Genomic DNA, 70063 nt, shown 5'->3' with positions numbered 1-70063 from the left:
ATTGTTACCAGTTTTACTTAAGGTAGCTACAAGGTTTGGATCATATTTGTTTAAATGGAGTATTTTTCTACCTTCATCTGAAGTCTTGCATCAATAAAATCTATTATGAAGTTGTTTTTCTTTCTCTGTGGTTAGAAACACTGTGGACAGGTGGGTCTTGTTTGCTTTGGCCAGCATCAAGGTGTAAGGAAGATATATTGATGTATGAAGGGCATGCTTTTCCAGCTCAGAGAGGGATGGGTCTCATTAAGATACCATCTGTAGTAGCTTTTGGGGTGGGATCATTGACATGAATTACTTATAAATTAATTTGACTTTTCTATTCGGTACATCTGTCCCAGAGTCAGTAAATACTGCTGCTGTTAGAGATAAATTTGTCTGTTGTGTTGCCCATTTGTTGCATTGGGCATTCATCACCTCTCTGCTTCTCTGTTCTGAATGTTTCTGTAATTTGCATCATTTGAAATTTCCTTTTATTACAAAACCTCACATTTCATTTACTGAACTTTGTCTAGTCACTTGTGACCACAAATCACTGAGGTGAAGATCTGGTTGGTTTTTGCAACCCCTTCAGGGAATCCTCTCTCAAAAGCAGAGTTCATGGTTCTTGTGTATTGAAATGATGGAGCTATTCTGAGGATGCTGCAACAGTCCATGCAACTTCATCCTCTCCTTGTCCAAATTCTTGCTTTGCCATCAGAAATGGGAAAGGGCTTAATAAACTCCTCAGCAGTTCATTGTATGACACCCTTGGAAACCTCTCAGGGAGAGGAAAGTTGTGCAGCGCATCTCAAAAACTGCAGGTCAGCCGTTCTTCAAATTTGCTTTTAGTGTAATTTTCAAGGAATCCTGGACTTCTGCACTGCTAATGGATGAGATATGAGAGTCCTTTCCTGATATCCTGTATTTAACTAGCAATAGTAATTGTATCCTACCTGTGTCCAGCTCTGACAACCCAAGACAGTCAGCTCTGCATGTACCTGGGAAGTACCCAGAACTTCAGAAATGCCAGCAAGCAATACATGGAAGATTTTTGTGTTCACTTGTGAGGTACTGAACAAGGAACCAGCAAGCACAACTTAGAATCCCTGTCTGTTTTGAGTAACTGCTCTCAAGTGGTACATTTATCCCATTGAGTGCAAGTTCAACTGTTTTATTTTCAGGATGAAAACACTCCCAGAAAGAGCCCCTAAAGTTGCATGCTGAGAAGCTGCAGCACAGGGCAAAACAGAAATCATGTGATTTCAACAACTTCTGGATAACATACATAGGTACGCGTGGGGTGGGAAGTCACAAAGTGTTTCTTACATGCCACATTTAGCACAGCTCAGTGCTAACCTTGGTGCAGGCTGTAAGAATGGCAGTAGATGCAAAATGCTATGGGATAAGTGTGGAAGTAGGGACCACTCCAAGGCATATTTGATGCAAACAAAGCTCATTTGCTCCATAACATGATAGACAAAAATGAGGCCCAGAGCTGCCAGGTCTGATATATCATTGCTAGAAATCCAAAATAAGGCCCATTTCTCATGCTATAGGGTGAAATGTGTTTCAGGTGCTAAAAGATTGCTTATTTCATATATCTTAACAGTTTTGAAGAAATTATCCATGTACCCAGGAGAAGGTGTTGGAATACTGTGTTGTATATAGTAAGTTGGATGTGAAGTGCCTGGGACCTAACACCCATCTGCCATGTAAAAAGAGGTGCAAGATCAGAGGGACTGCAGAACTGGATGTGCTTTATGACCTCAGCCAGGCGTGTAACCTACACCTGGGTAGGTTACACCTGGAGCACCATTTTCTCTCTCTAAGATTGCACCTAAGATAATTTCAAATCTGTTTTTCTCTTTATTTATAGTACCTTGGTCAGAATGGGGCCAAGGATCATTGAGTGTTAAGTAGGCCCTGTTGACTGGGCTGTAAGGCTGAAAAATACAGAAACTTAATGATTATACAGTCTGAAAAACAGGAAGGGGCAAAAGGGACAGAAAGGCTTTCTTGGAGAGAATTTATTCTCAATAAAATGACAAACCACATTTCATAAATTTTGGTGTCAGTCTTCTTTCTGCTGTAATCCTATCAATCTATAGGAAATCTTGGAGAAAACAAAATTTCTGATTAAAAGGTTCATGCAGACAGATCATGCATACTAAAAATAATTGCACTGGCACAAGCACTGTTAAAAAGTCATGCACAGCAGGGTGAACACATCACTTTCTCACAAATAAGCCCAACTGCCACAGGTGCTGAGCAGAAGTGCAATATTGCAGAATAGGAATCATACAAGCTAACTGCTATGGCTCAGGAGGAAATTCCCCTACTGTCTCTGGTGAGTGTGTAACTCCTAAGGAGATACTTTACAGAGAAATTCGCAGGGGATGTGGGTGGTCCTTCTCATAAAGCCTTCCAAAAAGTGTCGCTGTTATGAGTGGTTTCAAAGTGCCATTCTTGCTTTTCAAACGCCCGTCACGTAGCACCTGGTGGAAAAGAGAAAGAATGGCACTAATAGTCAACTATCAGAGTAGCAATACTGCATAGTACAGAAAGAATAGACCTTAGATGCTGAATACTTTGATGCAACACTTTTAAAAACAATCATGATAGTGAAAGAAAACAGAATTCTCTCTGGGTCTGCCACAGCCTCCCCATTATAGCCTTCCCACATTTCCTTGGACCCAGAAGTCATTAAACCTTCCTCTGTCTTTGGAAAAAAGATAATTTTCTCTACCTTATAAGAAGGTGAGAGTGAGAATAACTAATTTGATAGGTTCTCTTTAGTTACTCATACAAGGCAACAAAGGTTATATGCAGATCTAGGACATACTTGAAACATTTTTTGATTTGTTGACCCCAAAACAATTTTCAGATGGAAATAGAGAATTTCAGGGTACTGGCCATATGTAGCTTTTCTTAGTTCCTTTTTATCAATTTGAAATCACTGTTCACCAACTGTGAACATCTGTAAAAACATTTTTTGCCCCTGCAACAAAAGGTAAGCATGTATTTGGTAAGAAAATACAACCTATTGTTTTAAAATTAGACCACAATCATATTTTTAGCATACCAATAAATTCTTTGATGGGCTTATTTTTAGAAGTCTCATTCAAAAACAAGTATGAAGGATGAACAAGGCTTTTCAATTTCCTACTTTGTAAAAAAAAAATCACCCTTGTTTCCCCTAAAATTTTTCAGGTCTTTCTCACTGTCGTCATTGTCTCTTGTAAGCTGTTAAATACTTCTTCCAATCAATTAGGATTTCATGTAGCCTATTGCATAAAACTAATATAAAGCTTATAAATGAAAACATCTTTTGGCAAAAATAAAATATGAACCGCCAAATAAAAAGAAATAAAACCCACAAACCTCTCAAAAATCACTTTTAACATTCTTAACTGCATAGAATCTCTGCTCTTACACATAATACTTCTAAGTAGTTTTTCTTGTTTGGGCAATTTCTCAGAGTATTTTATTTTATTTTCTCCTAAAATGCCCATCATGAGAAACCTGTAGAAAATAGCTCATTGAAAGTCGTGGTTTCTTCATTTACTATCTGAAGTGGGAATGCAGATTTGCTAAAGAAAGCACTGAAGAGCTCCAGGACTGGTATGTTCTCATCAGTAAGGATTGATTCAATCCACCTGTTTAAATCTGTCCCCTTGGGTTCCAGTCTGCAGAACCAAAGAAAGTTGTTCTGGGATGGGACTTTGCTGCCAGATCAGTTTTCAGCACCACAGCATGAGAAACCTTGCAAGAAACAGCTCCAGGGTGTCCCATTACCTCAAACTCCCCAGGGGCCAGCTGCACCCCGCTGTACAACACTTCTGGGAAGACATAGCTGGTGCCAAACGTGCCACTGAGGGAGAACATCTCAAACTTGGTCTGAGCCGTCTCCACGGGTTGCCCACACGTGCTCAGGTTTGTGCTGGGGCACTTGAGCAGGCTGCAGATCTGTGGGGAGGAGGAGACAGAAAGGCAAAACACCACTAAGCTTTCAGCAAGCACAAAATGGATTTGATAGCAAGAAAAGTAGCAGGATGAAGTAATGGACAAATGTTTTTAGGTGGTTGGCATGTGGCCACACTCACCTCTAAACATGCAATTACCTGCCAATGGTATTTTATGAGAGAACCGTGAAGCCCATCAAATGCACCCAGGACATAAACTTCATCTTTCCTCTTGTCTGACATCTGGTAGACCAGATGACAGCAAAGGTCTCCTTGGCAAACAGTGTAATTTCCATCCTTGTGCCTGAGTTCTCTGAAAGTGAATATATCCTTTCGGACAGGTCCCGAGAAAGTGTCATTTTCACCAGGAAATTTCTTGATGCTCGTGGCATACAAACTCCAGTTGATGGCAGGAGGGTAGGTGGGGGAAAGACGGGGGTGTGCGCTCAACTCTGCTAGCAGAAGATGTCCCTCCTCAGTGGCACTGTCGTAGTGGTAGGCGGCAGGTCCTTCTGGCGTGAACAGCCCACTGCCTGCCAAGGACATCACCAGCCCTCCGTTAGCCAGCACCACACAGCACAGCTTGGCAGGGGCACCAGTCACCTCCCACACCACACTGGCATTGTTTTCCAGTGATACTATTTTCATTCAATACGTTACTGAGAGTTTTGGAATCATTTTAAAGCACAGAACAGCTGAAATAACCATCCTAATGTTAAAACTTAGGTTCATTTAAAAATAAATCATAGCTCTCAGAGTGGCATATTTGACAAAGGGGGCAATCATGGGGGTAGTTGTGTTTCACTGAAGGACACACAGGGCTGTGGCCTAAACTCAGCTCAGTCCATTTAGGGCAGGCAAAAATGTTCCTTTGTAGTTTTCACTTTGCTTCAGGGGAGAGTAACAGATGCAGCTATGCCCTTTTCTCAGTTAAGAGAATAAAAAATAGGCAGTAAATATATATTAAGAGCAAAACATAATATCTCTAAGTCTTCAGCAACCACAAGAAAAAAGAGAATGTTTTATTCAGTATACAAGTGGAATTCTCCTTTTGGTTTTACACTATTAGGGTCTGAGTAAAACATTTTTTTCTCCATTTAGCTGTTGATCGAATTATAAACAGCAAATGCTGCCTCTAGATGAGAGACTAAAAATTTAAGTGAAACTTTGTGCTATTTTTGAAATAAAATTTCACTTTTAAGTTATCAAAAGTTAATGTCACAGGCTTTCTATTTTTACCTTTTTCAGAACATTCAACATTTTCTTACCTGAAGTTGTTTGTTGCATTCAGTGCCAAATCGCAAAGATCTTGAGTTCAATTAAAACACTGTTTTTCAGAGACTTCACTATGTCTTAAAACATTTCTGCCTGCTTCTGAATCTAGGAACAATTTCCCTGTTCCTGAATGCAACTCACCTGTCATTGCCATGCTGGTGTTGTGAGTATTTGCTGAAAGTAAATTAACACGCATGCCCATAGCCCAAGCAGAGTGAAACTCAATTGCAGTCAGAAAGGGCAGGACATTCATCCAAGCTGTTGGGAAGAGCACGGTGTCCACCTGCATCTTGCTCACCAGGACCATGGCAGGCTCATAGAAAAGGATGTCAAAGCAAGTGAAAATGCCAAACTTTCCAAAAGGAGTCTCAAAGGTGACAGCTTCTGGCTCTTTTGGATAATTAAACTGAGTTTCACCTCTAAACAGATTGTACTGCAGGTGAAGAAAATGGCATATTAGAAACTGAAAATAAGGCAAGATTATGAACAGCTTTTGCATCTGAGACAGGCTTTAATGCAGAACTGGGAGTTGAGGTAGCTGAGCTGGCTAGCACAGCTGGTTTGTATCCATCCAGCTGACCATCCCCCTCAAAAATGGAGTGGCTGTGCCCCATGTACCTCCTGAAAGCAATGCCCATTCAATATTAGCTGCTAAACTCCAAGACCAAGGGCCAAGATGTCCCCTCCAAAAGCACTGACTAGGTTGGGTATGAATGTACCAAGGAAAAGCTTATGTTCACTGAGTATGGAAAATTCTGTCAATGCTTCTTTACCATTTACTGTCATAAACGTAGCCCCCAAGTGTTTGGCAGCTGGCATGAACTCTGCAGCTGTAGTGCTCCTGGGAATAATTTGCCTGACTGGTCAAGCAATTGCTTGGTTTTCCTTCTGGCCATAAGATCATCAAATCATCCTGGATTGACTGTCACTTTATAATAACATAAAATTCTTGCATAAACAATCTGAAATTGGTGCCAGAGAGCTGAAAAATCCATTGATAATAAATTAGAGTTTGATGCTGAAGCATTTCCTTACCTTATGGTACCGAGCCACCAGTTTCCCCTGTGCATCAAACACGACATCCGTATTGTACTGGTAGCGACCATCCCTGGGGCAGTTGGGATCGCTGGAGTCACACGGCTTCTTGTCCCCAATATTTGCAACTACATAGATGGAGTTATTTCTGGCCATGCAGCTGAGTCGTTCCTGCACTGGTGCTGGACCAAATCTATTGCATTTTAGGGAAGGAGAAAAACAAAATTAACAAAACCTGTGCTGTCAGTGGTGTCCATTTCCAGAGTACTTGACATCTCCAACCCTGCAGCCATGGCACAGTAGGCAGATACACAGAGTTGCTGCAGTGCTTCCTCAGATTGCTTCTTGCACCTTGTGGTATGGCCTCTGCAGGGACATGCCTGCCAGTTCCCTTCAGCACCTGGAACATCCTCTGCAGTAAAGAGGTAATCCTCAGGCTGGGAAAGGGCAGAAGAGCAATCTCTGGGCAGAGGAAGACACTAGCTTGGTGTCACGCAAGCAAATATTTCAGCATCAGGCATACTGGCACCTGAGGACTGCAGCTCTGGGCCCTTAGCACACTAATTAGGGTTGAGCTGTGGGATAATGCAGATGATATGGTTAAGGCAACTCAGCAATTAATTTCCTCCCATAGACAGGAGCACACAGACCTGTAACCATGGCATGAAGAGCAGTGGGTTATTAGTTTTGAGATATGACAGGGTCCATGTGCCAGAAACTGGCAGCACCTCTGAAGCATCCATAGCAGGCCATAAAGAGAGCAGCCATTCATTCCCCTTTGTAATGTGGCAATGCCTACAGCTGTGCAAGGTGTGCATGGTCCAAAAAGGAGGACCTCCATGCAAGATACACACACAGCACCAGGAATAAGGCACGCCAGACACTGACGGCAAGGGTTATATTCCCAAAAGCCGCTAGTGAAACCCCTGATTTGGAACAGTGAGGAGGCACTGGGATCACCTCTGCTAAACCTGTGTGGTGCACCAGAATAAAGACCTGCTTAGACACACTGCCACCCCCCACTCCACCTTCAATGAAAGACTGTATACTTTAGCTACTTTACATCTCAGCAAAAAGTTGCACGTCCTGTGCAACTGTGACTCTTCTTCTTGGAAGCATTGAGTTATTATATCCTCACAGATACAATAACCTGCTCCTCATCAAGCAGGTGCAGAAAGCCATGGTGAAAAGGGCAGACCACAGCTGTAATTCCATAGCTGAACATGTATTGCAAGCTGTATGAGTCTAAAGTCCAGTGCTCAGCTATAGCTTAGTTTGTCACTGCTGGAATACGCTGCTTGAATGACAGATCATGTTCTACAGCACAGAGACTCTAGCAATTCAGACTTTATCTTACCTTAATTGCGGAAAACCAAGATTAAAAGTTCCTGGGTTTTTATAATTTAGAAGTTTGGACTTCATTTACTGACTTCATCACCTCTTCCTCAGAGACTACTTCATGTCCACAAAAATGGTTTGTGCGCTTTTGTTGCAACAAGTCATTTGCAACAGACAAACAAACCAAAAAATCAAAGAAATACTACTGTTAATAATTTAGAGTCAGTTCTATTCAAAATCGTGTGGAAAAAATTGAAAACAGAATGAGAAGCAGGATATTCTGGCATCAAAAAAAGACATTTGCTTAACTTTTAGTAATCCAAATTCTGTATGTTGTTTGAATTTCACCTTAAAGTGTGTAATTTAAAAAAAATCATAATGTTTCCCTCATCAGTTCGTCATGGACATGCTATATATTTAAACATTTAACTACCTTCATACTCAATTTTAATTGAAACTTATATCAGAGTTGTTAGCAGTTCTTAGTAATTTAACGTGAGCTGCTCAAGGCTCCATGAGATAACAGGTTGAAATCACCTAAAGCACTGCAGAAGGAATCACCTTGAGGGGTCAGTGCAGGGAATCCAATTCACCACCGGATCAGGGATATCCTCCAGGTAGGGGTAGATGGATTCTCTTGTGAATCGCCAGCCATAGATGCCGTCTTCAGGAGTCACAATGATGTGGGCACCCTGTCACAACAAGCTCCATTTAAAGGTCACCCATCAACAGACAACCAGGAGAGTCAGCAGGAGCAGAAAACACTGATGGACAACCTTCATGGTAGCTGCCCTCGTACCTGCTGGGCGGCTTCCTTGATGGCCCCTTCCAAGACATCCATGTTTTTGTTCATCAGGGCCAAAGCATCGCTGGGAGAAACGGGCTCCTCGGTGGGATGTGGCAGGATGACGGCGTGCTCGTAGACGGCTGCCACGAAGGTGTCGGAAGCAAGGGCCTGAAGGGCTGCGAGTTCAAACACCACAGCGAGCAGGATAGCCTGGGAAGAGAGCATGGCTGCAGCCTCCCAGCTCCTAGAGCGCTCTGAACAAACAGTGCAAAAGGAAAATGCAGAGAAAAGAGAAGGGGGACAAAGTTTACTTTGAAAGAGGGAGGAATGAACTGCAGGTCTGTTAAAGCATTACCTTGGAACCAAGTGTGAGATATAAGAAAGTATTGCAGTACACAGTAAGGATGTCACAACTGAACAAACCAAAATGCTGAGCAATGCCAAGCCTATTGGGGCTAGTAAAAAAAAAATCAATAAAAACATATCTAGAAAGAACAGTCCAATTCTTGTTGTTATACTCTTCCCTATCACTGATTACAGCAAGATTTTTATCTGTGTAGGCTCAGCTGATACCCAGGTGGATATCGCCACCCGTGGAGCTAGACTTCTGTGAATTTTGAGTGGCAAAACTCAGGGTAATAAAATCTTCCTTATTCTAGTATCTTTCTATTCCTCAGTTCCTGTGCTATGTGTCAGTAGGTGCAGCTTGCATCTGAGTTTCTCTAGACCAAAGAATTTGCATTACTGTCTCACTGTACTTAGATGCCATGTACCCAACACGCCAGCAACGGAACTGTCCCTTCAATTCACCCCAGTGTCTCTCCCAGTCACTTCTGTTTAGCTGAGCATCGCTTTCCAACAGTCTTCCACCAGAAAATATGAATCTGGATAGAATTTTTCCTCAGAATTAAAGCATGTAAGTAGCTCATTGCCTGTCGCTCACTAGCCTGAAGCAAAAGAGCAGGCTAGTTCACAGGTGTAGTAGCATGCCTGCTCCTCTGCACACCTTTCTGTCCAAAGGAAGCTGCACTATATTGAGAAGCCTTCATTTTAATCTTCAACTCATTTCAAATCCATTTGTTCCAATTACATTTTCCATTTTTTGACTTTCTAGTATTTGCAGTATTCTCATTTGAAAAAGGCTATGTGAGCAGTGGAAACAGGCTATCTGCTTTCAGCTACAGCAGACTGTCACTGTAGAGCTGGTTCAGAAAATACAGACCAGCAGATGACTGCAGATACCGCAGAGTTCTCTCACAGAGTAGTGCTGACTGAGGGTGTCAATCATTAGGAACTTTGATTTTTATCCAGTGATGTTCATCCCTAAGTACTTTACTACACACATTACTACATCCAGCATGCTCATTCAGTAGACTTAAATACAAGCCTTTTGAAGGCTGCAGTAGAGATCTCGGTGATACTTGAACTAATGTAGCTTTGAAGCCTTCCTCCCTCTCTGCCTCACTTTTTTACCAAATGAAATATAGGTTGAGTCACATTAAGCACAGTCAGACATCATTGTGAAAGAGGAAGCAGCAAATGCTCCTTTGTTTAGCAATAGTGAGGACATCAGCCAGAAAGGAGACTGCCCTGCCAGGGCTGAGCAGAAATATTTACAAGTGCAGTGCTAGGGGAATGCCCCGCAGAATTCAAGTCCCACGGCCGGGACAAGGTGCAGTGGAGTTCTCCCTGTTTGCCTCTGTACCAGCAGGCACCGCTCCCTATTTCCTGCGGAGCTGGGGGCTCCCCCAATAGCAAGGAACTGACACCAGGTAAACAAATAAATCCACCGAATAAACTGAAGAAAACTGCAGTGATCTGGGCTCTCCGTGGCTGTGGACAACGTAAGGGGAAACTTATCTAGAGGTCCGCCTACTTTCCACACTTCTCTCCTCCCAATCCACTCTTCCCACCCCGATACTGCATCCGCCCCCATCGCTGCTACCGCCGGATGGTGGGGGCTACCTGAAGCTTTACTTCAGTGAGAAGCAGGATGCAATTCGGTGCTAATTTTTCCTAAATCAGCTTAGCTGTAGAGGGAGTCTTTCCTCAGCCCGTGCTCCGGCTTCTTTTCTTGTGCTTAGCGAGAGGAGAGCTAACAGAGGAAGACTACTGCGCATTCCAAGGGTTAACCTTGCCTGGAGAAGGCTGTGTGAAAGGTCCCTCCGACAGCCACGCAATCACTGCCGAGCACTGAGTACATGTGAGCAGGAGGCAGGAAGTCAGAAGGCGCTCACTTCTGGCAACAGCACGTAGTTATGTTACTTGTGCCGTAACAGGACAGCTTTTACTCGGGCGTAGGTAGAAATTTAAAGATACGGTGCTTTTCCTCTCCGAACAGTGGAATGTTCCCCATTACTTCTACTATAGGATTTGTAGAGGGCTCCAGTTTGATACTTTCACGGACTACAGTCTTATTTTTAAGACATTTCCTTGTCAGAAACACCAATGTGTTTTGCCTCCTGCGAGTCTGTATTTTTTTAATGTTGTTGGTCAGATTAAGCGTAAACAATGTTTGTGCTTCAAAGCAAACCTTCAGAACAAACAACAGAATTAGACACACATCGAACTCTTAGCTGGGAAACACAAAGTAATCCAGTCCACTTGCCTAAGAAGTGCTGTCTGCAGGGCCCACATCCTCACACGTGCCAGCGTGCCCCACCTGCTCCAGCTGTTCACTCCCCTTTCCCAACACCTGCTGGCACAGTCCCGGCTCTCCCTTGCCCTGCTAGCAGCAACCATTCCATGGAAACACAGACATGCTCCTGAGAAATTGCTTGTACTGAGCATTTGTGACACAGAGTTATCAACAATTCTGTGCTAGGGAGCTTTTCCTCATCCTAAAAATGTGGCCAGAAAGATTAAAGTAGATCCTCTCTCATGAAGTACAGAGCTTGGTATGATAACACATTGTGTGCTGAGCTGAATAATTGGTTTTTGAAGGAACATATTTTCAAGACTTGTTTTTCTTTTCAAAGGAAATTTGAATTTTCCAAGGTTCTGGTAATCTCTTGTTTACAAAAGCACCTGTTCAGAAATGGGGTGGGAACAGTGTTGTGAAAATGGCTGCTAATAAACCAACAAACATTTCAAATAATTAAAAACTGTTTTTTTATTGGGCCACACCCTACTGAATCCTACACCTCTAAAGTCAGAGGAAGTTATTTTCTATTGTTCCCAGTGTTAAGGCCAAGCCTATGCCAACCAAAGCTATCATAAAAAAAACACATACACAACGGTCCAGCGGCATATTGTTTTTTTGCTGCAAAATCAAGTCAATAAATCAAAATACAGTAACTATGCCGTTAGGAATGGCAACTTGAAAAATAGAATGCCATTTTAATTATGAAGATTAGTATTAATTAGCATTATTTGTGATTAATTAGTGTTACATAAACGAGCAGATGAAAGCTTGAAGGATCTACATTGAAATCATGCTGAAGCTTGATCTGTGCGTGGTGGGTCCTTTTCATACCACCTCCCATAGAGTGTTACCGTCAAAACTGGCTTTGATGTAGTATTCCGATTTATCAGACGTCCATCAGCTAGCACCTGGTTATGAAAAAGTAAAATAAGCAGGAGCAGCATCAAAGCAGTACTATTGTATGGCAAACTCAAAATCATATATTCAGTAATGTTGATCTAATTGAGAGAGCTCCAATCTCAATTGGAGCTAGCAGGAAGTCTGAGAAAAACTACATTTCTGTCTTGAGGGAGATCTTGTTCTAGAGGATTTGGGGGGAAAGGGCAGAAGAGAATTGGCAAGGTGGACTTACTGTATGAATACAACCATGAAAATCAGGCAGAAATAAAGCTACCTTGAACTTAAGGCAGAGGAGAGAGGACTCTGGTAACAACTAAGTTGCTTTTGCCTTTTGACCACTGATGTCTGACAAATCACAAGGGTATCCCATTACCTCAAACTCCCTAGGGGCCAGCTGCACCCCGCTGTACAACACTTCTGGGAAGACATAGCTGGTGCCAAATGTGCCGCTGAGGGAGAACATCTCAAACTTGGTCTGAGCCATCTCCGTGGGTTGCCCACATGTGCTCAGGTTTGTGCTGGGGCACTTGAGCAGGCTGCAGATCTGTGGGGAGGAGGAGACAATGTATTTAGCAAGACATTAACACTGGTAGGGAAGCCTTGTGTCATCAAAGCTAATGTGTGTCAGAGCAGGTGATAGTCACAGGATATTTTTCATAATACTTGGGCGACTCATTTTCAGTTGTAGCTTATTTTTTGTCCCTTGATCTGATTGGGTGTATTCCAGACCTGCATTCTTATAATTTTATAAATAAATTGTGTTTTATATAAGTGCAGCCAAAGCACTTTATTTCATCTCTGAAGCCTGATCTTGTCCCTTCCACTAATTCTTTCAATTGCCTGTTGTCTTTTTTGAAGGTTTCTTTCCTACATGTCTTAGAAGATGTGTTTGTGAATAGAAATTTTAGGCAAATGAAAAAAAGTCTTCCACATAAGTACATTGTACAAGTGCACATCCAGGTCCTCTTACTGCTAATTGTATATGTTGCTAACGGTACTTCATTAGATGGCCTGGTAGTCCATGGGAAATCTGAATTTGCTGTTCCCTGTCCAAATCCTAGTTAATATAGGCCAAGGAGATGATGTCAGCATATTTTGTTACAGTTTTGTGTTAGTAGTTGCAGCACATAGAGTAAAGTATGTGCTGCAATGTTGTTTCCCTTTTGTCATGAGAGTTAATTATCCATCTGATAAATGTTTATGGTCTTCATAAGGAAATATGAAATAGGGCTAGCCCTCCTCTCATTCAGCAGTGATTTGAAGCATGTTGTCTGGTTTTGCTGATAGGTGATGGAGTTTTTCTACACGTCTGGCATTGGGGGATAGAAGCATGTTTGCAAAAAACAAAAGTATTATTCATCAGCAAATATGGTTTTGTGTTGAAATGTAAATAAGTAGAAAAATAAGGAATATGTTCTGAGAAAATGAAAAAATATTGAGGGGAGAAAGGAAGAGTAGAAATTCCTGTATTCTCTAGAACTTTCAATACTGGCAGAGACTATGTGGCAACTTCCACAACCACTGAAATCAAGTTTACAGCCAAGCTCACCAAGAACTGAATTTATTCAAGCTATCTTCCTAGTGTTAGATAAGCTGTTTGCTGGATAACACCAGCCCTCATATCCCGAGGTCTGTACCAGCTGGTACAAAATGGTGATGCTGACAGACAGAAATAACTAAAAAAAAGTATAATCTGCTGGCACAATAACTTAATTATGAAGGCAAAGGATGTTTTCAAATATGGCTTTAAGAAAATTCAACCAGTATGTAGCTCACTGTCTTTCCAAATATTTGATTAAAAGAGAGGAAGAGAGGATATTTCCACTATAAGTCATAAGCCATTTACGTAAGCTTCATTGCTATGATTTGGATAATGACAAAAAAAATTAACATCTCTGTGACCCTAAGTTAACAGAGCATCTCATAAAGATAGCTATGATCAACTGATTTTTAACAGCAACTCTTTGATGAAAATACACTAAGACCACATCTGGAGTACTGTGCCCAGGCTTCTGAGCACAAGTAAGAAAAGGAACTACTGGAGAGTGTCCAGCTGAGGCCACAAAGATGATGAAGAGTCTGGAGCATCTCTCTTATGAGGAGAGACTGCGGGAGCTGGGCCTGTTGAGTCTAGAGATGACTGAGAGGGGTCTCATCAATACATACAAATATCTCAAAGGTGTGTGCCAAGAAGATGGTGCCAGGCTCTTTTCAGTGGTGCCCAGCGACAGGATGAGGACTGATGGCCATAAAAACACAAGAAGTTTCACCTCAACATGAGGAAGACCTTTTTTACATTTAGGGTGGCAGAGCATCAGAACAGGCTGCCCAGGGAGGTCTTGGATTCTCCCTCTCTGGAGACACTCAAAAGCCACCCAGATGTGTTTCTGTGTAATCTGCTCTAGGTGACCTTGCCTTGGCAGGGGGATTGGACTATGTGATCTTCAGATGTCCCTTTCAATCCTAACTATTCTGTGATTCTGTGATACAGAGGAGATTCAGAACACTTAACTGCAGATATTCACAGAAGAGAACCTAAATTTAGCCAATATTGCACACCCCTAAAAATAGTGAGTACACTCTGGGCATTTAAAAGAGGTTTAGAGACCTCTCTACTGCATTTGTTTGATTTGAAGGCAAACAGGCCTGGAAGTTTTAGCAACTTCTTTCTATTACTAACAAAAGGTGCACTAGGACTCCGGCATAGAAGAGAGACATTGTCTTCTCTTTTTCTACCACAGAGCTGAAGGTTTGTCCCTGTAAATAAGCTTCCTAAAGTAAGTAGCCCCCTCCAAAGAATTACCTGCAGATAGTACTGTCCTTCAATAACATGAAGGCCATCAAAAGCACCCAGGACATAAACTTCATCATCTCTTTTCTCTGCCATCTTATAGCTCAAGTGACAGCAGAGGTTTTTTTGGCAGACAGTGAGATTCCCCCCAGGCTTAGTGAGCTCTGTGAAAGTAAAGAGGTCTTCAAAGATGATTCCTGTGAATTCATGGTCATTCTGTGAGAATCTTTCAACACTCAAAGCATACGAATTCCAGCTGACAGCAGGCGGGGAGGCAGGAGAAAGACGAGGGTGTGCATCTAGTTCAGCAATGAGGAGATGACCATCTTCAGTTTTCATGTTGTAGGAGTATGTTCTGGCTCCAGCTGGTGCATAAATGCCACTCCCTGTGGAGAGCACAATAGTCAGTCCAAGAAGAATTTAAAAAATCCTGTTATCCTTCTAATTGTCTCTACTGATAGCTTATCCACTATTCTACACAGATTACCAGTATTTTAGTCTCATCAAAGGTGACCATTAGCAACTCAGTACACAGAGCTCATGCTTTGGCAAAGAATAGCATTTATTCCCTTAAATAAGGTCTGCTCAGTGTAGCCAGAGGCAGAGGATGTTTGGTTTTTTATGTTATGTTATGATTATATTTATGGCCTCCTCAGTTCTCTTTTTTCCTGTATGCAATAGAGCTGATAATTCCTTTTTTCTTGGCTGATTGATGCAAAAGGGCCAGCTACTGATTGAGACAATCCAAAACACGACACAGGCAAGTATCACAGGCCTGTCCATGAACAGAAGGAGATAGCAATTGTCCAGCCCCCTTTACACTGGCTGAGAATGGGTGAGTCACATCTGACCAGCACCAAGCAACAGAGGGAAATCAAAGGTCTGTCATACCCATCCCTGCAGAAGCCTGTCAGGCATTTCAAATGAAAAGTCTCAAAGCAATACTGTGGTTGCACAGCTCAGTGAAGATACCGGTGTAATTGAAATATACTATTTCATAAGCTGAGCTCTAAAAAAATCAATGCTACATTCTAAAATGAATATGTGGACTTCTTAGCAGTGTTACTACCACAGGCCTGAACATGTGTTTTTAACGGTTTTCTGTAACAGTGTTAAATACAGCTATAAATATCTAATTTGGCAGAAGAAATGGAGCCACATATATGGTTTATGAGTATATTTACAGTCTGGCATTCAATCATAGACTTAGAAGTGCAAAGGGAAAGAGCCTTAGAAACCACAAAAATTTCTGTTCAGCTATAAGGGCAGTGACCTACTACTTATTTAGAGCCATTAAAAGAAAAGATAATCCTAAGAAGCTAGGGGAAATAAAACACTACAAGTTTTGTTGCGTCTTTATGAAACCAATAGTAACAGGATCCATCAGCATTGAAATTTGGTGACTAGACTCTTCACCTTCCAGAAAAATACATTATATTCCTCTGCAAAATCACTTTGTAGAACAGGGAATAAGAGATTTGTGGTTATAAAGATTCTTGCACAGAGTGAAAATTAACTTACCTGTCATTTCCATGCTAGTGTTGTGAGTATTGGCAGCTAAGACATTGACACGCATGCCCATAGCCCAAGCAGAGTGAAACTCAATTGCAGTCAGAAAGGGCAGGACATTCATCCAAGCTGTTGGGAAGATCACGGTGTCCACCTGCATCTTGCTCACCAGGACCACGGCAGGCTCATAGAAAAGGATGTCAAAGCAAGTGAAAATGCCAAACTTTCCAAAAGGAGTCTCAAAGGTGACAGCTTCTGGCTCTTTTGGATAATTAAACTGATTTTCTCCTAGAAAGAGATTATACTGTAGGGGAAGGAAAATAGAGAAACCTGTTAGAGGCACTTACTAATCATGTGTCTTGGAGTCATTCCCTAAAACTGTTCAGAATGACTAAAGAAAAATTTTGACCGTGTTGGAAGCCCTCACATGTAGGACATCTGGCTAACATTGTATTTTCATCGTACCCAAAATATGGAACACATATTACATATTGCCCTGGCATCTAGCTAGGAAAGCAGCCAGCTGCCTTCAGGTCTGTTGGTGTCATCTTCATAAGAATAATCTCTCCACTCCCCCCACCTAGTTTATATTTCTGGTGACCCAAATGCAACCAGAAGAGAAATAGTAATGTAACAGAAGTGTGGGGGATCTGGTGCCAAGAGACAAAATCGGTGACTTTGGTGTGGAGGTGCCCAGAATCACTGAAAGTACAGAGCACCAGCAGGAAGCACAGGACAGTATTTTGGGATACTGCAGACTAGAAAACTAAGGTTGTGCTGATGGGGGAAAGGCAGATTATCTCAGCCAGCAGAAAAACTAAGGTTGTGCTGATGGGGGAAAGGCAGATTATCTCAGCCAGCAGAAAAACTGAAGTTTGTGACGTTCTCAGCTTTCCAACATTTTCCTTCTTTCTTCACATACATATTTATTAAGAGTCCTTTATAAATGTCCAGATGGTCTGAAAGTAAATATGGACACCACACCAAAAAAGAAGTTCACGTTTACTTAACTTGTAATTCAGCACATGGGCCATAGCAGGCTGGGGGACAGATTTGTATTATCAGTGTTTCACTCACCCAGTTTGCTCACAAATAGATACCTTGGCATTGCCTTTAAACAACCAGATGAAATACCAGGCCCAAAGTGCATTAAATGAACTGACTTTACTCTATCCACATTGGCATGATATCTGGTTCATAAACAGCTTTGATGGAACTTGCAGGCAGGCACATAATACTGAAAGAGGAACTTACATTTGGTGCAAATGTTTCAATATCCTTATGTGCTTTTATACCCATCTTAGGTTCATCATTTTGTCCAAATAATTCCCATTGTGCAAAAACTGTGCCAAACCAGCATCAGAAAAAAAGGCCCTGCTTCTCTGAAATCAGAGTGCTCATCTACCATGAAACAGATGAGAACACTGAAATCCAGGAACATGAAGTGGTAGTCTGGTGAAAAGCTGGCACTGAAAATTGAAGCTGCTCAAGCAGCAGAATTTGCAGTAGTAGTGAGCTAATGAACTGAGGAAGTCAACCAAAACCATATGCCACTAAATTGCACCAGAACAATCATTTTTCATTCCAGTCTGTTTTGAGAAACATGACAGCAAATGCAAATTTGGCATTGATGCTTCATAGCAAGAGAGATATTCTTTTAAATTATAAAGAAAAACAAAACTCTGACAGTGGACAATGACTGGCATCTAATTCTCTTCCCAAACTGAGACATTTTGGAAGTAGTGGAAAATTAATTTCTGTCTCCCCAAGCCCAATTTACCTTATGGTACCGAGCCACCAGTTTCCCCTGTGCATCAAACACGACATCCGTATTGTACTGGTAGCGACCGTCCCTGGGGCAGTTGGGATCGCTGGAGTCACACGGCTTCTTGTCCCCAATATTTGCAACTACATAGATGGAGTTATTTCTGGCCATGCAGCTGAGTCGTTCCTGCACTGGTGCTGGACCAAATCTATTGCATTTTAGGGAAGGAGAAAAACAAAATTAACAAAACCTGTGCTGTCAGTGGTGTCCATTTCCAGAGTACTTGACATCTCCAACCCTGCAGCCATGGCACAGTAGGCAGATACACAGAGTTGCTGCAGTGCTTCCTCAGATTGCTTCTTGCACCTTGTGGTATGGCCTCTGCAGGGACATGCCTGCCAGTTCCCTTCAGCACCTGGAACATCCTCTGCAGTAAAGAGGTAATCCTCAGGCTGGGAAAGGGCAGAAGAGCAATCTCTGGGCAGAGGAAGACACTAGCTTGGTGTCACACAAGCAAATATTTCAGCATCAGGCATACTGGCACCTGAGGACTGCAGCTCTGGGCCCTTAGCACACTAATTAGGGTTGAGCTGTGGGATAATGCAGATGATATGGTTAAGGCAACTCAGCAATTCATTTCCTCCCACAGACAGGAGCACACAGACCTGTAACCATGAAGAGCAGTGGGTTATTAATTTTGAGATATGACAGGGTCCATGTGCCAGAAACTGGCAGCACCTCTGAAGCATCCATAGCAGGCCATAAAGAGAGCAGCCATTCATTCCCCTTTGTAATGTGGCAATGCCTACAGCTGTGCAAGGTGTGCATGGTCCAAAAAGGAGGACCTCCATGCAAGATACACACACAGCACCAGGAATAAGGCACGCCAGACACTGACGGCAAGGGTTATATTCCCAAAAGCCGCTAGTGAAACCCCTGATTTGGAACAGTGAGGAGGCACTGGGATCACCTCTGCTAAACCTGTGTGGTGCACCAGAATAAAGACCTGCTTAGACACACTGCCACCCCCCACTCCACCTTCAATGAAAGACTGTATACTTTAGCTACTTTACATCTCAGCAAAAAGTTGCACGTCCTGTGCAACTGTGACTCTTCTTCTTGGAAGCATTGAGTTATTATATCCTCACAGATACAATAACCTGCTCCTCATCAAGCAGGTGCAGAAAGCCATGGTGAAAAGGGCAGACCACAGCTGTAATTCCATAGCTGAACACGTATTGCAAGCTGTATGAGTCTAAAGTCCAGTGCTCAGCTATAGCTTAGTTTGTCACTGCTGGAATACGCTGCTTGAATGACAGATCATGTTCTACAGCACAGAGACTCTAGCAATTCAGACTTTATCTTACCTTAATTGTGGAAAACCAAGATTAAAAGTTCCTGGGTTTTTATAATTTAGAAGTTTGGACTTCATTTACTGACTTCATCACCTCTTCCTCAGAGACTACTTCATGTCCACAAAAATGGTTTGTGCGCTTTTGTTGCAACAAGTCATTTGCAACAGACAAACAAACCAAAAAATCAAAGAAATACTACTGTTAATAATTTAGAGTCAGTTCTATTCAAAATCGTGTGGAAAAAATTGAAAACAGAATGAGAAGCAGGATATTCTGGCATCAAAAAAAGACATTTGCTTAACTTTTAGTAACCCAAATTCTGTATGTTGTTTGAATTTCACCTTAAAGTGTGTAATTAAAAAAAAATCATAATGTTTCCCTCATCAGTTCGTCATGGACATGCTATATATTTAAACATTTAACTACCTTCATACTCAATTTTAATTGAAACTTATATCAGAGTTGTTAGCAGTTCTTAGTAATTTAACGTGAGCTGCTCAAGGCTCCATGAGATAACAGGTTGAAATCACCTAAAGCACTGCAGAAGGAATCACCTTGAGGGGTCAGTGCAGGGAATCCAATTCACCACCGGATCAGGGATATCCTCCAGGTAGGGGTAGATGGATTCTCTTGTGAATCGCCAGCCATAGATGCCGTCTTCAGGAGTCACAATGATGTGGGCACCCTGTCACAACAAGCTCCATTTAAAGGTCACCCATCAACAGACAACCAGGAGAGTCAGCAGGAGCAGAAAACACTGATGGACAACCTTCATGGTAGCTGCCCTCGTACCTGCTGGGCGGCTTCCTTGATGGCCCCTTCCAAGACATCCATGTTTTTGTTCATCAGGGCCAAAGCATCGCTGGGAGAAACGGGCTCCTCGGTGGGATGTGGCAGGATGACGGCGTGCTCGTAGACGGCTGCCACGAAGGTGTCGGAAGCAAGGGCCTGAAGGGCTGCGAGTTCAAACACCACAGCAAGCAGGATAGCCTGGGAAGAGAGCATGGCTGCAGCCTCCCAGCTCCTAGAGCGCTCTGAACAAACAGTGCAAAAGGAAAATGCAGAGAAAAGAGAAGGGGGACAAAGTTTACTTTGAAAGAGGGAGGAATGAACTGCAGGTCTGTTAAAGCATTACCTTGGAACCAAGTGTGAGATATAAGAAAGTACACAGTACTTGCAGTACACAGTAAGGATGTCACAACTGAACAAACCAAAATGCTGAGCAATGCCAAGCCTAATGGGGCTAGTAAAGAAATAAATCAATAAAAATCAATCAAATAAATCAATAAAAGACATATCTAGAAAGACATTAAAGAAATAAATCAATAAAAACATATCTAGAAAGAACAGTCCAATTCTTGTTGTTATACTCTTCCCTATCACTGATTACAGCAAGATTTTTATCTGGGTAGGCTCAGCTGATACCCAGGTGGATATCGCCACCCGTGGAGCTAGACTTCTGTGAATTTTGAGTGGCAAAACTCAGGGTAATAAAATCTTCCTTATTCTAGTATCTTTCTATTCCTCAGTTCCTGTGCTATGTGTCAGTAGGTGCAGCTTGCATCTGAGTTTCTCTAGACCAAAGAATTTACATTACCGTCTCACTGTACTTAGATGCCATGTACCCAACACGCCAGCAACGGAACTGTCCCTTCAATTCACCCCAGTGTCTCTCCCAGTCACTTCTGTTTAGCTGAGCATCGCTTTCCAACAGTCTTCCACCAGAAAATATGAATCTGGATAGAATTTTTCCTCAGAGATCTCGGTGATACTTGAACTAATGTAGCTTTGAAGCCTTCCTCCCTCTCTGCCTCACTTTTTTACCAAAAGAAATATAGGTTGAGTCACATTAAGCACAGTCAGACATCATTGTGAAAGAGGAAGCAGCAAATGCTCCTTTGTTTAGCAATAGTGAGGACATCAGCCAGAAAGGAGACTGCCCTGCCAGGGCTGAGCAGAAATATTTACAAGTGCAGTGCTAGGGGAATGCCCCGCAGAATTCAAGTCCCACGGCCGGGACAAGGTGCAGTGGAGTTCTTCTCCCTGTTTGCCTCTGTACCAGCAGGCACCGCTCCCTATTTCCTGCGGAGCTGGGGGCTCCCCCAATAGCAAGGAACTGACACCAGGTAAACAAATAAATCCACCGAATAAACTGAAGAAAACTGCAGTGATCTGGGCTCTCCGTGGCTGTGGACAACGTAAGGGGAAACTTATCTAGAGGTCCGCCTACTTTCCACACTTCTCTCCTCCCAATCCACTCTTCCCACCCCGGTACTGCATCCGCCCCCATCGCTGCTACCGCCTGATGGTGGGGGCTACCTGAAGCTTTACTTCAGTGGGAAGCAGGATGCAATTCGGTGCTAATTTTTCTTAAATCAGCTTAGCTGTAGAGGGAGTCTTTCCTCAGCCCGTGCTCCGGCTTCTTTTCTTGTGCTTAGCGAGAGGAGAGCTAACAGAGGAAGACTACTGCGCATTCCAAGGGTTAACCTTGCCTGGAGAAGGCTGTGTGAAAGGTCCCTCCGACAGCCACGCAATCACTGCCGAGCACTGAGTACATGTGAGCAGGAGGCAGGAAGTCAGAAGGCGCTCACTTCTGGCAACAGCACGTAGTTATGTTACTTGTGCCGTAACAGGACAGCTTTTACTCGGGCGTAGGTAGAAATTTAAAGATACGGTGCTTTTCCTCTCCGAACAGTGGAATGTTCCCCATTACTTCTACTATAGGATTTGTAGAGGGCTCCAGTTTGATACTTTCACGGACTACAGTCTTATTTTTAAGACATTTCCTTGTCAGAAACACCAATGTGTTTTGCCTCCTGCGAGTCTGTATTTTTTTAATGTTGTTGGTCAGATTAAGCGTAAACAATGTTTGTGCTTCAAAGCAAACCTTCAGAACAAACAACAGAATTAGACACACATCGAACTCTTAGCTGGGAAACACAAAGTAATCCAGTCCACTTGCCTAAGAAGTGCTGTCTGCAGGGCCCACGTCCTCACACGTGCCAGCGTGCCCCACCTGCTCCAGCTGTTCACTCCCCTTTCCCAACACCTGCTGGCACAGTCCCGGCTCTCCCTTGCCCTGCTAGCAGCAACCATTCCATGGAAACACAGACATGCTCCTGAGAAATTGCTTGTACTGAGCATTTGTGACACAGAGTTATCAACAATTCTGTGCTAGGGAGCTTTTCCTCATCCTAAAAATGTGGCCAGAAAGATTAAAGTAGATCCTCTCTCATGAAGTACAGAGCTTGGTATGATAACACATAGTGCGCTGAGCTGAATAATTGGTTTTTGAAGGAACATGTTTTCAAGACTTGTTTTTCTTTTCAAAGGAAATTTGAATTTTCCAAGGTTCTGGTAATCTCTTGTTTACAAAAGCACCTGTTCAGAAATGGGGTGGGAACAGTGTTGTGAAAATGGCTGCTAATAAACCAACAAACATTTCAAATAATTAAAAACTGTTTTTTATTGGGCCACACCCTACTGAATCCTACACCACTAAAGTCAGAGGAAGTTATTTTCTATTGTTCCCAGTGTTAAGGCCAAGCCTATGCCAACCAAAGCTATCATAAAAAAACACATACACAACGGTCCAGCGGCATATTGTTTTTTTGCTGCAAAATCAAGTCAATAAATCAAAGTGCAATTACTATGGTGTTAGATAAAGGAAATTGAGGAATAGAATGCTGTTATAATTAGAAATATGAGTATTAATTACCATTATTAGTATTAATTAGCATTATTTGTGATTAATTGCCATTACAGAAACGAGCAGATCGAAGCTTGAAGGATCTACATTGAAATCATGCTAAAGCTTGATCTCACCCTCTAGTGTGGAGAGTCCTTTTCATACCACCTCCCATAGAGTGTTACTGTCAAAACTGGCTTTGATGTAGTATTCCGATTTATCAGACGTCCATCAGCTAGCACCTGGTTATGAAAAAGTAACATAAGCAGGAGCAGCATCAAAGCAGTACTTTTGTATGGCAAACTCAAAATCATATTCAAATTCAGTAATGTTGATCTAATTGAGAGAGCTCCAATCTCAATTGGAGCTAGCAGGAAGTCTGAGAAAAACTACATTTCTGTCTTGAGGGAGATCTTGTTCTAGAGGATTTGGGGGAAAGGGCAGAAGAGAATTGGCATGGTGGACTTACTGTATGAATACAACCAGGAAAATCAGGCAGAAATAAAGCTACCTTGAACTTAAGGCAGAGGAGAGAGGACTCTGATAACCACTAAGTTGCTCTTGCCTTTTGACCACTGATGTCTGACAAATCACAAATCACCATTACCTCAAACCCCCCACCAGGGGCCCGCTCCACCCTGCTGTACATCATTTCTGGGAAGTTGTAGCTGGTGTCAAACATGCCGCTAAGGGTAAAGGTCTCAAACTTGTTCTGAGCTGTCTCCATGGGCTGCCCACATGTGCGACAAGGAAAGAGTGCAGATCTGTGGGGAGGAGGAGACAGAAAGGCAAAACATTGCTAAGCTTTCAGTAACTATGAGCTGGATTTGATAGCAAGAAAAGCTGTCATGATGAAAAAGCTATCTAATACACCTATGCATTTATTAATTATATACTCTGCATAGTTCTCTATATATTTCTATGTATAAAGAAATTATTTGCAGCACACTAAAAAAAAATGTGGCAGCAAAATTTTGAAGAATCAATATACTGACAAGCCAAGTGAATACAAATGGTATATCCACATTTAGTTTCCTTATTTTGTTAGATAACCAGATGGTAGATAATCACATCAGCACAATGGTACAAACCACTGAGCAGAAAACAGCTCTCTTGTGACAAGAGCATCCCTATGAAGACAGGGAGACACAAACATTCTTCTGTCCTTTTCATATATATATAAAGAAACCTGCTTAGAATCATAAAATCATTTAGGTTAGAAAAGACCTTCAAGACCATCAAGTCCAAGCATGACCCAGCACTGCTAAACCAACCACTAAACCATGTCCCTAAGCATCACATCTACACATTCTTTAAATACCTTCAAGGATGGCAACTGAACCACTTCCCTGGGCAACCTGTTCCAATGCTTGACAATCTTTTCAGTGAAGATATTTTTCCTAGTAACCAATTTAAACCTCCCCTGGCACAACCTGAAGCCACTTCCTCATGTCCTGTCACTTGGGAGAAGTGATCAACCTGACCTCCACCTCACCACAACCTCCTTTCAGGTAGTTGCAGGGAGCAATAAGGTCTCCCCTCAGCAATAAGTCCTGGCAAACCTATAACCTGCAAAACCTTAAGAGCAACTTCTGCAGATGTGTTGCAGATGTACAACTGGCACAGAGAAGCATACATAGTTATCTTCTTGTGTCCTAGCCAAAACTGGTGGGTGACCTCACCTTCAAGGGTGTTACAGCATAGGGTCAACACAAGGTCTACACTTACATAATTTATAACACTGAAAAGCAGATTAAAACCCCTAATGAAGTCAAAATATATAATGAAGAAAATAAATGTTGGGGGGGAGACTAAAAAATTCCTTGTCTTAAAAAAAAAAAAAAAAAAAAAAAAAACAAACAGCCTGCAAAAGAGAGTATTGCAACCTTCCCACTGTTCAAATAAGAGCAGAAAACTAGAAAACTCTTACCTGCAAATAATACTGTCTTTCAACAACATGTAGCCCATCAAAAGCACCTAGGACATAAATTTCATCTTGGTGCTTCTCTACCATCTTGGAAGAGATGGCAACAGAGGTCCTGCTGGCAAATGGCTCGATTTCCCGCAGATTCAGTGAGTTCCATGGATGAGAAGAGATCGTGGTAAATGACCCCACTGAATGAGTGTTTGTTTGATGGAAGCTGTTTGATCTGGCTGGCATACAATGTCCAGTTAACAACAGCAGGATAGTCAGGAGAGAGATGTGGGTGTGAACTCAGTTCTGTCAGCAAAAGGTGACCATTATCCATTTCAGTATTGTAGTAATATGCTCTTGGACCATCTGGGGCATAAATACCACTCCCTGCAAACACATAACATCAGAAATTTTCTAATCTGAAAGTAAATATATGGGACAGGTAAGCAGTAGTCACTAATTATATATGTGCAGAATTTAATTATAATGTTTACCAGACTGTTTTGAAACTAAATTGAGCCTTCACAGACTACAATCTTAACCTAATGTTTTTTTTTGCCATCAATGGAAAGTAGATCAAACTCTGGTGTTTCATGTATTGTAAGTGACAATATTAGTGTCCTGACTGTATGTGATTTAAATGGCTGAATTTTTGCATTCTTCTCTAACTGCATTAGAAATCAGTAATTCTGATTAAAATGGGTGGTAACACTGTCCAATCAAAAAGTTCTGTGAGGAAAAGATATTACCAAAATTCACAAATTTATGCAAGTGCTTTATATAAATAGAGACGTCTTTAAAGCCCAGAGTAAAACCTATCCATAAAGAATGAGTTGTATGACATAGGGTCATCAACTGAGAACTAAAGGAATGGCTCATATCTCCTTTGGATGTCAAAGTTTAGAGATACATTTTAGCAGTATGCTCCTCTCAATTCTGCGAACACATGCACACAAAATTTGTGCTTGGCTTTTGCTCAGGAAAAATATACCGTGAAAACAAAGCCTACAAAGAAAATGTGACACACAAGGTCTCCAGCCTAGTACTATTTGTAGAACTCACAAGAACATTTCTAAGAGTTAGGGTTCCATCTAGTGGAGAAAATGAAGTTTGGGTCTTTACCTGGCCAAAATACCAATAAAACACCAGGGTCAGAAGATGAAGAATAACACTCATAAACTTCCAGGACTGATAATTTAACAAAGACTAGAGGTGTTGTAGTCAACTTAAGAATTTCCAAGTTCTTACATGGCACATTTTTATTTCCTTTGTATCAAGAACTTTACAAGTTCTCATGTCCTATTCCTATTGACATGAGTATGCATGCTTAATGAGAACGAGGGTCAATTAGAGCACTGTCACGTTACCTGTCATATCTAAAGTGGAGTTGTGTATATTTGCTGAAAGGAAGTTGACCCCATTCCCAAGGCCCATGCTGAGTAGAACTGGACAGCTGACAACAGTGGAAGGGTGTTCACCCAAGCAGTTGGGAACAGAATGGTGTTAATCTGAAATCTGCTAGCCATGACCGCAGCTGGGTTATGGTAGAGTATGTCTGCGTAAGGGACAATGCCAAAGTAGCCAAAGTATTGAAAGTCACTAATCCTGGATCCTGAGTTAATTAAACTGTTTCTCTGTCACAAAAAGGTTGTACTGCTGCTCACAGAAAAGAAAAAAGAATGGAGAAAATAAAATATTAGAAAATAAATCAAACCATTCGAGTTAAATGAACATTGAATCAGTCACATAAATACAAGCAATGGAGAATATGTTTTGTGAATGTACTACATGTTAATTTCAAATAGGAGAACTCATACCACTGCAAGAGAAGTCAAACACGAATATCTGTTACTTCTGATTTATATCAGTAAAAGGGATTTGTGTTTAGTTAGGAAAAATTTATTTAGTATGTTAATGTTTAAATATCTTATGTGTCACTTCCTATTGAGATGCAGTAAAAATAGAGGGTTTATTGAGTTTTACTTATCATTTAGTTACTTGCTTTTAAATTCAGAATAGTGGCAGTGGTTTCCATCTGCCCTCTGACAATTGGTCTATTGGTCTGACTCTATGCAGAAATACATTTAAGCCCAGGAAGCAGCTTCTGTTTCACATCTTTAATCTCCTGAGAATCATGCACTTCCTGAACATTGTAAAATTCTCTCACCTTGTGATTACGAGCCACTAGTTTCCTTTCTCAGTGAAAGACTACGTTGTTATTGTACTGATAGTGGCCATCACTCGGACACCTCGGGTCACTGGAATTGCAGTTTCCTGTCTCCCATATTTGCAACCACATAGATGGAGTTATTCCTTGCCAGACAGCTCAGTCTTTCAAGCACGGATGAGGGAGCAAACCTAATCAGAAAGGAAAAAATAAAAAAAAAATCAAAACCATTTAATAAAAGAAATTTCCAATGTTAAGACTACAGATCATCAGACTGATAGATCTAAGTTAGTCATATCTACAAGGAGATTGCTGTTTTCTGTAACTTGACAGAAGACAGCATATTTGTGCTTCAGAGCTTAGCAGCTGAAATGCTACAATCACCTCACATTAACTGAAGAATGCAGGGGCTCCCTTGCAGTGGAAGCAAATCACACCTTCAAGTCTCTATTCTGCTCCTGGGGTGTTGCACAGTGCTGAAGCTACACCCACATGTGGGCTAATCTTAGCCATTCTGCTCCATTCTCTGTGTGGCTGGTGTGCTGAGGTAGCTTAGGATTAGTTTCTTCTATGGTGTGTTTTGTTACCTGTCTGCTTACTGCAGCTTCAAAAAATGGTGCAATATATTAAGGAAAATGACTGAATAAAAGGCTACCATATCATAATTCAAAAATCTAAATTTGTTATTGTGCAGTATATTCTTTCAGTAGTAGCTGTTATTTTATTCACAAATATTCCTAATAATTCTGTATCTTAAACATTTTCTACAACATACATAGAATTCCTTACTGAAAAATAATTTCTATGTATTTGTTTTTTCTATTAAATAAATCTCAACATTCCTGGTATACTAACTAAAATAGAAAAAATTACACTGAGAAAAAATGGCAGAGAAAAATTATGATGAAATTTGTCTGAAGCTATTTATGGCAACTACATGATGTCTTAACTTGGCTTCATTTCATAGAACTTGTTTCAAGACATTTAAAACTATCAACAACCACCCCTAGCTGTCTTTCACTTCAGACTGCTCCCCCATGCAGAACAGGGATGATACCTTCCAGGATGAGCATACGGAATCCAGTCCACCTGTGGGTCTGGGATATCCTCAAGATAAGGCTATATTGTTTCCCTTGTGAAGACGCATCTGTAAATGCCATCTTCAGGAGTCACAACAATATGGTACCAACATACAAACACCATTAAGACAATAAAAAATGGTCAGTGTTTACTCAAACAAATGTCTCTAATGAGTCCGTAATACCTGTCTGGCTGCTTCCTTGATGGCTGCTTCCAATATTGCAATATTTTTTTCCATCAGCATCAAGGCCTCCTCAGGAGAAACTGCCATTTCAGTGTCCTCTGACAAGACCATGTTGTGCTCATAGACAGCTGCAACATCTGTGTCCATGGCACAGGCCCCCAGAGCAGACAGCACCAAAAGCACAGCAGAGGCACAAATTTTAGGAAGCCCCATGTCTGGAGCCTGGAAGTCACCCAAGAGGAGGCTGCAGACAGGCAAAGGCAGTGGGCTTTAAAAAGAGAAAGTCTTGCACAGAGCCTGGGAATTCACTAGGGTGGGTGAAAGCTGACACCCTGAGATGCAATCACCCTGCCTGGAAAGTCTCACAATATCAAAGGCAATAGAGCTGCCAGCATTGAGCAATTCTGCCTTACACCGTGGCAGGGAAGTCGGCACTGTGCTCCAGCAACAAAGAAATGCACACTTGCCAGACCTGTGAGTCAGCCAGGCAATAGTGACAGAGCTTAAGGCAAGCCTGGCTCCCAGCAGGAAAACAACTTTGGGAAATCTCAGCAGAGACCAGCACTGCCCAAACCTAAGGGCCCAGGCGTGGCTGTGGAAGGCAGGCAGGCAGATGACCCCAAGCTCAGTGCTGCCACACGGGCTCCTGCTCAGGGCTGCCCTGGTCCCACCAATTGTAGTCTGGCTATACTTGGCAGAGTCTCTGGCCATTACAGCTTCTACAGCTGTGTCAATAGTGGCAGGTTGGTATTTAGACCTGCCACTGCATGAGACAAGCACAGCACTAACCAGGGGAGTGGCTTAGCTTCCCACAGAAGTCCTCACTGCTCTGTTAGAGAAATTGGTTAGGTTTGTCTAGTTTCTACTGGTGGTCTGGTGAAGTTCACACACTGCAGGGCAGCTCAGTATTTTCAGTGACATTTGTGCTCTTTTTGGTCTTCCGGCCCATCTAAAGTCCTAACAGCACACATCAGGTAAGAGAACATATTGCACAAAACAAGCCAATTAAGTCACACATCTACAGATCTGTATCTTGCATCCAACTCTAGTCCTTTCAGCTCCTTCTCACCCGGCTCATCATCAGCACTGGCATGGTCAGCATTTCCTAGGAAGTTGAGATGTACATTCCTGGTTTCAGTAAAGTCTAATGTCCGATACAGAAAGGAAAGGAAGTTATTAACAAGATGTTCCATGGGGAGGCCTGCCCTTAGGTACCCAGAACATGGGTACCAAATGGTACAGCTCATTTGGCTACCACAGCTGTTGTTCTTTCTAGTCCAAAAGAGCTCTGGTAGAGAAAGAAGTATTTATTATAATACTTCTATTATAATCCAGGAACTAGTCACAAAAGAAAGATCGGAAGTTGCTAGGACAGATCATTTTCCCCACAGTAGCCCTAGACTCCTTATAGATCTGCTGTTGCAGAAGCAATTAGTACAAACATTCCAGCTAGCATTTATTAACAAAATAAATCTCACAATCACCAAGCTGAGTCTTCACATATAATACAAACATGCATTTATCTTTTGTGTATGTATATAAATGTATACACCAGATGCTAAGTCTCCCCCAGGACTGAAGATCAGTTTTTATTGTGTAGACATCTCAAATTTTCATTAGTTTGGCATCCCATTTTCAGGCACTCTCAGGATAACACAAGTGCTGGTAAGACAAGAAGTGTTTTAGACTCTTGCTGTCTAAGCAAACGTACAAAACTTAGGGAAAAATTGCTTTATTGAAAACAATATTGTGCTTGGTCCTTTATAATTCTCTTTTTACAAGATAATGAACTTCCTTTTTAAAAAAAATACAGAAAATCACGGTAGCAAAATAATAGCTTTAATCAAGAATAATGCACAGCACACACAAGCACGGAAACCAGACATTTGAAAACACATCTTTTCACATACAGTGGTGCTCTGTACATGGAACACAATTAGACAGGCTGACACCTGAGGGTTACTCATCATTTAGGAGAACTTCCAAAACAAAGGCAGTCAGTGTTTAGTGTTTCAAAACAGTAATGCCTCTACAATTAAACCACAACTGGTTGTTCACTAAGGGATCATGCCCCAGCTCCAGAATAACGAAGCACTGTTAAGGCCAGTCACCTCAATACTGAGTTAAACCACAACAGCAAACACAGAATTGAAAGTATGTCTGGCTACGTTTCATTGCCCATTAGATGAGTCCTTTCTTCATTATCACCAGGAGGATTTTGCAGGTTGGAACTGGAACTGTTTGCATAAGGAAAAGAACAAGAGAGATAACACAGATTTTATATTCTCTAGATATTTCTATGTGATACCAAAATAATAGGCAAAGAAGCACATTACATTCAAAGAGCTACATGGATCACTGGATTTGGTCCCCTACTACTGCACAGAACCATGCACTGTTCATTCCCATGATCCTACAATGGTTCTGATTGAAAGGGACCTTTAAAGGTCAGCTAGGCCAGCTACCCTGCCATGGGTAGCAACATCTTAAACTAGCCCAGGTTGCTCAGAGCATGTCCACCCTGGTCCTGAATGTTTCCAGGCATCCACTACCTCTCTGGGCAACCTGGTCCAGTGTTTCACTATCCTCATTGTAAAATATTTTTCCTCATATCTAGTCTGAATCTACCTTCTTTTAGTTGTTGGTGAGGATACTAAACAGTACTGGTCTCAAGGCAGACCCCTGAGGGACACCACTCGTCACCAGTCTGTGTCTGGACATTGAGCCATTGACCACTACTCTCTGCATGTGACCATCCAAACAATTCCAGCTCACAGACACCCTCCTGGAGGAACCATCAGTAGGGTTTGCTCCTTAATGCCATGGTCCTGCTGTTTGTCTAGAATACACATTGCCTGGTTTAGCTGTCTGTTTAGGTCAGTAGGGATTTAGGAAACCATCCAGACAAATTATTTAAGCAATGTTTTTATTGCTCATCTTATCATTCATTATTAGGTTGGTAATGAGGAAAAATGCAAGCACATATTTCAAAGGTTTGCTTTACATGATTGCAAGCAAAATGAAGAATAAATATCTCAGCATACCTTTTCCTTGTTGCCTCAATGATATAAAATATTCCAGTTGCAAGACCCTTTGAGGAAACAGCCAGTTACAATTGTAGTAATTATAACAAATTTATGCAATAGCTCATAACTGCAATAGATATAAAAATTATGCATAATTACTTACACTTAACAGTGGCCAACCTCCTTGAATGGCTGCGGCCCATTCAAAACCCAGCTTTTCATTTAGAAATCCTCCCAGAATTGGACCTACAAATGCCCTGCATCAAATCAAAATCAGGTATTGGCATCCCAAACACAAAGGATAACATACCATATTCTCAAAGAATTGTTTATTGGGTTTTGTGGCCTTCCTTCATAGATTCTCACCTTTGACAACAAAGAGATTTTCTTCCACAGACCTAACTTTCCTAAAATTCACAGTAAGTATGAATTTGTTGTTTGCCAAGGCCCCAGTAATTACCTCCTAATCTAGAAATAAGATCCACCTCAGAAAGCTGAATGCAGTCTTTTTCAGTGGAGAGACCCCATTAAGGACGACACTCTAAGAAAACATCTACACTGATCAATTCTATTGTAAGAGAATTTCAAAGTCGCATCCCTCAAAACATAAAGTTTCTAAACTTCAGGACAAAGGTCTGATGAATATAAGCAGGTGGGGAGGCACAATGTGACAGACACGGTCACTGCAAGGTTGACCTGTGTGTAACTGCCCTGCACCTTTATGCCTGTCTAAAAATGCAAGTTATAAAGGTTATGGAGCTGCTGTCTCTTTATGGAAGGTCTTACATTATATGGTCTTTCACAACAGAAAGGGACAAAACTCTGTAAAACTAGAGAGACTTCCTAGAAGCAAGTTACATTCTAAAACCAGGCTTGATAGCAGCATAAACTTGGGGTTTGCTAAGTTTATACTATCTGCGTCTGTACTAAACCCCATACCAAATAAACAGGGCTGCTAGACAGCTAGATCTTGGAAAAAAAAATGGTGCAAATTTGTGCCACTGAAACATACCTGCAACCACAAAGGACTACAAGAACAGATAAAAATATCCTGTAAATGATTGCCAATAGGGGCACTCTGTCACTTCCCACTGAGTGACAGCTCTAAGGGGCCACTCAGCCAGTCGCATCTTTCAATTATTTCTGGGATGATGACCCTGAGTTATAAACACACTGTATAGTGTTTATAGAGTGTATATAGAGTGAGTTATAGACACACTCTGCTAAGCTATACAAACCTAAACCTTAAAGAATTGCTGTGACTTAAAAAGAAGTCTCTACCTTAAGCTATCCCAGACAAAAGGAGGAAATGTGGAAAATGGAAAAAGGAAAACAGAATTAGTCAGGAGCAGACATCTAGCTCACTCCATCTGGGTGTTCTTAGCTTTGTAAAAAATTAAGGTCCACATCTCTCTATATTGAGCATTAGATATTTTAATGAAAGAAAAAATGACCACACAGAAATGCAAGCAAACATCCACTTTAATCACTGCAGTTTTTTGATATGCAGAGCAATATGTTTCAAGAAAGACAAGTTCAGAGCATTGTCAAAACAAAAGTTTTACCTTTTGCTGGGTAAAAAGCTTTAACATGCCTACCAGGCACCTGTCAAGCAAGAAACTTTTGAATCAAGGTCAGCACAGTGACAGCCAGGTTTCCATGTGGCAGTAGTGTGAACAGCTGAACTCTCATAGCTTACAAAAAGGACTACACTTACCCAAGGGACCACATGGCATTGAAGAGCCCAGACACCAGTCCCAGAAGACTCAGACCTTCTTCAAATCCATTCTCACTGCAGAAGGACAGACTAGTTAGGGTAGTGCAATACATATTGTGTCTCAGTCTGTAGCCTCTCCCTACAGACTTTTTCCCCTCCTTTTAATTTGCACACCACATAAATAGTTAACAAGCAAAAGTGTACAGTAGAATGTCTGTTTACCCACTACTTTCTTCTTTGTTGCCTCTCTGGAGGATTGCAGTGCCAGTCCTCATCTCCGTTTTCTCCCAAGCTAAGATCACATCATCACACCAACGCCCCATGTTTCATATGGTAAGTGTGAAACTGTGATAGGTGGTTTTTTAGAAGCAAAGACCTTTCTCCAAAAGGAACATGCTAAGAGTAAATCAAGACCCTTCTAGGTCATTACTGATGTACACATTTACAAAGTTATACTGGGAGGATAATGACTGGGGTGCTCAGTCAGAAGACAATAGAGTAGTGGAAGCATTTAAGTGTTACTATCTGCCTTTGTCTCAAAAAGGGGCAAAAAAGCCCCACTTCATATTCACCCCTGAAAAACAATTTCAGATTCCTAGTGTCAGTAACATGAAAGAAGGGGTGGACTGAGTTACTTACTATGCACATTGCAGGATCTCTGGAAACACTGGGATAGCACTCATGCCAAGGGAAAAGCCAATCAAAACCAACACTAGCACAAATATCCACAGCTGACTGAAAGAGAGGCATTTACAAGAAGTTAGCTGCTGAAGACTCTTTTCAGTAAGGACTCCATTTGACTGAAGGCTGTTGTATCAGCTCTCCCTGACTGATCAGCAAACTATGTGTCCTGAAGCCAATCCTAATACTTGAAAAATCCAGTTCTATGCTTTAGAAAAAAGACTTTGTAAAAGAATATTAAAAACTCGTGCTCAAATTATATATTTTCTTATCAAATGCAGTTCATTTTATGACATACGTATAGGGAAGAGTTAGACAGATGAGGTTAACTGAGCAGTGCCTGTGTGCAAGCATCAGACTTGGTTTGTTGCAGAAGTGAAGGATTTTGAAGTTAAAATTTTGTAGCCTAATATATGACAACCAAATAGACTTAGCTAAAGAATTTTGAAGACTTTACTAATTTATTTTTCTCCCTAGCTCAAATCTGTGATCTAAATTTGAAACCACACCAGTTACAAATCTATGATATTTAAAAATTAGCAACCTAGGAGGAGTTCTATGCATTAACAAGCCTATTACTTTAACACAGTATCTTAACACAGTACCTTGTATCACAGTAGTTGTTTTGTAAATGTAGCAGAGTGTTTTGCTGGGAATTAACTTGAGAAATATGACATTACAGCATTCAGGTACAACAGACATTGTCTTTGCTAGTGAAAAAAAAGCTATACTCTGTCACTTTTCTCAGTAGGCTATATATAGAGAGAAGTAAAATCAGTACTGATGCACAGCCATGCAAATAAAAACACTGATGAAACAGAAAAATTTGGAAAATAAGACAAAACGAGAACTTTGTTTTGCTGAACGGGAAATGCCACAAAATTGCGAGGGAAGGAAAATAAAAAGCAACGTTCTTCCTACTGTACACATTAATATGAACACAGTAACACTGAAAAGCAAAAGAAAAGGTTCTATTTTATGAAGCTATAAAACCTCTGTTTTCAGATGCTTTCACAGCTTTACATTCAGTCTCATGCTACACATCAAAAAACAACTATGTTTCATGGTCAAAGGTAGAAGTTAAAAACCAAATCTCTTTCATGGTCAGAGCTGTTAATTACAGCCTTATGGACATACATGACCATGGTTGAAAACACCATATAGCGCGACAGACTCAGGTAGAGGCAGTACCTTTCAATGTGCAGTACAGGAGCAGGTCCAAGCATGAAAAGACACACTGCTGTCATTAAGTCTCCAAATATCAGCAGCCACTTCCTGATGTACTGTGTAAGAAAAGGAAAAGCTATGCAATTTAAAATTGGGAATTTGCCACGTACATCAAAAATCAACAGATTCTTGTTTCCTCACCCCAGATGCAATTACTGGCAGCAGTGGCAGCAGAGATTTCAGGACACTGAGCAGTGGTCCTTCTCGGTTAGCAAAGTATTTTAGGTCTTACTCTTCTTTAACATAAGAAACACCCTGTATCATTTTATGATGATCTTTAAGTTCCTTCCAACCTAGGCCATTCCATGATTCTATGTAATTCTCATGTACAAAGGGCATTACTAGTTTGTGTCAGGAAAAAAGTATCAGAAAATTGTCACTGTCCTTCAGGCACAGTATTCAAAGTGTAGGGTTCCTTGATCAATTAGCACTGGCTGTCAAACAGGCAGTTTTAGGTGTACCACTGTCAAAGTCTCTTTCTATGGTGCTGTTAAGAGCTAAAGGATGAGGCTAAAGGATAGGCAGCCCACTGTGCTGATCTAATTTGAATATTACAGTTTTAAGAAATAAAGTCAATACAGCTAACCAGAACATCTTTACTCCGCTTCTCAAAAGCTAATAAAATTAGATGTGGTTAAAAGCATTGATAACTGGGACATATTTTCCTACTCTCTCTTCCATATTGCTTTGAAAAAGATTGTGCTTAGTCCACTAGAAAAGCTCAGCACACTTCAGCTGCTTGTCTGATTTTCTTTACTGACTTGGACATTCTTAAATTACCCTGGATCTTCCAAAAGAGACCTCCCACATGGCAGTTATGGGTGCACATGCAAGGTCTTGAAAGGCAGATCCCTTTACAAGACCAGGCCTAGATCCTTTGTTTCATCCACTGTTCCCCACCTTTAAGCAAATGCACGAAGTGCTTCAGTCACCCTGCACACACAGCAGGGTAAGACTCACCGGCAGTTTGTCGCTTACAAGTCCAAGGAGGGGAGAAGACAGTGAGTATGAGAGTGCTAAACCAAGGAACACCAAGCCCACATAACCAGCTGGGAGTTTGAACTATGGAAAGGAAGATAAATAAAACAAAAAACAAGACAAAACATATATGCTACATTCATTGAAGGATAATCCAAGAATTATATATTAAGTCAAAATACTGAAATGTGCAATTTTAAGTATTTTACTGATGCCCTACAGAGGTTTTTCAAGTATTTGAAATCATCCACAGAGCTTCAGTTTCATTGCTTTCACCAACACTTTTTAAGCATGGAGTGGTGAAAACACCTGACACAACTGTACTCATATAAAGCCTAAATAATGTCAGGAGGAAACATTATGCTATGTCCCCTACACCAGCACACTGGATTCTAACATTACAATCTGACACACTTGAAACAGACACTTCAGATACTGAAATTTCAATGGATTTAGTCTCTACCTCTCCAATCTTTAGTTTTATTTGCATTAGAAAAGCCTAAGTACTGTATTCATCCACTGTTAACCAGCACATCTTGAAAGTAAGTAGTGCCATAAAACTCAACTCCAGCTTTTCAACCAGAGGATGATTTTTATGAGAAGGAATAAGAGGTTTTTTGCTGACACCTGAGGCCCACATTTTCGTAATAGACACATATTTCTGCACTGAAACAGAATGTGTAATGAATCAAAAGCACCTTAGTTTCTCAAGTAAGTGCCTTAACTAAGAGTTAGAAGTATTCCAAGACGTTTCATATGGTATAGACTACATAAATATTCACTATTTCCTTGTCATATGCAAATACATGATAATAACTCTAATTTAGTGCTTAGAATACCTGCCTAGAGGGCCACAGCCCTTTCACAGCAAGTATCTGTCAGCACAGAGCAGAGGGAAAGCAGAAAGAGCCACAGAATCACACAGATTCTACAGTGGGATAATTTCAGATCCCTCCCGGGAGATGGAAGATGTACATTCACATCTCATCTGATGATAAAAGTTAGCATCAATTCCCCTCCACCGTGGACAAGTGCTCAAAGTACTGACTAGACAGACAAAAAGCAGCACAACCATCTGTGAAACATTACCTCATGGAAAAACAATTAATAACTAAAGCCCTTAAAGACCATTGCTTAATTTTACCTAGAGACAGAATCTTAAAGGGGTTCACATCAAGAGATGTAACACTGTCAGTGGCTGCAGCAGCTTTCAAGAATTTGATTTCAGGAAGGAAGAAGAAAATCCCGTTTTTACAAAAGCAGTTTCTATGCCCTATTCAGAGACAGTACTTTGCAGCTGAAAGACATTTAAGTGGAGAAAGCCCATTTTAAAAGGTCTTACACTTCTTCATTCTCAAAGTTATCAAGACCCAGCAGGAAGAGATGGTGCAATAGATATTGACTTATCAGTACTATGGAAATCAAGTTATTTGGAATTCCTACAACTAACAGTTAACTAAAGCAGTGTTAATTGGATGAACCTCAATTTTGTTAAGGATATTTACATTTATAACCAGTTACTCACTATTTATTAAGTCAAGACTTCACTGCATGTTAGCAGGACTTACCTTCTTTAGGATAAATAGAGATATTGTGGGATCAAAAAAACCCAAGCATGCACTTAGAGAAAATATAGTGAGACAGAGTATTAGGACTTTTGGCAGAAGAATGAGCTTCCAAAAGGATTCCTTCCTAGGAGTTGAATCTGTTTCAATAGAAGAGGGGGGAAACTGCATTATTTTCAGCAGCATAAGCTCATGATTGATCTTCTTGCTTTAGAAAACAAATAGTATTTCCCTTTTTTTAGTCTTCATACTCCTGTTGCACAAGAGATGAAAGTCAATAGTTGATTATTACATGCTATACTATTTTTATTGTAAAAACTAAAACTCAATAGATGAAGAAGAAAAGCATACAATTTAGATTCCAACACTGCAAATCCCCAACTTGGAAAGAACTAAAGCATGTATTACTCCAATTATGTGAAAAAAGTATTTGTTTCTCTGCTAGCAGTTATACAGTGAAATCCTCATGGATCTGTCTCAGCTCGCTACATGAACACATATATGAACAATTCATATCCAATAAAAGAAACATGCTTTGAGAGTAAGATAGCTATTTATCAATTGAGATCTATTCAAGCTTTTAAACAACTATTGAACTCCAACATGTTCAATTTGTACTCCAGGAAACTCAGATGTCATGGTTATGTGGGAATTTTTAGTCAGGCCCTCTTCCTGATGGTATTTCTCCTATAATACCTGAATGTGGTCTCAAAGTATACAAACAACTGAAAGTTCAAGCATTAGCATCTACCAGCTCAGAGCTAACATTTATGTAACATACTTCCAAACTGGCAGCAATATCATGACAATTTCAGAGTTTGGGGAGGTCGGGGGGAAAATCAGCAGTAGCAACACATGGTTAATCATTTTAAGTTTCTTCTAAAAGCCAATATACTTAAAGTTATTCTCCATTATTTTTGTATTAAAGGATAAAAAAAAAATTAAAGAAGCATTTCCAAGTTACTAGCTTTTTTTCTCTAGAAAAGAATAACAGAACTCTAGCCTTACAGTCTTGCGTGAGGACTTATCTTTAAACTAGCTTTCTGTCCAAGGAGGATCATCTAAAATGTAATAAATTTATACGACCTCCATCATTTCATTGAACCCCTCTTTTATTAACTTTTTAACATTCTTTCGTGTTAATCAGACCCCACATTGTTCAGTACAAACAAACACTTTTTCTCCCTATAATTAGTTTTCCCCTCCACTGTTCACTCCTCAAACATGTTGAGTTCCCCTGTTTTAGGCAAAATCTGTCTCCAGCTTTTCTTCAACTAGCTGCAATGACAGACCTATAGGAAGAAGACACAACTGGTCCTCTATAAGCCCTAAATCTAAGACAAAAGAAAACAAAAATATGTCCCAGTTCACTTCCATATGAAGTTCTACTGTTTGCAGAAATGGGCATGAGGAGTTGTGTTAATTCCAGGCCATCTCATGAATTTAGGTTAGCATCAAACATGGGCCTGATCAAGATGATAAGCTAATTCAACTGAGGCTTTGTCCTCTGACTTGGATCAAACTCCAGAAGCTGACACTTTTTAAAAGACACAAGTACATGAGAAGTTAAGGTGAATGAAGGAAGCAAGTAGAAGGATGCTTACCATATCTTGGCAATAAGCACATATTCACAGGCACCAAAGCCAACACTATGCATCCCAGCGTGATGAAAGGGACCTCATAACCAAATGATTGATACAAAAAGCCACCCAGAGGTGGGCCCAGCACCAGTCCGAGCCCTGAAAAAATTTCAAGGCTCCCCTAAAGGATGAAAAAGAAAGCAGGAAGGAAGTTGGTGTGTTGAAAAAAATACAATGCAACAATACAAAGCAAGCCATGTGTCTGAGGAGCAGCACAACATATCCAGGGTAGTGAAAAGCAAGACACTTAATTGCTAAGACAAGAGCTAGTGACCTTCACAGGGTGGGACAGCAAAAGGAATTCCAGTTATGTGCGTGACAGCCATGACCTCTTTTGCTTCATTACACGGAACCACCTGCACTGCAACATTCACAACTCTGCTGTCACCTAACAGGTCTCAATCTTGAGGCAAGGCAAATGCTCCAGTAGCAGAAAGCATCCACAGGACACCTCAGGCTGAAGGGATCACCTCTCCCACCTGCCATTACACTCCAGCCTGAGTGAAAGGATCTAAACAAACTTACACAGATGGGTCATTATCTCATGGGATGAAATACATGTGCCAAGTTAAAGCTTTGTCTCCATAAACAACTGTTTGGACTCATTCCCTAGATGTAGGAAAAAATAATGAAACTTCAGTGAAACTCAGATTGTTTTGGATATAATTTAATAATTTGTTATGTTTTATAAGATACTAATTTGTAAAAGGACAGTAATACAAATACATCTTGTGCTACAACATCATAGTCACCACTGTCAACATCTGACTCAACTAATCAATGCTTAGACCACCAGCAAGAGCTGGTGGTAATAACTGCTTACAGATAAAAGTTTTGACAACGTCCAGAACCCAGGAAGATACTCCAGGGAATCATCCTCATCTTTAATTTTACAAGTCAGAGAAGGCAAATCTTCTGAAAACAGAGTCAGCAAAAGCCAAGTTCTTTACCCTAGGTCAGTCTACGGTTGCAACCTTTTTCCTTTCCTAGCAAAGAAAATAACAAGGCATGGCCATTAACATCATTGCATCCAGATGACACTTTCACTTTTGTGGCTCACCAGTCATACAAACATTTGATTTGTGAGACTTTGGTTCAAATAATTTACATGATTTGGGGCTGTACATCATTTAGTCCCTCTAAGTTAGTGAAGTGGGGAGGGCATGGAGGGGAAGCTGAGACATTGCAGTGGTACAGATCAGAGGATAACATAAACCTGATACTGTAAGAGAAGTAAGATTGCTTATGTTCTGAAGTCCACACCTCCTCCATCCACAGAAGGATCACGTTGATGGATGCTCGACTTCCCACGCCAACAAGGCAAATGTGCCTATATTTAATAACTTCCCCATATACCATCTAGGGTACCAAACAAGTAAAAGGAAGGCTGAAAAAATAGGTAACTAAGTCCCTTTAAGTCAACATTACTTCACTTACCTATTTAAATTATGTTTTAAAATTTGCAAACAGGAAACCTTAACCTTATTGACTGAATAAATCCAAACCATGATTACAATATATACATTGCTCTCCGATGAAAAGGTCAGCTAGTCACTGCTGATACAACTTAGTAGTTTTTTTCTAGTTAGAAAGACATATTCTTATAGATACATATTTATAGATGTGATTAAACAGCTTAACAACAATATAAATAAAAGCAGCAACTTTTCTAATTTTACTTCATTTTCTTAAATAAGTTCTCAACATTTGTTCACTCATTAAAATTTAACCCAATTATTTCTGACAGAATAAATTTGAACTGAAAAACACAATGTATTGAAAAAATAGACAGATAAAGCAGCATTTTATTAAACACAAAACTTTTCTTTAACACCTTAAAACCGTAAATGAAAAAGGGTAATATCTCTAGTTAAAATGAATTGTTGATGATCAGAAATACTACCCTCCAGATTTCAAGAAATTCCAGCTCTCATCTTTTCATAAATAACTTTTATCAACAGATTAGAAAAATTAAGCCAAAATTGTTTCAGTTTTGCATCTTTCACGTCGTTTAAATCAACACCATTTGAATTAATTTACCATTTAATCAATTCACATGGATTCTTACTATCCAGGCAGAAGTAGTCACTAAAAGCTGTAGTAGTATTTTATTAGTATTTTGTCTTGATTTTCACTGAAGAGATAACTACTGCCACTAATGGTCAGCTGTCTTCAAAGCACAGGCAACTAATATATACTGCTTAATTTATATCTAACAAGAGTTATGCTAAGGTTTAAACTCGTTCTAGGATTGTGATTCTAGATTACAAATAAAACATTACATGGTGATTTCAAATAAGCCTGCATATGAGACAACAGATTTTCTCCTCCTGATTTTAGGCTGCCCACTGGCAATTTGTCACATTGCTGGAACTCAGCTGTAACACTGCTTTCTGAACTTACCAGGACAGTAGCTATATTAGTGGGAAATGCCTTTGCAAGGATTGAGAACGATGCTGTCATTGCTGCTGCAAAGCTTATTGCATCCATTGCTCTTACTAAAAAGCAGAAACCAATGAACATTGGTCCACTTGGCACCTTGTCAAGCATTCTGGAAAAGAAAAATCCCAACAGTACATTGGACTTCTCTCAGGATGGAAGAAGCCATCTACTAAAGGCCCCATAATTTCTTGCTCATTAAAAGACACATTTACAAGACACTCAATACTTTCTATTACCACTTTGAACCACATCAGTGAAATCATTCAAACTCTACCAAACTATTTCTAGCAGCTTTCTCCTTTTCTCCTTTACTTGGCAGTGAAAAGAGCATGAAAACTGTAACCTGTGAAAAACTCTAATGCCACCTTTGTTGTATTTCATAGCTTTTCCAAGCACCTGTGCAAGAAGTCTGATGCAGTGTGTTAGAACTAACTAATAGAAGATTCATTACTACTAAGGCATTTATTTAGCTGAAATTAGTGACTTAGCCTCTCCACCTGCCAGGCAAAGCTTCCCATTTAAGCCAAATATTTTTAAGGAAAGAATAATTAAAACATCATGCAAAAACAGTTTTCTTATTGCTGCACTTTGACAGGTTTCTCACCGTCCATGAACTACTACTTAAATAGACAGAACCTACCTCCTCTGAAACCTAGTGAAAGGGAGAAGTGCTTCTGCTTTACAGGAGGTAGATAAAAATTAATGATGCAAGAAGTTAGATGATCTAACCAACACACAAAAGATGACCAGGAGTTTCTAATTTTATGTCCATCTTTTCATATGGATGAAAATGATCGGAAAACAAATGCTACAAAACCAAGCAATAGAAATTACTTACCCAAACAGAATGGTCACACATCCTGAAACAAACATCCCTGACACAAACATGAATTTTGCTCCAATTTGTGAAAGCTGTAAATTAAATACCATTTTTACATGTTAGTATTTCAAGAAAAGATCAAAAATTTTCAACGTAAATTACTGTAAAGAAATCAAAAGATTATGGGAACTTTATACCACCTGTAGCTAAAAGATTGGGACTGGTGTGCCTTCATTCAATAATGAACCTAAAAATACTCTGAACAGTTAAGTGACTTAACCCAGTTTTAGAAAGGTAAGACAATGCTGCAGTTAACTATTTCACAGCAGCATGCTGCAGCTTCTGCAGAGCAGCAGGTTACAGCAGCATTCCTCATTATAAACAAGCAGAACGTTTGTTTCCAAACCTCCCCTCCAGCACTATCACTGACTGAGGCAAGACCAGCAATACCCTTCACAAATCTGGCTAGTGAGAGTTAATGCAAGCTGATTTTTAAGCAAATTTATGACAACCCTTAACAGCACAAAGCTTTGGCACGGGAAGCATGGTACTTTCAGGTCTCCTCAGGTCTCTCTCCCATTCATCACCAGGGAAGGACCCCCCACCTTTTTTCATTTCAGACTCTCTCACCAGAGTGGAGGATGACAAGAGGCATGCCATAAAGGAAACTCAATCCCACAACAAAGTACAGCTGAGCTTCTAATTCCACGCTGCAACTTCCCCTAAGGACAGCAGGTATTTCAAGCTCCTTTTTTGTTCAGGCCTGAACAAAGTCCCTGCCTTTCAGCCGTTATTACTAAAGCCCACATTTTGCTGGGTTTCACTGAAACCCTCAGCATCTCTGATTGCTGCACTGTCCAGGTCTATTGATGCTCACTTCAGCTGTATGCAGTGAGGATGGCACACACTCTCTCCCCTGTAAAGTACTTGGTGAGGCTTGTGCCATAGCTGAATACCACTACAGGCACCAAGACTTGGACTTAGTAATGACACTTATGTGACACTTTATGATCCACCTCAGCACCAGAGAAAAAGCATTCACCACTCACTCACTCCTCAGCAAAGAGGCTGCCCAGTCAAAGACAGAGACGATTTTGAACTCTGCAACAGCCCCAGCTTAGGGAATGATCCTGAGCAGCCCTAGCAAATAATGCATAGACAGCAGTGCTGCAGCACATAAACAAACATTTATATAATTTATTTGTGATTTCTTCAACATGAAAAAAATCCTGAATCTGTGGGAAAGCTCAAGTTACAAGAACTGGAGACATTTCTCTCATATTACTATAGAATGAAGTTGAAGGGGAAACTGAGTTAAGCAGCAGAAAGTCTTAACAGGAGCAAATTAAAAAAAAAAAAAAGACAACATAGCAGAAAAGAAGAAGAGGTGCAGCTAACTAAAGAAAAAAACAAAACGAAACCAAAACACCTTAATGTCGCCAAAGGCAAACAGAATATATAAGTGCCACAAATAAAATGGGGGGGGTAGGAGAAAGGAGGTCATAGAAAGCAGAATTGATCATCAAATTACTCTAAAGCAAACAGAACAGTTACATGTCTGTTGTCCTATGCTACTCTCAGGAACAACAGAAGAGTACTGACAAGACTTAGATCACATTCAGACTGACTGGTCAGACTCCAGTTACTGCAGACAGAAAATTACAGGAGCACTACTGAAGAGACGTTTCCTTTCTCAGGCTTGCAGAACTGCCTTCACGTACCAACCTGTGTCATCACAGAAAAAAGGTACAGCTTCAATTATACTTACATAATTTCCCAATATTAAAGAAGTCAAGAAATTGAACAAAGCAAAACATCCAAAAATCAGGCCAACAATTGTGTTACTGGCACCTTTTTTTTCTGCCTGCAAAAAACATCACAACTGTGTTAAGACTCAGTCAAATTCTTGAGGTGAACAACATTCATACCTTGCATATTTAAATTATTTTAATTGTCTATTAATGCAGTAAGAAAACAATTTCTTTTCTCAAAGGCAGTAGGGGCTCATAAGGTAACAACACAATTTAAAGACATGTTGCACTTCTAATATGTCATCAAGGGAAAAGCAACGTTAATTTGTCAGTGAATGAAAGTGTGTTATTTGCTGAACAGGCAGCCAGACTATATAAAGGCAGCTTCAATTTGTGTGTAAGGGTACTAGCTACAAAACTTTGATCCCTTGCACAGTGAGAGGGCAGTAAACAGAGATATCTGTTATCTTTACTGTGACACGCCATCATATAACAAGCATCAGACAATTTTTTTACTTATTTAGCTGGTTAAACACATTCACTTGGGCACAAGCAGAGGAATATTTAGAGAAAAAGAATATTTCTTTGGAAATTCTTGGTAACAATTTGGTCATGAGAGAAATGGACTTCTGCTGCAAAGGCACCATGATCATCTTTTTCTTTGTTGTATTCATTCAACATAAGCAGAGATTTTATTTTTTTTTTCCCTTCCTAGGTCAGGAAGTCAGCACAGTTAATGATGGCCCAGAATGAGTTAATGGAGGTAGCTATAAATAAAAAGTCATTGAGTAGCTGGGGCACAGCTCAGTCAAGGAGCAGTCAAAGACAGTCAAAGACACAAGTCAGGACATTGGCACAGTTTAATCTCATCTCTACAAAACTACTATGCAACACTGAGCAAAAAATTATTTCACTTCTCCAAGAACCCACTTGGACTTCTATCTCATCTCATTAGTTTGCTGTCACCTCTGCAGTCATAGGGAAGATTAATCCATGGACAAGCTCCAGGTCACCATTTTATGCACTGTAACTACAGCAGCATCATGCTATCACTGAATTCCCACAACTGAAAAGTCTTAACTCCGAGATTACAGCCAGCCATAAATGTCCCATGGAGCTCAAGATATTTCTAAAAGTTTCACATGCAAACAAGTAATGTAGAGAGTAGCTAAGTTGTTTGTTTACCTCTGAAGGGAAAAAGGGTCCCAGGATTGAGTAGCACATCATTGAACTGAAATTTATAGAAGCTGCTGCAACTATTGTAAAAAGCTGTTCTCTGGTAAGCAGTCTTGATTCCTCACCAACTGCTTCTGACACGCCATCATCTAAAAGTACCAAATAAAAATTATAACGAAGTATTAGAAGCTGACAAAGAGGAACAATTTACAAACCAGGTTGGAAAATTAAAATCCACACAAAACTTTTCCCCTCCCGGCTCTGAGAACGGAGTGGAGCCGTGCTGCCTTCTACCCCGTGCAGGAGCGCAGACCTGGCAGCGGCGCAGGAAGCCGCCCCTCAGCCCGCCCTGGAGGCGCTGGGCTGCAGCCGGAGCTCCCCGCCGCGCTCCCGGCCCGGCCCGCGCCGTGCGCGCTGCACCTCAGCGGCCCCGGCGAGAGACCCGTTCCGCTCCCCGCGCTCCCGCTCCGCTCCCGGCCTGGCCCGGCCGCAGCCCGCGGGGAGCCGCTGTCCCCGGCCCGAGCCGTGCCGGCGGAGGAACGCGGGGCGCCCCCGCCTCGCACCTGGGGGCTGCTCGCCGCCCGCGCCGCCCGCCGCCCGGCTGCCCATGGGGCCGCAGCGGTGCCTCCCGCCGCACGTGTGGCAGCGCCCGCGGGCTCGGCGAGCACCGGGGCCGGCGCCAGCCCGGCCACCGGCACTGAGCATGCCCGGCCCGCGGGAGCGGCCGCCGCCCCGCGCCCGGAGCCGCCGCCGGGACTGCCCGCACGGGCCGGCAGAGCGGCGGGCTTGCCCCGGTCCGATGGCAACCTGCCGGCAGCCGGGGTACGCTGCACACCTGGCTCAGGGCATTCACGGTACATTGCTAAGATTGGTAGACCGAGCAAGACAGACGATGATTACACAGCCTCCAGCGAGAGGAGGAGCACTTTCAAGTCATCATGAGTTCACAAAAGGATAACAACAAAAACATGATATATTCAAAGTATAACACAGAAGTAGAGTGAATAACAGAAACTTATAGAGAAAGAATAAAATTGTGGCAAGAGAATGAAGCATTCATTTTTGTGGTTGAAGATGCAGTCAATTATCTTCAGGAGATGAAACAATTCTTACTCCAAGTATTTGCTCTTTCAAATCTAGACTCCATAGCTTCAACTATTTTCAAACCCCAATTGTCCTTTCATTACTAATTACCTATGAGTAACCCAACAAAGTTGGGAGTCAGATTTCCACAAAGTCAGTGTGCACAGAAGGCTGAAGTGTGAGAAGTAGCAGTGATACGTGACTCCAATAGTGAAACATGGCTATGCACTGCTCATTATTGCCAAAAGAAACTTGTTAACAGAACATGTTGGTTAATTCTTCACATATCCTTATTAAGCTATCATTGTGGTTTAACACCAGCCAGCAACTCAGCCCCACACATCTTCTCATTCACTCCCTCCCAGTGGGATCGGGCAAAGAATCAGAAGAGCAAAAAGTTAGAAAACCTATGTGTTGAGATAAAGACAGTTTAACTGGTGAAGGAAGAGCCGTGCATGCAAGCAAAGCAAAACAAGGAATTTCTTCACCAATTCCCAGGGGCAGGCAGGTGTTCGGCAATCTCGAGGAAAGCAGGGCTCCCTCACATGTAAGCATTACTTGGGAAGGCAAATGCCATCACTCCAAATGTCCCCCACTTTCTTCTTCTTTCCCCAGCTCTGCATATGGTGAGCATGACATCATACAGTATGGGATATCCCTGTGGTCAGTTGGGGTTAGCTGTCCTGGCTGAATCTCCTCTCAGCTCCTTGTGCATCCCCAGCTTCCTCACTGTTGCAGGGCTGAGAAGCAGAAAAGGCCTTGGCTCTGTGCAAGGACTGCTCAGCAGAAACTAAAACACCCCTGTGTTATCAACACTGTTTACAGCACAAATCCAAAAACACAGCCCCATACTGGCTACTGTGAGGATAAATAACACTATCCCAGCCAAAACCAGTAGAGCTACAAATACTTGCTGACCTTAGAACCAGGACCTGTTACCAGCCTATTACAACAGTTTATCAAGTCTAATAAATATATATATATCTACATCTACAACTTTAATAAAATGTATTTTTTCTTTCAGATTCCAAATTGAATGTAGGATTCAAGGTTTAGAGCACTAGTTCTCTATAAATCCTAGACATAGAGTCAAATTCATGGCTTATGTTCACAAGGTAAAAACATAGAAGGACAATTGTATTAAGAGTAGCTTCCTTCATGGATATCCAGGACATTATGAAATGCTCAGCACATGTGGGAATACATATTCCTTATTATTGCTCTGTATAGTTGTAGAGATCTTAGAAAGACTTGCATTGCAATCAAGAAAATCCTTAGTGCATATTTACATCATGTTAATATTTTTTTTTTTTGTCAGCAGCTGCACAATGCTACTGGGAAATAGTTTAAAATTACTATAATGTGACCACATGATAACCACATCCTTTTAGCACCTCATGCAAAATCTGTAGAAGGCAACAGAAACCAGCAAACTGTTTTGTTCGGTTATCATGAATCAAGGCCTTAGTTAATTTCAAATTGGCATTGAAATACCATAGCTTGTCCTCTCTCTGAAACTCCAGAACGACCTCTCCATAATTTCTTCAAGCACTTGAAACTTGACACAGACATCTCTTGCACATGGGTGGCTGTTCTTTTCTACATCTGGAGGCAGTTGGAAATACACATCTCTCTCTTGGGACTCATGAGCAGAACTTCTGTGGATATAGAACAAGAAGGTTTCCAGCTTGATTTTGCACAGGACTGAGAAATAATTTCTGTTTTGCAAGGAAGATGAGACAATTCTATCCTATGACATTTATTTATTGTTCATGCTCATGTTTTGTATTTCTAGAGACAGATGTGAGATGAAAATAAGTTTTTGCAAGGATTGTTCAGAACTGAAATTCAGAACTTATTGTTCAGAGTTTAGCAGTGTCATGGACCTCTCTTGGGAGTTTGCAATACCTGATAATTTCATCTGCCTACATGGCTGCCTCACCAGACTGTGCCACTCAGTTCCTGAGTCTCCAGTTTACAATATGGCAGTTAAACTATCCCTGAAGTCTGACATTTTGAAGAAAACATGGGTTGTGGTTTCCAGGGTGAGTACAAGGAGAAGATACATGTTACCAGAGCAAGAGACAAGGAGACATAATGGGGAAAAGGAGCAGGAAGAGGATGGCTGAGACAAGAGTGAACCATTATAGTCTTGCTGCAGTACTGCTCTTCTGAAAAAGTCCTCAAGTTTGGTTCCCATTTTGATCAAAGTGGAAAAAGAAAGGAAGGCTGCCAGCCTGGAAAGGGAGAGTCAGGGAGAGTCAAAGAACTGAATGGCAAGCACAAAGGGTAGTAGCTATAACCAAAGGGTTTTTAAATATATGCAGCAAGATGGTGAGTCCAAATGGATTCCTCAGAACAGCAGGCTGGAGAGAATCAAAATTCTTGAATGCCATGTGACAGCATCTCATCTTCCTCTCCCCAAATCCAAGTTTATAGGTAGCATGTTATGCTGCTTGAGAGGACCAAGTTCCTCTGCTGGGGCTGGCTGCTCAGTGAAGCTGCAGGTCAGCATCTGCACTGACAACACCGCAGCCCTTTAGAACCCTGCAGCTGGCAGCCTCTAATTTTCTAGCACTCTTGTTACACCACTCACCCAGCCTCAAGTGCACTGGAAGTACTTTTAGCACAGGGCTGCAATCCTTGGTTTAAACATGTCATTCCCCATGGCTGTATGCCAGTATTTGAATTGCAGGGTGCTCAATGAACATAACTCCAAGGGAAAATGCAGTGCTTAAGTAACTAGCTATTTCTTCTAGGAATATGGACAGAAAGGTGGAGCAGGAGGAGTAGTACCAACAGCATGCAGAATGCCCATATGAACTCTAAGGTCACAGCGTGCAATGAAGCAGACCTTCCAACAGGATCACATACTTTCATTAGTTATTAGACAAAAATAACAGACTACTACTAGGCTGTACCAACATTTCCACACAGAGTTCAGTGCCAATGAAAACCTCCTCTCTACAAATACATAACTTTTATCTCAGCACAGCTTTGTTTTTTTGCAAGTGTTCTAGGAAAACTGCTTTTTAGTGTTCTACTGCGAGAATATTGGACTATACTTTGACTGTTATTATCATTCTTGCTGTAATAAAAAGCTTTCAGATGTGTATACTTCCATCTTCTGGGCTGAATGTATATAGCACTTCCTGGAGATACTGATGTGTCTTAGGCTGCATACAGACTTCTTATCCTTTCAAGACCTTTAGGGGAAATAATGGTATATTGGTCCACTCAGTACAAAAACTACTCTATAGATTAGGTGCCTTTGAGGCTTTTCAAGGGCACAAGAAGATTAAGTGATGGGTGGATATAGGGAAAAACATTCTCCCCTGAAGAAATGGGAAAAAACAGGCAGTATTATTTGTGTGTGCTTGCGTGCTTGCATGCTTTCTGAGCAGTACAAAGGAAATTACATGTTCCCACTTTTTGTGGAGGAAGAAGGGAAGAAGTCAGGACCACATGTCTCACAGGAGCTGCTAAATTAGAATATCTGTGTTGGGACTGCAGTGGTTGCAACACACTGGGGTATTGCAACAGGAGTTGCAGTTCAGAGTTTCAAGCAATATATGGCAGCGTTGGTGGTGCCAAATGCATCTCAGAGGCTACCCATGTTAGCAGGGGGCAGGCAATGTAGTTCCTACCCCCTTTGTCCTTGGTAGCTCAGCTTGGAGGGAGAGGACAGCCCCCATACTGTGCTTCTCTCTCCATGACTTGCTTAGAGTTGGCTTCTGCCCTTTCTAGATCTCTGTAGTGTAAATGTATGTGACTGCCTCAAGAGTTGAGATGAGCTGGGTCTCACAGCTGGAGCCTGGAAGTGCTGCAGCCCCCAGCCAGGCCTTTCCCCTGGGCAAGCTCCGAAAGGCTGTGTAGCCTGAGCTGGGGGCATGTGGGGTGGCTCCGAGACAGCTGAGCAGGTTCCACTTTTCCTCTCTGTCCTCCTCTGCCCTGACCAGCTCCAGTGAGTCGCTTTGTGCACAGTGTCTCTTCCCTAGCTGTATTTAGCTTACATCTTGCTGCTTGGCAACACCAGGAAGGCCAAGGAAGAACATATTGTGGAAAAGATGGCTGACAACACTGGTGACAAATGTGTTTGATTGCACTAGCCACAAACCATGGCTATCAATATTTGTTACCTATTTCTCTTATATTTTACCACTATGTACTTTTTACACAGATGGTGACATGTAGAGTACCCAACAGTCAAGTTGGCTGAAGCAGCTGGGATGGACAAAGCCCGTGTCAGACTGACAGCACTGGAGCAAGGAACACATTGCAGCGTGGTGAATCACCTGTGCATGTGTGACGGGAACAGGGGCGAGCAGTCCTACTTACGAGGTTTCCAATCTACAGCTCGGTGTTGTGACCCGCTGGCAGAGAGGGGAATTAGGGTGTTTTCTCCATGTTCCCCATTTCTTGGCCACCAGCGACACAGGGATGGTGCCAGTGAGGCCAGTGACGGCTTTGGCAGCACCAGGTGCACGTCCTGCCCTAGGGAAGCAGCCCAGGTGGCCCCTGGCTGGTGATCCACCCCTAGGTGACTCCTGCCAGCTGTCACAGTTGGTTTTCCCCCCAGAGGCTGCTCCCCCAAATCAAATGGAGACTTTAAGGACTTAAAAGTGTTTTTTTTTTCCATTAAAAGAACAATGTTCCTTTTTTTAGAACCTCTTGGGTGATAGTTTTCCTTTGCAGACTAAATTTGCACCGTTCTTTCCCTGGAAAATAGCAAACCGAGTTTCTTGTGAGGCTTTATTTAATCCTCATTGAGGAAGGGCCTCTGCTGTGACTGCTGGGGTCAGCCATTGATATCAGCAGAGGTATCTCCCATAGAGTATTTGTTTGACAAAGCCAATTTGCAGTTATTGCTTACAGCTACTCGGTTTCATCCTTTAATTTCTATTTCAAACCACTTCCCAGCTCTTGGTTTCAAACGTGCACAAAGCTCCGCCTCCCGTGGACACGAGGCAGGTAACCCTCAGGCACCGCGACGGGCAGCCCCGGCGCGCGCGCGCGCGTACAGGCCGGGGTCCTGTGGCGCTATAAGAGCGCGCGGCGGCGGCCACGCCCCCTCTCTGTGCAGCGGCGCGCGGCGGTGCCGGGTGAGTGTCCGCGATGGCGCCGGGGCCCGGCCGGGCGGGATCCCCCCGGCCCTCGGGGCATCGCGGCGGGAGCGGGCCGGGCGGGGGCCCCGGGGCGGCCGGCGCCGCTCACCGGGGCGGCCTGTGTCTGTATTTGCAGTAGGAACCCAGGCGGGGACCGCACCCACCGAGAGCGCCATGGCCGAGGAAGGGTGAGCAGGGCCGGGGCCGTCGGGGGCGGCGGGCGGAGGGGCCGGGTGGCTCCGTTGCGCGTCAGGCTCGGGAGCTCTGGCTGTGCCGTGTGTGCAGGCCCCGGCGCGGTGCAGCTGCGTGCTTCCTGCGGGCCGCGGGCCGGGAGATGGGCGCGGGGTCCGCCTGGCAGGGCTGCTGTGCGCATGGCGTCCTCCTCCCTAAAGGAGCACGGAGGCAGCGTGGTCCGGTGGCTCGCCAGGAGGATTTAATGCCTTAGCTTCTTTCAAGTTCATCTTTCGTCTCTTCTTTCTTCGGTATAGTGCTTTAACTTGATTTTTTTCTGTACTTTTTAACGGCCGGATGCTTGCAGGTGAACGGGAAGCTTTTGCTTTTAGTTTAAAGTTGTTGGCACGATCAGAACATTTTGTGTTTTCTCTTTAGCATTACTGCTGGAGGTGTAATGGATGTTAACACCGCTCTGCAAGAAGTGCTGAAGACCGCACTTATCCACGATGGCCTTGCTCGCGGTATCCGTGAAGCAGCCAAAGCCTTGGACAAGTAAGTGTGGTGTCACCAGTTTCTCTGCTGTGAATAGTAAAACTGGGTGAGACCTTGTGATGAGGTGTGTTGAACACCTGCAGTGGCCATTTTGTTCAGGTGTTCAGTTTAAAACTTACACAAGATGATCTGCCAGTAATTTTTGTCTTTTGTAACTTCTGGTTTGGGGCCTTAAAGTGGAATCTGAAAATACAGAAGCTAAACTCGTTGATTGAAGATCAGCAGCATCTGGTGTATTAGGTTCTGTCATTTTGTGGCCCCAGTGCCACTGAGTGTTCATGTGGGTGTGTGGGTTTTGTGAAGAAAATTGAATGGGGCCTGCTGTAGTGACTATAAACATCTGGCTCTCAAGAACCTTACGTTTTAAGACGTAATAAAGTATTCTCGGAACTTTATAAGATTTTAATCGGGTCAATATGTGTTTCAGACTTCCTGGAAGAGTTAATTTCCTTTTTATGAAAAAGCCTTAAATTCATAGATTTCTTATACTTCTTCTGCTGTCTTTTTGTATATTGCAACAGTACGTAAATTGTCACGGTGCAATGTCAAAACAGCATTGAACTTAAATGCCTGTCATTAGGTAATGAGTTATGGTCTTTTCTAGGCAAAGTATATCTGTATATATATACTTTATATACATATATATACATACTATGTATGTTTATATGCAAATCCATACATGCCTTGCAAGGAAAATCTGCTTAAATGTAAAGCTGCAGTGTTTGGGTGATGACTTCTCAGTTAGTCGGATACCCCTTCACTCGTCCTGTGAGTGATAACTGCTGTCTGACAAACCTGTATGCATACAACTTTTGGGACAAGGCACTAAACAAGGGCAGAGAAACAACATAGGTGACTGACAGCTGGTTTGTGTGAGCTCTTCTGAGTGCAGCTACTGCTTTATAAGCTGTGTGTTCAGATGGTGTGTGTGAGGTTTGTACACGTGTGTGCAATGGTTCTTGCTTGGAAATGTTTCTGGCATTCTGGTGACACTCCTGATGAAGAAGGTCTTTTTAGGGAAAACTGACTTTGTTTGCAGAGGTCACATTTCATTAGGTTAAGCATAGAAGACCTACTCAGCTCTCTCTGTTGTCAGGTATCCCTTTGGTATCTTAACATTGTACCACAGTATACAAAGATCCTAATTAGAATTGAGGCCCTGTCATTACAGCTTCTCTGAACGTAAGTAGAAAAGATTGTTCTGAAGAACTTAAAACACCTTGACATGGAAATTCAGCTTTTAGTAATTAAAATTCTAATGTTCAATTACTGCAATCTGTGGTAAATAAGAAAAAGTGACTTGTAACTTGGTTGCTTTGTAACGATGACAGTTCTGTAGGAGACCTGGTGTTTATCCAGTCATCAGACCGTTTTCCTATGGCTGAGAATTTATTTAGTGGGATTTTTAGAAGCTTTCAAAACAAAAATAGAATCTGAGGATAAAGCTAACAATGTATAAATAGCCTGTAATGTATATATGTAAAACATTAAAAATGATAAATCACATCAAAAGTATACTTAGAATTTCAAAAGCTTATGGTGTCTTGTAACCAAAAGTTAAAACTTAGGAAGTGGTTCTCTAGAAATGCATGTGTTGAAGGCAATTATTTTTGGTTTTGATTATCAAGAAATTTTAATTGGTGCCTCAAGTAACATCTGTTAGTTCTCTTTTTTTAGACGCCAAGCCCACCTCTGTGTTCTGGCCTCAAACTGTGATGAACCCACATATGTAAAATTAGTTGAAGCACTCTGTGCAGAACATCAGATCAACTTAATAAAGGTAAGTGTCAACTTGAGACAAAAGTTTGGAGCAGTTATGCTCCTTGTTTCAGCACGTAGAGAGCTGAAGCTTTAGAACACTACTGTAATTCTGTGTATGTCTTACCTAGAGAGAACTTCCCTTAGCAGCAGATTGTTCTGGTTCTGCATGATTGCCATTTTTCACAGTACAAAAGCTGTGGCTGTAAATGGCAAGGGATGTGGATTGGTTATTTTGCACAGTTAAAGTAAATTCTGGTGTTCTGTTTAAGAACTAAAATTATTGCTGGGAGTGGAAGGTGGGAGAAACATTCCTGTGACTTCAGGGAGGCTCAAGCTGTACGATGATGATACTTTGGCTCCCTCTGCTGATGCCTGTGAGGAAAGCAGCCATCCGTTACCCAATGCTTCTGACAGTACAGCAGCTTCTGGGCTGAGCCAGCTGTGCCAGAAGTGGCAAGTTCTAATGTGATGTGGTGCTCTGCACAGGTTGATGACAACAAGAAGCTGGGCGAATGGGTGGGTCTCTGCAAGATCGACAGAGAAGGAAAACCTCGCAAAGTGGTGGGCTGCAGTTGTGTGGTTGTCAAAGTAAGATTGCTAATTATATCTTATTTCTTGACTTCTGAAAATAAGTAGTAAACCAAAGGTTGCTTTAGATAAGGAACTGTTAAATACAGCTCCTAATTTTTTTTTATAGTTTTATATTGTTGATAGTGAATAAAAGCTGCTTTCCTGTTTCATAGTCCCTGTCATGTTTATTTATTCATGTACATTTTGTGAGTTAATGGTTGTGTCCTCAAAGTATCTATGCCTATCTGCCAGTAATCATTAAAAGGAAAGGCCTACCTAGAAGATAGGAAGCTTTGCTTTAGACAGAAGAGCCAGTTCAGTGTGTCCGCTCAACTTGAAAATGTTTTGCGGAGCTTATTTCACACTAACACTGGCAAAGTAAAGCCACAGTACGAGCCTTGAAGACTTTGTGGTCTCTGAGGTCCCAAGAGATGGCTACATCTTCATAATGAAGACTAGTGCCTTCTGCATGCGTTTTCATAGTTACTCTACTTTTTCACATGCTTTACTTGAGTTTCTTTAAGCAGAAAAGATTTTGTTTGCGTTCCTGCCAATGGGTGGTACATTTGAATGGAATAGAACAGTACTTTATTAGAATAGTCTTATTAAAGAAGAGGGGGAAAACTGGCAAATTGCTTGAGCTTACTTTTGTGGAATTCTGATAATTTCTTGTGAAAAAGTGTCAGAATCCATTTGTCCTTGTGAAAAACAGTTTGTAAAATTTAGGATGGGTCTGTCTTTATGTTAACAATGGGTTTTATTGTGTTACAGGACTATGGCAAGGAATCTCAGGCCAAAGATGTCATCGAAGAGTACTTCAAGTGCAAGAAATGAATGACAAATAAATTTTGAACCAGTCTAGTGTATGTGTGATTAATGGTTTGGTGTCTGGAACAGATCTTTTGAGTTGTAAAGGATAACATCAGAAGATGCAAAAAACTTTTCAAGTGTTGGTGTAATTTATTAGTATTTTAACTGTGCCAGTTTGCTAAAAAGATCGTGGGGATCCCTGCCACCATTCCTCTTTTAGGGTAGTTCTGCTTTCTGTTCCTACCTCACAAGTTACCAGCTAGAACATGGCACAGATTCAAGTTGCAATAATGCAGACAGTTAAATACTATCCTTGCTTGGTAGTGCTTTGGTCTGTATTTCTAGGATTCTGAGTAACTTATCTAAAGTATTAGTGCCTCTGTGATAAAAGTTTGGGTCCTTCTACTGAGACAAATGAGAAGAACAGCCTTAACTGTTTCCCAATTCTTCTGAGATGTTGCAGGATTTCTATATATGCTTTCCTGATGTATCCAGGGAAGTTAATGGACACAATATGTGTTTCACTTCTTTCTCTGCCTCAAATTGTGGGCAATAGTATCTTCTAACTAGTATCGTCATGCACTTGTAGATCTGATTCTGTAGTTCTCAGTAGGTAGGGTAGCCAAGTAGTTAAATTCTTACTTGCTCAGATTAGGCAGTGTTAAACTCCTAACTTGCCCAGTGTTTTGGTTTCTATAGTAGTTAATCGATAACTTGGTTCAGAACTTGTGTTTTCGTCTGTTTTTTTTGGAAGCAGGGGATTTAGTCTGGTGTGATATGTTACCCTCCTGCAAGTTGTTTTATATATCTTCAGTTTTGTGCTGAGTAGCTCTTAAGTGGAGTGAGTCATAAGGAATTGCTGATTATGCTGATGTGTAAGATATGAATGTAAGTATGTGGGGATGAGCACCTGTGGCTGAGGAGACGGGAATGTTTATCTGTTTTTCAGGCTTGACTTAAGTTTTCATTATGGTTTGTAACCCCTCTTGATATCCCTAGTCATAAAAGAGTGAAGGCAGGCATCTTCCCCATTTGGGCTCAGGTGCACTTTTCTTACAGCTCTCTTCTAGGCTCTTGAAGGGTCTCGTAGTTTTGGCCCTGTCTGTTACTTGTAGTAGAGTTGAGTGACTTGGGTTGTTGAAAAGGTTTCTGTAGTAACATTTTCAGGTGTACTCAATAAAGTCACCTGCTTAAATTTGTATGGTCTGTATCTTTTGCTAAACTAATGCATGTTCTCAGAAAACAGACCTTAAGGTTTGTCCAAAGGAGGCTGGGAAATCTTGTGAAGAGTCTGGAGCCAGTTAGGAAGCGGGTTATTTAGCCTGGAGGAGGCTTATGGGAGACTATGTCACTCTACAGCCATCTGAAAGGAGGTTGGAATGAGGTGGTCTGCTCTCTGAAGGAGCAGGTTACAGGTTAACAGAAAATGGACTGATGAGTTTCAGACTGGGTATTAGGAAATACAGTCAGCCATTGGATCAAGCTGCCCAGGGAAATGGTGGAATCAGCAATCCTGGAGGCAGTTAAAAGACCTGAAAATGTGACACTTAAGGGCATGGTTTAGTGGTGGGCTTGGCAGTGTTTGGTTTGCAGTTGGACTCCATGATCTTTTCCAAACCTAATGTATTCCATGGTTTAATTCATGTGTGTTAAGCCTGCAACAAAGTTGAGAAGAGTCCAGCTCACACAAACTTATTTAGGTTTACAAAATACTAATTTAACATGTTTTAACTTGGTGTAAGAAAAATAACATCAAAATCTTTTTTGTGCTCGATTTATACCAGTAGAATGGCAAATGAATTAGCAGTAGCTGTGTTATTACATTTCCTCCTAATTCCTGTGAAGGGATTAAAGTAAGGGGGGCTGTAGTTTACAAGCAGGTTGGTTAGGCAGTGTTTCTTTTGCTGCAGTGGAATGACACCTCAGTAAACGTTCAGGAATGTTTTTTCGTTTTTTTTTTTTAGTGTTACTGTACCATTTTACATGGCAATGAATATTAATACTAGGGAATAACATCTTTCCATGCTGAGTTTTTTTCATTGGAATAGAATCAACACTTCCTAAGTGTTTTTTGAAAGAAGGAATAAGGTTGAAACCTGAATTTTCTTATCAAAATGCTTAGGTGTCAAATTAGGGCTTTTCCAGGAAATGAAACATAAGAAATGACCTTGGAGCCTATGCAGAGTAAGCACTGGAGAACTGATTTAAGTTTGTTTTATGCTTTTTACTTAAGATATCCCTAGGTTTTGGTTTATTTTCAAAAAAATCCTGAGATCCAAATTGCACCCAAGGCTTTTGATTCATCTTGATATTTAGTGAAAGTTTATTTTCCTAAATTGGCTGAGGCAAAGAAGTGACTGTTAGTCCTTCATACTGCATGACTTAGTAAATGCTTGTCTGAGGCCTGTCTTTTGTGGACTAATAAGAGCCAATATCTTCATGCTTTCTTAAAAAAGGGTATTTTTTGCTTAACTGTAGAAGATGGACTGATTTTGATATATCCTGCAGGATTTCAGATAAGGTTTTGAAGGAGTAGGGTTTGGGATTCTACTTGAGGTTGCAGCCCCCCTGCCCAAAGGGGTACATTACTGGCCTCCAGAATGCGTGTGGTTAGCACTAAACATGGGAATGGAAATTAAAGACTTCAGAGTTAGGGTTTCAGGACAGACCCTGACTTTTCCTCTGTTCATTGTATTTAATGTCACTTGCATGTTTTCCCTTTGAAACAGGGATAGCACAGAATGGTTTACTCAGTAGTGATGCATGTTTTATGGCTTTTGATTTTTTTTTTTTTTCTTAACAGAAATATAGTGTTTGGGTGATTTTGTGTGGAAGGGTTGGTGTTTGCAGGCCTAAAATATGTTTCACCATGAAGTAGAAAGCTAATGAAGTGCTTTGAAGAAATTATGGTAAGTCATTGTGAATGTGTCAAGCACAGACTTCAGAGAGCATTGGAGAACATCCTATATGATAATAATAATAATAATAAAAGTTTTGAAACCAGTTAAGGTAATTTTCTTTTAGAACCACCAGTGTGTCATCTGGACCACTACTGGTTTTCTGTCTTGTGTTTTGCTGTAGGTCACAAAAGCTCGAGTGTCTGGACAACAGCAGCACCAACTACCACATTTGTACAGTTCCTGGTTTGATGGAGTCATGGGCCTGACTGCAGCTCCTGTAGGAGAATTGGTTATATCTGACCTCCCCTGTTTCACATGACAGTGCATATTTCACTGTTTCAGCCCCTTGGAGTCTGGGGTAGTGGCACAGCTACTCTGCTGCTTCTTTTTAAAAAGGGGTGTGTGTGCTTCTGATGTGTGAGCCTGAGAGCTCGCTTGAAGGTAATTTTGGTTTAGGACAGCTCGCTCAGCAGGATCCCATTGTAGTGTGCTGGTGTGGTTTGCAGTAGCACAAGTGTTGGGGCATCAGGGCTTGTCAGCAGCAAATCTGCTACTGCACGAGCACTTTTGTGGGCTTCAGCTATTTGGAGAGAATTGTTTGCTTTGCCTGCTCTGCCAAGAGAAGAGATGTTCCTGTCTTATTTAATGCATTAAGTACTTCATGAAGGATGAGAACTAATCCCACATACAGAAAAAAAAAATAATAGGCCACAAAATAACCTGTAAAAAAATAGGCATACGTCCCAATATTTTCTGTTTAATAACACTTCTGGTTAAGAATTGCCTCTACCTGTCTGATTTTGTTCCTTGTTCATTTTGAAAAACCTGGCTATGCCAGCTACAAGCCAGTGTTCCTCAGGTGTCTGTGTTCCTGAAACTGGTGCAAGCATTGTCCCTGAAACCTGCTCCCTTTCCTGAAGACTGCAAAGGTCTCTCATCCAAGGCTGTGAAGGAATTCTGAACATCTATTTGTCAGCCTTGAAGATCTCTTGGAGATTATATGTTTGGGATGTGAAGCCTTAGTAAGACTTGTAATTTTTGTTAGACTGTTGCCTGGAAAGTAGAACAGATCTTCCCTAACAACATTAGAGTGATAACATAAAAACAAACCTTTACTTGAAAGCTTTCAGGTACACGATATGGCAAAAACTGAACACGGCACAGTAATTCTACAATTTTTATAAGGTTAATTGATTAGTATACCTATCACATATTGTCCAATTAAAAGATTGGTTGGTTAGGTAATAATACCCAGGGTACTACCCCACTGGAAGCAGCCCAGGGGCTTCTTTGCCCCAGTTCTGCTATCTCTAGTCCAGATTCTGGTTGTGTAACAGAACATCCTTGTAGTTGGTTCTCTTCTTGGAATAAGACTAAATATTTTAGGAATGTGTTTAGGAGGTTAGCTTATTGTTCCTAAATGTAGGGAAAGAGGGCAGGAAAATTACTAGGAGCTACAGCCATGCATTAGCAATCTACAAAGCTACAAATGTAAGAAAAATAGAAAAAGCTAAAAATCTTGGGCATCAAGACCATTGAACCAGATAGCAGATGTTACGTGAGCACAAATGTGGTTTGTATTTTTAAGCCTTAAGGAAAGCAGACGTAAGGACAAATAATTATGTTTTCAATGGTTTTAGACATTTAAGTAAATGCACATTTTTTGAGCCATTGGTCAACAAACAAATGTTTGTTTTGAGATTCTCTTTAATAAATTGAGCAGATGGAGCGGTTAGTATGGCTTGTATGTAATGATTCCACATGCATGCATAATTTCTTGGTGCACTGGCATTATTTTTGTATGAAAGTCTACTACAAAAATCCCTAAGTGCACATCAATTGCTTCATGTACCTGATCTAGTCTAAATTATAATACAATCTTTTACAGAAGTAAATCACTATACAAATAGCTGAACTTTCAGCCATTTGTTACCATGCTTCCTCCTTTTCATTCTGAAAGTGTCCAAGTCATATTATGTGAACTAATGGAAACTAATCTGAAAGTCACTTCGTCTTAAGGAGCTTTTACCATCCTCTCCAATCCAAAAATGGGGGGGGGAGGGGGTATAGTTTGTAAGTAAAAGTATTTAAAATATTTTCACTGAGACCTCTGAGCAACACAATATTACATGAAATGGGGATACTTAAAGTAACAAGTATGCTTTTAAAAATTAAAATAATACAATCCAAACGCAATTTGTTTTAAGAAAATTATTTTATTGATACCTAATATTTCATACTGCTGAAAGATTAATAGGCACAAAACAGAGTTATATAAAAATATATCTACAAGGGCGAAAATGTTTAGGTACAAATCGACCTAGCTTGTCCTATAGCTCAGTCACTGTCAGGAATCTGTTGATCTTTGCTTTAGTCTGACTAAGGTCTAAGGTAAGGTAAGTTTTACACTTTGAAGCGGAACAGTAGTGTCAGTATGTTAATGTTCTGAAGTATACTAATGTGTAAGCAGATAGATACTGTTTTCCAGAAGTGATGAAAAAGGCATTTATGTCAGTTCCTGTCATGCCAGGTTCCTGCCCTATAAAATTTACGATCAAGTTGTGAAACTTAAAAAATGTATTTTATGTGGAAATGGAGAAAAATGTTTATTAAATTGCCTGTTTCCAAATTAAAAAAAAAAAAAAAAATTGTACTTCCAGTATGCTTTATTTTTCCTTCTTACCTGAGTGGTTCTAAGACATTTTCTACAGTGAAAGCGATCAGATCCCTGTTAAAATAAGCTTTGTATTTTGAGGACAGAAAAAAATCCATGACCCCTAAGTAACCTTTTGTATTGATTGTATTGTTAGCAGCCAGTGTGTTGGATAACATAGTACAGATGCTTGGGACGGGTTTAGGAAGGCAAATGGGGGAAAAAACCAAAAGGTTTCTAGTTTTAAGACTATGTGTTTAAGGGAATTGAGGTCATGTTTTGTAGAACGCCTCCACAAAAAAAATGAAACACCCTTAGATATCCATATATATAAAAGTGTTCGTACGTCAATAGAGCTATGGTATATATTATTTTTCATCCATTTATTTGAATGGACAACATTCAAGTATGACCCTCCAGCTTTGCTGTTTTCAGAGCAGCAAAATAGAATGTTTGTCAGCACGTGTACCTTTACAAGCACAAAACTTAGCAAGCTACTGTACTTGAAAAAAACATGTAAATTCAAATCCTATTTCTGCAGAGGCTGACTTCCATCCCTCCAAATAAAAATCTCAGCTTGTTCTGACTCTTCCCTCATGGTTGTCCACCATTTGTTTTTCAGCACCACAGCTTTTACACTTTCTTTTAAAACCAGTATTTCTTGATGCTTTTTTGATCATTGTGAACAGCATCATCATTCTATCTGACCTTCAAGACCATATACACGTCCTTTTCAGATTAAAGTTATTGGAAATATATGTGCCTCTTTTACTTGTTATTGTGTGAAAATACCCCTAAAGCTACTGTTTGGACATGAATTTTGAGTGATTTTTCTTATATTAAGAAGAGAAACAGCAAACTGGTCAACATGGTTAGGAGGAGGTGGAGGCAGAGCAACAAGAGGCTAAGTCACTGAGACAGAGACAGTCTGGCCATGAGCCTTGAGGTGACCCTCTCTCACTCTTGATTTCCTGCCAATAAAAATCCATAAAATGAGTGGCAAAGTATAGGGAGATCAACTGTCAGGGGACAGAAGAATGGAAGAACAAAGATGCATCCATGCAGACACGTGGGTAGATTACAAAGGTAGATTACAAAGCTCAAGATAGTATTAGGTGGGAAAGAAAGGCTGTGTGTACTGTCCTGTTCAAGTCTCTTGGCATGTATGATTTATTTAAACATTCAGTCATATGCTATTTTTTCTACAGTTGTCTCGGGAAATTTGAAGGCAAACCAGCAGACCCTAAGAATGATCCAAGGTTCTGCTGGGATGAAGTCTGCAGCGTATAAAATAAACCAAACAACAAAACCAAAAATACTACCAACCACTGCCCCCGCCCCCCGCTCAAAATCAGCCCAAACAAGCCAAAATGAAGACTGTGGTTTTATGGTTAAAAATGGTGATGAATATTTGTGCCACCAAGCACCTGTGTGGAGGTTGGTAAATCACTTGGAAATGTTCATTGAATGTGTATTTTCATTCCTTGGATGCACCATCTTGCTAGTGCTTTGTTCTTTAGGAATGAATAATGCTCACACATATGGACATTTTCTATTTTTCATTTCTTTTTGTTTTAAGCATAGAAAGCTACCAAGCATGCTTTATTCTTGAAAAATAGTTTAGAAGAGTCTCAGACTGGGAGGTCTGCGTGGATGGGTGCCTGTAGCTTGTAAATTCTAATTTCCCAAAGTGTAGAATGGGGAACTAGTCCCATTTGGGAGGATGGGTACCCCAAACCCTGTTCTGCTTGTCCCGGGTGCCTGTGCTGGGGCTGGGTGTCGGGCACTCCCGGGGACCCGGCGGCGCTTCCCCGGCGAGGCAGGAGGTGGCAGCCGAGCCCCGGCCGGAGCCCGGGTCGGCGGGAGCAGGTGCCGGCCGCGGTGATCCCGGCGGGCTGGCAGCGCAGGAAGCGAATGTGGAATGCGACTCATTATTTAATGCCTTTGAATGAAGTCGCATGCTATGCCTACTTTCCAACATTGCAGCCTTGTAAAACCCCAGCACGTCAGGTGTTGGGGCTTTTACGGTGTGTAGAAATGTGTTTGCTAAACCCAAGGACTTTGTTGTTCAGCTGCGACACCCTTAATCCGTTTCTGTGGGAGCTGTACCACACAGGGCAAACACTCTCGTCTGCTTTCCTTCACAGAGATACTTAACGAACAAGCTAGCAGGTTTGGGGCATGTGGTCAAGGATCCGGTTGTGTGGAAGTTCACTTCATACCTTGTAAGTAGAGCCATCCATCAGACCAAACACCATTGTCAAACACATAAAGGAGCAGCATAGACTTGAGATAAGAGCCAAGATAGGTGAAGGCTTTTTTTTTTTTTTTTCCTCCCTGACTCAAGTGTCTGATGTATTACAGTGTTCAAAGCATTTCAGTATGGTTATATTGTATTCACACATATGCAATGTATTTGAAACATTCCTACCAAGGAGATTGTGGTAAAAACTGTAATGTGCAGCTTGCTGGGTTTCATTGTGAAGTAATATAATATCCACATGTGCGAAGGCCAACGCAATATTTTATTTTTTGCTTACCCCAGGGAATATGATATTAAATTTATCAGCTGAAGTATTTGAATGAGAACTCATAAATATTTTCTGAGGTGCATCAGTGGCATATATAGGGAGGGAGAAGACATGCAGCACTGGGTGCAGAGGAAGTTGTTCATGCTTTCCATCCTGCACTATCCCATAACAGCTATGCCTTGCCCTTACCAGATGGGATACTGGTAAAGTTTCTTGGTGACTGAAAACAAGTCTTAAATTGTGGAGAATTTGCTTGTCTGTGATTTTTTCTTGTAATTATTAACTCTGTTGTACATGGACTGGATGCAGAGCTTGGGGAGAGAGGAGAAGGCTCCCAAAAAGAGAGGCACTGTTCTGAAGACATTTCAAATGCACAGGAGGGCTGTTGGCCTGCCTCCTTTACCTGATGTGCTGTGATTGTAGGCATCCTAGATGGACAAGCTGCTACCAAATCTAGGAAGAGTTTGCACACTGCCTTTGTGTAGTTGTAAATCTTCCAGGGCTTAAGCAAGCATCTCTGCATGGCATTACCATGTCTGGCTGTGATCTAGCCTCTTGTTTGGAGTTCATTTAAGCATCTCCTAAGCAATTCTGTGGTGCTTTAGAACAGTCCAAGCCATGCTGAGTTAGCAGTTCTCTATCAGCATTGACTCAGTGTGTACCTGCAGCTAAAATTGCCCATATCAGGAACAGTACTGAGAACAAGACCAAAGAGGACATTTTAACAATGTAGAAAATCTTTGTGCCTCCACACCTTGTTTATCACCTACAATTAGTCTTTGCATCTCAAGAAAGGCATAATTTTTCTCAAAAAAAAAAAAAAAAAAAAAAAAAAAAAAAGAAAGAAAGAAAGAAAGAAAAGGACATCTAAATTTACTGCAAAAAAAGTAATAGCAGGCTTATGGTTTCACTACAGTTTGGAGAGAAAGCTGAAGAGGGGTGAAGCCGATTTATGGCATCAAGAAGGCAGCGCAGAAGATGAGTGTTAAACTTGTTTACTAAATCCTACAGTACTGGATCAGAGAACATGTATTGAAACTGATCAGATGTAATTTAAAACAGGTTTTTAAAAGTGCCTTTCTTTAAAGCCTGTAATAAACTTCTAAAACTGGCTGCTGCATGAAAGTGTGAAGTCAGAACACATCAAGAGTTTCAAAATAGATTAGACAAATTAATGGATAAAAGGTGCAAACCAGATCCTATTGGGAAGGTAGTGATATTCCCGCTAACACCTGAAATCTAACAGCAGGATGCAAAAGGAGCATGAGGATTAGATTTCAGATAGTGGCTTTTTTCATGTGCTCTCCTTAAGCCACTTCTGCCACAGCCACTGTGGGAGACAGAAACCTGGGTGATGGACATTGGTCTCACCACCTGGGGCATTTCTGATAGAAAAAGATTATATGGGCATGCCTTTGGAGTGCTAAAAGAGCTCAAATTGCTGCCTAAAGTCTCTTGTTTCAAGGTCACAGAATTAAAAAGGTACAAAAGAAATCAGCACTTGCAGAGAAAGCAAGTCAAGAGAAGGTAGCTGCTACAATCCTTTGGTAGTGAAGAAGCAAGACTTTTTAGGAGTCTTGTTGATTAGCAGCCAGCTCAAAGGTGAAGACTAGCAGACTGAGGATGGCTCAGAAGTGAAAGAAGTAAAAAACCTTTTTTTGTTAACATTTGAGTTGAGAATATGAGAACCATGATAACCTATCAAGTTAGCTTTCTATCTTTACTTGTGGGAAATTGTATTAAAATGTCCTTGAGCTTCTTTCTTTCTGAGCTTGCTCTGGTTTTGCAGTGGATGCGCATTCTGTGACAATATCATCCTGGGAATTACATCGCTCTTGGATCTACTTATCTTCTACTGGCTGAAATTGGTCCAGGGCTGAAGCTGGCATGTGCTCTCTATGTATGTCACCTCCAAGTATGTCACCTTTGTGCACCAGGATGGGCTATTTCCAAAAGGAGGTGAAAGTTGTATTTGTCCAGCCCGTAATGTCTTTAATCACCCAGGTCTGCCCTTATTAGATACATTCTCTCTTCATAATATTTAATCCATCAGAAAAGATGAACTGGCACTTTTTTTTTGGTATAATAGCAAGGAAGCTCTTGGCACTTCAGAAGGCATTTCTCCCTTTGATCTAAAATAGCCTGTGTGCACTGACTTCTCTGGCACACTGCAATGTTCACCAGTTCTCTTAAGTTTTCCTGAGAGGAACAGAATTGTGAAGGTGGTGAAAGGGTGAACAGGGCAAGAATTTATTTGTTTTTTTTTTCTTTTAGCTGTTGTTGGCCTGACATCTGAGAAATGAAGCTAAATTTGTAAGGACCATATTTTAAAATATTTGCCAGTTGTTCCAGATAATAAAGTAAGGATTTTTGTCCAGAGGAGAAGAAATGAAAAAAAATAAACATAGATCTTTTTCACCTAATTTATGACCTGCAAATAGGGTTCCTCCTCAACCTGCATGATTAAATCTCTCCAGTCAAAAGGGACCATTTTGATTACATCTTCTATCAATAAAAAGTCTTTTTTTTTGATAAGAGAAAAGAAATCCAACAATATTAGGCAGCTGTGGTTTAGATTGTTTTGCCTTTTCTACCAGGAATTTGACCATGTTACAGGCAATATATAAATTATAGTTCCTCACCTTTAACATCACTGTCAAATTTAGTTTAATGGACATTGCCTTTACTCATACCAATTCTATACATGGTAGAGATGGAAAGTTTTTTTTGTATAGGCGTGATATTACTTATTCTTATGGATGCTGGTTATGGCACAGCTTTGGTTTTTGACCTTGTAGATGTGTCAAGGGGGGTTAGAAAGATTTGTTTAAAATGTTGCATTTGTTTAGCATTTCTGAAGCTCAGTCTTCTTTTAGAAATACTTTGTGGCATAAGTACTTTAGGAGAAAAGTTGATTCCCAAAGGAAAAGGTGCAGCAGTTCTGTGTTAAGATGACTATTCAGACAGTGATCTTAACACAGAACAAATCCCAGCCTCAGAAATGTGTTTTCACTAACCTAAGAGTGTGATAAGCTGAAGGAGAAGGTCCACAGCTTAGGCATTTGGCAGTGCTTCCACTGGAGCTGCTGTGCAGGGGTAGTGATGGAGGATCATGAAGTGAGGTGTTCTTTCAAGTCTTATCATGTCTCAGCTACTTTACAATCTCTGGAGGTCCCAGGCAGAGTTTCTACAAGCTGCGCCTTAGTGTTCACCAAATTGTACATGTGCTGCAGATGTTTTGGGCTATCACCTGAAATTTGTGATAACTACAACACATGCTGTTTTAGATGATCTCAATAGGGCATCCAGTATCTTATTTCTGAGGCATTTTTGCTGCAAGAAGCAATAAATTCTATTCTGTCATCATTAGGCAGGTGTTTATAAGTACTGCAAGGCTTTAATCTCTCTCCAGGGAGAAAAATACTTCAGGGGCCTATTCTACAACTTGGCATTTGCTTTGCATCTCTGGCATGTTCCCATTTCTTTCTATGTCAGGAGAGCAAGCGTGGTTTTATGGCTAGGACACAGGTCTTGAATAGTTTCCCAGCTTTGCCAGTGACTGCTATGAAGTGTAGAGCAAATCTGTCCCTCAAATTGCCAGCTACAAAGAGTGAGGGTAATGTGGCTTTTTATTTCTGTGGTGTGTTTCTTTTACATAGCTTTAGGACACAGACCATATTGTGTTAGATCTATGTATCATGGATCCAAAATTTGTACACAAAGTCACCATCTACTGCTAATAATAGAGCAGAAGTTTAATTTAATCAAAATATTTGATAAATTGACCTCCAAATGACTTTGACTTTGATAGTCATATGATGTTCCAACAAGAAATTCATGGCTGTGATATGACTACTGCAGTGTTTGGGTTTGGGAGAGTGTCAGTGTGTAGCAACTCTTGTTTCCTGAAACAGGTTTATGTAGATAGTGATCTAATTTACAACTGGATCATGAATTAATTTTCTTCAGACCTACAAAAGTTTATTCATGCGATGTCTCCCTGGTGCCTGTAGGAAGCCCTGTGGTCTCTCACATCTTCCATTTCCAAGGAGACATTTTTTTCTGACTGCAATAATTCCTGGATCTGAAGTCAGTTTGCACCATCTGAAAGGCCTGGAAAACCTAAAGTCCACTCACTGATAATTGTTGAGCAGTCACTAGTGAAACTGTGCTGAAACTTTTTGAACATTATATGGGTAGCTATGAGAAAACTCATAAAACAAAGAACACAGGGAAAGAAAATGGCTTGGAGAAGCTTTGACTGAATTGCATAGAAGCCCAGTAGCTCTCATTGCTGGAAAATTACTTCAGGGAAGAAAAGAACATGATTTTTAAAGTTTTGGGCCCTGGGAGAAAAGTCACAAAGAAATTCAACAGGTTTCTGTTTCAACAGAAAATTTTGATGTGCCACATTGACCCATAAAGGCAATGTTAAAATAATTCTCTCAAGAAAATGTGGTGAACTGAAAAAAATAAATAAACATTTCCAAGTAAACTTCCCATATTTAGAGGAATATGGTAGAATAACATTAAGGCAATCAGGAAGACTATGAGAAACACAAACAAATCCTTAAAGCTTTAAATATGAGCTAATTTGATGCATGCATAAAGTCATGACAACTGCTGCCATTTGCATCAAACAGTTAATATTTGCTTTTAGCTGTAGTTTATTTTTTTCCATTAAATTAAGATAATATTCTTTGTTTTACTCATTAAAACATTTCCAATCATGTTATAAACTATAGGCTATAGCTAGCCTTCAGAAATCTGTGCTGATGCAAAGAAGAAATTTCTCCATTGTTATTTTACAGCTTTTAATTTGTTTTTTTCATGAAAAATACACCATAATCTATTTTTCTTTTTTCCTGGTGAGTCTAGGAAAATTAAATTGCTTTCTTTCCTAACTCCCCCACTGCATTTTTTTTGCACACATATAGGTGCAGATGTGCATACACGTGTTTCCCTCGCACAAAAAGGTAATATACTTGCAAACATTCATGTTATCTCTACTCACTTCTTTCTTGACTTTAATGATAATGACATCAGAGTTTCACACTCCCTTGTGCTTAAAAATCTGAAGTACTTAAGTACTTTAATATGTGCAGTATAGTACTTTAATTTGATATATTTTTATTCCGGCGAATAAATATCCATTTGATTATTTTTTTCCTGTTAGAAAGTTTCTGTAATAGTGATTTTAACTGGTTTATCTTTTGAACTAATCTAGCCTTTTCTGTCTGTCTGCGTAGATTGTGCCTCCCCAGTCCTGCTGAAGCTGGACCTGTGCGGTGTAAAGGTTGAAATCTTGAAGAAAGAAGAAAGGGTGGCACAGAGATTTGTAGTTTAGTGTGTACAACCCTGGACTAGGGGTGGGGAGAAAGAAGTTTGGTCCTTTATGTCCAAGTAATTTCTTGAGTCTTTGCATTTGTTTTTCAATAACTCTCTGAAGTAAAATGTAGAAATAGTTCATGGGACAAAATACCAGGAAGGCTGTTGAGTGTCTTCTGGTAAGGTCCCTCATCTCTCCTTTGGTGTCTCTGTTTATGACTTCAAGGCTGGTTTACCAAACCTATGTATCTACAAGGTACAGTAAGCACCCCTGACTCTCCTTATGGCCAATGGAAAACACAAATAGAGTCACATTCATCTCATCTTAAAGCAGATATTTAAATGATGAGTGAAATTAAGCATCTACTCCTCCAGAAGTGCAATGGGAGCTTTTGAAGACTGGTCCAGGTGCCTGCATACCTCTGGTGCATGGATCCTCATGGTGCTGTGAACAAAGACACCTCAGGCCAGGGCTAAGTCAGAGTACTCCAGATAAGTAGGCCTGACTTAAGATTTTACAGGAAAAGCCTGAGTTGTTTCCTTGCTCCCTGGTTTTGTCTGCTGGAATCTGACAAGCAGCCACCAGTATTTGTCTGTTCTCCAAATTTGGTAAGAATAGGGAGAATCTCCCTTCCAAAAAACCTCCAAAAGACCCAACAAACCAGCAACAAAACCTCAGGAACCACCACATAGAAAGAAATGGATTGTGCTTGATTAGTGAGCTCTATGTGGGGGAAGGCATTGGAAGGAAATCAAAGGCAAGGTCAGTGCTTAAAAATAGTGTGTACAGAGTACCAAATGGCTGCTTTACCCTTAGCACAGCCACCTAAAAACTGTCCAAAGCTGCAGTTCTGCTCTCAGTGTGCAAGCTGAATATATCCCAAACTCAAATTGCAGTCCATGAGACTGCACATCCACATGGCCAGTTGGTAATGCTGAAAGTCAGCTTAATAAATATCAGTAAATGTGAATACACTGTAGCTGCCCCTACATTTAAAGGAAGAACTAGCAAGTACACATTTTGGCCCTTTGTTCTTATTGGCTCCAGTGGAAGGTGATGTGGAAACTGTTAAATCAGGTCTGAAGATTATGAAGTCCTAGAAATAAAATTATTTGTAAAAGAAACATCTAACAAGAGAAGATCCTTGCCATCTTCTCCATAGCATGTCTGTTCAGAATAGTACATTTTTAAAAGT

At 41.1% G+C, this 70063-nt stretch overlaps 4 protein-coding genes, 1 long non-coding RNA gene, 3 other non-coding genes and 1 pseudogene across 11 annotated transcripts; 5 read left to right on the top strand and 4 right to left on the bottom strand.

Annotated features, from left to right (window-relative positions):
- Positions 1–1994: 1994 nt before the first annotated feature.
- Positions 1995–8793, bottom strand: LOC128786290 (pantetheinase-like). The gene is made up of 7 exons (XM_053939482.1): positions 8392–8793; positions 8154–8284; positions 6255–6447; positions 5361–5652; positions 4104–4477; positions 3778–3948; positions 1995–2477 (listed from the first exon to the last, which is right to left on the bottom strand). The coding sequence occupies exons 1-7, from the start codon at positions 8602–8604 to the stop codon at positions 2358–2360; spliced, it is 1494 nt and encodes a 497-aa protein (XP_053795457.1). The 5' UTR covers positions 8605–8793; the 3' UTR covers positions 1995–2357.
- A 2680-nt stretch (positions 8794–11473) lies between these two features.
- Positions 11474–21244, bottom strand: LOC128786113 (pantetheinase-like). Its single transcript, XM_053939167.1, has 8 exons — positions 20941–21244; positions 20136–20377; positions 19898–20028; positions 18004–18196; positions 16236–16527; positions 14727–15100; positions 12297–12467; positions 11474–11931 (listed from the first exon to the last, which is right to left on the bottom strand). The coding sequence occupies exons 2-8, from the start codon at positions 20346–20348 to the stop codon at positions 11812–11814; spliced, it is 1494 nt and encodes a 497-aa protein (XP_053795142.1). The 5' UTR covers positions 20349–20377; positions 20941–21244; the 3' UTR covers positions 11474–11811.
- Positions 21245–23171: 1927 nt separating this feature from the next.
- LOC128786114 (pantetheinase-like) lies at positions 23172–28590 on the bottom strand (annotated as a pseudogene).
- Positions 28591–30194: 1604 nt separating this feature from the next.
- Positions 30195–51471, bottom strand: SLC18B1 (solute carrier family 18 member B1). 4 transcript variants are annotated; one of them, XM_053938633.1, is made up of 15 exons: positions 51357–51471; positions 47978–48141; positions 45410–45549; positions 44242–44337; positions 42492–42565; positions 41615–41762; positions 39176–39332; positions 37575–37711; positions 35989–36090; positions 34993–35084; positions 33760–33855; positions 33121–33195; positions 31567–31660; positions 31422–31468; positions 30195–30614 (listed from the first exon to the last, which is right to left on the bottom strand). In XM_053938633.1, the coding sequence occupies exons 2-15, from the start codon at positions 48018–48020 to the stop codon at positions 30542–30544; spliced, it is 1374 nt and encodes a 457-aa protein (XP_053794608.1). In that variant the 5' UTR covers positions 48021–48141; positions 51357–51471; the 3' UTR covers positions 30195–30541. The 4 variants fall into 4 exon arrangements, with proteins under 4 accessions (XP_053794608.1, XP_053794609.1, XP_053794607.1 ...); XM_053938634.1 differs by lacking the exon at positions 51357–51471 and adding an exon at positions 50822–50881; XM_053938632.1 differs by lacking the exons at positions 47978–48141; positions 51357–51471 and adding an exon at positions 45964–46065.
- A 48-nt stretch (positions 51472–51519) lies between these two features.
- RPS12 (ribosomal protein S12) lies at positions 51520–55506 on the top strand. Its single transcript, XM_053938636.1, has 6 exons — positions 51520–51585; positions 51725–51776; positions 52198–52314; positions 53992–54094; positions 54562–54663; positions 55417–55506. Exons 2-6 carry the CDS (start codon positions 51763–51765, stop codon positions 55477–55479), a joined length of 399 nt encoding a protein of 132 aa, XP_053794611.1. The 5' UTR covers positions 51520–51585; positions 51725–51762; the 3' UTR covers positions 55480–55506.
- On the top strand, positions 53035–53109 carry LOC128786534 (small nucleolar RNA SNORD101). Its single transcript, XR_008430325.1, has one exon. It is a non-coding gene; the product is annotated as a small nucleolar RNA SNORD101 (small nucleolar RNA).
- On the top strand, positions 54409–54495 carry LOC128786543 (small nucleolar RNA SNORD100). The gene has a single exon (XR_008430334.1). It is a non-coding gene; the product is annotated as a small nucleolar RNA SNORD100 (small nucleolar RNA).
- LOC128786542 (small nucleolar RNA SNORA33) lies at positions 54954–55088 on the top strand. Its single transcript, XR_008430333.1, has one exon. It is a non-coding gene; the product is annotated as a small nucleolar RNA SNORA33 (small nucleolar RNA).
- A 2230-nt stretch (positions 55507–57736) lies between the features above and the next one.
- On the top strand, positions 57737–59477 carry LOC128785660 (uncharacterized). Its single transcript, XR_008429966.1, has 2 exons — positions 57737–58364; positions 58537–59477. It is a non-coding gene; the product is annotated as an uncharacterized LOC128785660 (long non-coding RNA).
- The last annotated feature ends 10586 nt before the right edge of the window (positions 59478–70063 follow it).

This window comes from Vidua chalybeata, chromosome 3 (genome assembly GCF_026979565.1).
Source record: "Vidua chalybeata isolate OUT-0048 chromosome 3, bVidCha1 merged haplotype, whole genome shotgun sequence".
Taxonomy (NCBI): Eukaryota; Metazoa; Chordata; class Aves; order Passeriformes; family Viduidae; genus Vidua; species Vidua chalybeata.
This window is presented reverse-complemented; position numbering and strand designations above follow the sequence as displayed.

Bases quoted from the DNA above. Each gene is read 5' to 3' on its own strand.
- LOC128786113 (XM_053939167.1), bottom strand. From the start codon at position 20,348: ATGCTCTCTTCCCAGGCTATCCTGCTTGCTGTGGTGTTTGAACTCGCA. The intron at 20,029-20,135 runs GTACGAGGGCAG...TTGTTGTGACAG, and splicing joins TCAAGGAAGCCGCCCAGCAG to GGTGCCCACATCATTGTGAC. The intron at 12,468-14,726 runs GTAATTCTTTGG...TCCTCCCCACAG, and splicing joins AAGGACAGTACTATCTGCAG to ATCTGCAGCCTGCTCAAGTG.
- RPS12 (XM_053938636.1), top strand. The intron at 52,315-53,991 runs GTAAGTGTGGTG...CTCTTTTTTTAG, and splicing joins GCAGCCAAAGCCTTGGACAA to ACGCCAAGCCCACCTCTGTG. The intron at 54,664-55,416 runs GTAAGATTGCTA...ATTGTGTTACAG, and splicing joins GCAGTTGTGTGGTTGTCAAA to GACTATGGCAAGGAATCTCA.
- LOC128786290 (XM_053939482.1), bottom strand. From the start codon at position 8,604: ATGCTCTCTTCCCAGGCTATCCTGCTCGCTGTGGTGTTTGAACTCGCA. The intron at 6,448-8,153 runs GTGATTCCTTCT...AAAATGCAATAG, and splicing joins CCCTGCACTGACCCCTCAAG to ATTTGGTCCAGCACCAGTGC. The intron at 2,478-3,777 runs GTAATGGGACAC...CTTTTCCACCAG, and splicing joins TGGCCCCTGGGGAGTTTGAG to GTGCTACGTGACGGGCGTTT.
- SLC18B1 (XM_053938632.1), bottom strand. From the start codon at position 46,009: ATGGGCAGCCGGGCGGCGGGCGGCGCGGGCGGCGAGCAGCCCCCAG. The intron at 39,333-41,614 runs GTAAGTTCAGAA...TTCATCCTTTAG, and splicing joins CTAATATAGCTACTGTCCTG to GGGAGCCTTGAAATTTTTTC. The intron at 30,615-31,421 runs GTATGCTGAGAT...TTATGCAAACAG, and splicing joins ATTGAGGCAACAAGGAAAAG to TTCCAGTTCCAACCTGCAAA.